Genomic DNA, 72,089 nt, shown 5'->3' on the forward strand with positions numbered 1-72,089 from the left:
CGAAGAGATTCAGCGAGCACAGAGTGCTCACACCCCAGATTAACACACTGATGTCAGCCATGCCTTGTGCTGTAGACATGATCTCAGCTTCAAATCACTATCCCAGTACATTGATTTCTGCTACTGGAGCCATGTTTAATTGAGACCCAGAGGGGACTGTTTTCTAATCACTCGATGATGTAGCCCCAATCCTGAAAACACCTCCATACATGCCTAATTTTAAGAAGACGAGCAGCATGACTCAAATGCTAAAACTTAAGCTTGTCTGTATCTGTAAATTTCATGTACCCACACTGAGAGGAACATGGATTTTTGATTTAAACAGTGAGGCCTGAATTCCAACTCTTGATTTTAGTTATAGTTTAGGAATAAATACTTAGTGCAGACACAAACTTCCAGCTTTTCTCCTCATTGTCACCAGTCTCCCTTGGATGAACAAGTTCTCCAACTGTATTCATTGGAAACTAATGAGACAGATGGACATTCACTGTTAGGGCTAACGAATAAATGTTACCTTTGTATACTTGTAGCTACAATGGTCTCTCTCCATAGGGCCGTATCTTTAGGAGTAAGGTAAAGCATGGGAAGTGAATGTCTCTGACTCTATTTCAATGAATATCACTAAAAGGAATAGGTTTATTTTCACAGATGAAATCCCTTTGCTGTGTGAATAGCCAGCTGTGAGCCTGCCAGAGGTAACACTCTCACTCCCCCACCATCGGGACTGGGGACGAGAATCAGAAGGGAAAATGCTAGGAAATTAATGAGCTGAGATGAAGACAGCTTAATAGGGAAAGCAAAAGCTACACACGCAAGCAAAGCAAAACAAGGAGTTAATTCACTGCTTCCCATGGGCAGGCAGGTGTTCAGCCATCTCCAGGAGAGCAGGGCCCCATCACATGTAATGGTGACTAAAGAAGGCAAAGGCCATCACTCCAAATGTCCCCCTCTTCTTCCTTCTTCCCCCCACCTTAGGTACCTTTACACATGGTTTGGAATAACCCTTTGCTTGATTGTGGTCAATTGTCCTGGCTGTGTCTCCTCCCAACCTCCCATGTACCCCCAACTTCCTTGCCAGTGTGGTAGTACGAAAATCAGAAAAGGCCCTGGCTCTGTTAAGTCCTGCTCAGCCATAACAACATCTCTGTATTATCAACCCTATGTTCAACACAAATCCAACCCACAGCCCAATACCAGCCACTGTGAAAAAAATGAACTCTATCCCAGCCAACACCAGCATATCTAGAGATAAGAAGTTCGCTATTATTTACACAATTGTTTATAACGTGTAGTTCTGATATAATGTTGACTTCACCAGATAGCTTGTGCTGGGTGATTCTGTACATTAGCTTTTCATACAATAGGACACCTGTGTTTTGAAATTCTTACAGTGTGCAGACACCAGCATCATCACAACACAGCCTACAGCCCTTGTACCAGGGTGAGACTCTGTGTGAGTTTCTAACAGTAGTTGAGGCAAGAAGAGAACAGTACATTTCTCTGCCATCCATAGCAACCATTCCATTTCCCCCTTCCACAACACATTACTGCTAGCTGTCATCTGTATTTGTAATGTCCTTTTGCATATAAAATTCAATGGCAGCAGTTTCTTGCCAGATCATACTGTTTGTGTTTATATAGATGATTTTACAGCAGTCCAGGTCATAGGTTTATGCTCCCAATCAACTAAATCCTTTTGGAGTAAGGCTTTGAAGCCATCACACAGGCCTGCACAGTAAGCCACAGTCACAGTCAGGGACTGCCTGTCTTCCATCTAGTGCTCCATCTTTTAACACAGGGGAGCTAGGCTTAAATAGTGAAAGTATCCATACAGTCGGCATTAATTATCTAAACCACTTTGTGAGTTTGGACTGAGTCAATACTAAGTCAAAAGTCTCTATATCTTTTTACTAAATCAATCTTTTTCCTTTACGCTGCTTCAGGAATTAGGACACCAGCAGCCAGCAGAATAGAGAAGAAACCAGTGGAGTACATTCCTATTATTCTCTAGAGTTTAGGTGTCTGGGCCTCAGGGAATACTCTTGCTGAAATAATAATTAACAATTTAGCTGTGAAAAAATATGTACTTGACCAAGACACACAAAAGAAATTTTCACAGGAGCAATCGTGTAAAAGGAGCCATGTATCCTTCCCTGCAAGGCATTATAGCCCAGCGCAATACACGAGAATATCTTCAGGAGAAGATTGGCATACGTACTTCTGCTGTATAAACTGTCTCATCCTGCTGCTTTGTGTTGGTCTATTGCATGCAAACATGCAGCCCACGTGGTTTTCTGCCCTTTCAAAATATTTCTGAAGATAGCTGGTCTGAAATGCCATCTCTGGCATCTGTGTCAGAAACATTCAGGCGTGAGAAATCCACCAAAACTTTCATTAGAGACCTACGTTCCTTTTTGGAACTGATGTTAAATCTGTGAAAGAGCATATTTCTGAATGACTCAGATAGTTTTGATTGTATTATTGTACTTGAAATAGACAAAGACACTAGAAAATGCTATATAAAATATTCTGCCCCATCTAGAGAGTAAGCTCAATATAGTTTTTGGTTGGTCTTTTCATTTCTGTGTCTTAAATTGTTTTTATTTTAATTGCTTCATTCTCAAGTTAACACCAGGCTTATTATTAAGTTAATGGTTTGTGCAATAAATCTTCTTTCCAGAGGACAAAAGTAAGAAATTCTTTTGGATAGGAATGAATGAACAGTCTCAAGAAATTTTGGTTGGGTTTTTCTTTTATTTGCTTCTGAGACAAACCACTTGTGATTCACTGCCCCGGATATCAGTCCTTCCTAACACATTTGCAGTTGTTCATTTGTGCAAGAAGACCTTGATCAGGCAAAACTCCCACTGGTTTCAATGAAAAAGCTTCTACAAAAGCATATAGAAATGCGAATTTAATTGTCTCCAGGTATTACATCATATGCAGATTCCTACCCTGATGGTTTTAGGATTTTTATTATTAGAAATGGAGTGAGAGATACATTTAGAAGCTGCTCCAACCTAGAATTTTCATACGTTGTGTATTAGAAGATTCCGTGTTGTTCATGATGCCCTAATTACTTTTAAAAGTAATTAATGAACTGTTATATTGCCAGTATAAGGTTATGAAACAGCAGCTTTTTGCCACTGTGCAATTTTCAGTGGTGTTTCCATGCTTTCCTAGATGAGAAAACATGAGTGAAGGCGAGTACGAAAATTTGTTTCTGTTCCTCTGAAAAACAGGCTGCAGTGATGGATTTATTCTACCATTTAAGTAGGGTTTGAGTATTTTCCATGCATGGCTGGAATCTAGCAAAGGAAGAGGGCTTGTATTTTAATGTGTGTCTGGCCCATTTGAGAGACGACATGTGAAGATCTCTGTCTCTCTGTGCAGGAGGACGAGAACAGGCATGCTGGAAGCTTACGCAGGAAAACAATATCAAGGATTTTGGTGTAAAGTTGCAAAGCGATAGGCTTAATGGGTGCAGGTACTGACAGGAACGCAGGGACCGGCACTGAAAAAGAACATGAGTACTCCCTCTGTAATGACTGGAATAGGGTACACCTCCAGGGGACATCTGTTTCAGATGTTTGTCTCTAAAAGGTGTTTTCATTCAACAGGCAAGAGCACCTCAGAGGCTTGTTTATTTCTGAAAATCATTTTCAACTGAAAAGGTCAGTTTCCCAAAACACAGTAAAATCTACTTAAATTACCGAAAAATGAGTTCCTTTTGTGAAATATTAAATAATGACCTGAAGTTAGATAATGAACCAATTGATCCAGCTCAACTGAGCAAAAAACTTCTGCAATAGAGCCACAAGAAAAAATAAAATATTTCCTCTTTATAAGTGTATTTCAGGAATCATATCTGACCATGAGTGTATCAACAGTTTATCTTTAATTCCAGTGACAATGCTAAGAAGCAATTTAAAAACATCTTTCAGGAAAAGAAGTAAACTCTATAGACAGGGCATGAAGGCTCCTTACCTTGGAGGCTGTCTGCTGGATAGGTGGTGCTTGTCCTTCCTAAACGTTGCTTATCTACAAATCCTATGGTCATATTTCCTCTAGTGCTGCAAGCCCTGCCATTGATTATCCTTGGATGTAGGCAGCATAAGTGGCTTTTTTCAGCAGGTTATAGCACATTATGCAAATTTAGCATATAACTTTTGAAAGAAAAATATTGTTATATAGAAAAATTTCTATTAAAGGTATTCAGAACCCTATATTATATTTGTATCAGGAAAGCATTTTTGTCACAATTTTGAAAAAAGGAAAAATATTTTCTTTGTCTCTTCAGCTTCTAAAACCTTCCAGTCACAATTTCTTTGGAGTACCTGGTATGTTTCCAATGTGTCTTTCTCAATGGATGCAGTTTGAGCTAAGGCTGCTGGAAGTGTACTCAGATCAGTTTTAGGTTTGGTGATAAATCCTCTACACCAAGCATTGTTAACCCAGGTATGGCAGCTTGGGACTCAGCAGTTCATCTAAACTGCTCTCTTTGGCTTAGATGTCACAAGTCAGGCACTTAACACCGAAGAATTTAGCCAAAAATACTATTGCAACATGCTGTAAAAACTGTTATGAAAAGTAATAATATAATTTATTTCACAGGAGGATTTAAAAAAAAAAAAAGTAAAATAGGGTATTAGGTAAATCATTTAACCCTGACTGCTGTTTTCAAGACAAACGTGCAAATCCGTAGGAGCTGAGAATTTAGTTCATGTCTCTTAATGCATTTTTATCAAATTTACAATGAAGGAAAACGATCTGCTGGAGAGCTGGAGAAAAGACACAAGGAAAAGGTTAATTTTCATGTTATACCCATCTTTAAGAGACAATCATTAACAGAAAAACTGCTCTAGGAGAGCATCTCAAGTACTTCGCTGGCATCGTACCCTGTCTCTGATAGGTGGGCACTAGCACATGTTTAGGGAAGAGTGCAAAAGCAAGGCAAATATCAGATAGGGTTTTTTACTCCCAGCATCAGGTATTCAGCAATTCAAAGATTTTGAGAGCTGGCTGAAAGCTTGTTTGGACCATGATATTTAATAAACCCCACTACGGACAGAAGGATGTTCTGCTCACTTAATCTTCTTCAACCTTTTACTGCAGACTCTCCAAGCACCTAACTGACAAAAATTTAAACCATTACAGAAAGAGTAGGAATACATAAGGGAGGAGAGTGTTGGAAATGGAAAAATGGTAAATCCAGTCACAGGATATTTTCCCAGCAGCTAATGAAAACAAGGAGAGAAAGAGATTTGGGGCTGGATGAAGAATGGGCTGACTGTGATTGTGCAGACAAAGAACTTGACTCCATATCTGGGGGTGTTCTCCTTGCCTATGCTTAGGAGTACTTGGGGCTTGTAGAATATAAAAAAACTAGTTCTGTATCTGCAACACTGAGATACCTGCTTACAGGGGATCAAGCTGACTGTTTCATTCACTGTTGTAGTAAAGCACAGGAAAATCCTTACATGGAAGTCCTCTACAAGAGGGCACAGCAGCCAAGGCGATGCTTCATGTGGACCCAATCTGCAAGTCAAAAGTAACCTGTGAGGTTTACTATACTTTAGGCTTTGTGAGTAGCTAGTGAGCTGTAGGGAAAGGAAGGGAAAAGAAAAAGAGGTTTGAGAAACAGCTGGACTGAGGAGATAAAGATACAGAATAGAGTGATTTTTCTGACTTGGCCATAAGATCCACGGTTTTGCCTAATCTCTCTTTTTAAATATTCCTACCTTTTTCCTTCCCAAAATTTGCAGTCAGATGGCAGATTTTTCATTATTTGCAGTCAGATAGCACTTCTATCTTTAAGTAAAAGTCATTTACTTACAAGTACAATCTTTTTATGTATATTTAACTTTGCTTTATGATTGTTTCTTTCAGCACGGTCTCATATTTACACAGTGAGAAAGAATTGTTTCATGTTTATTTTCTCCATGATGTAGATTATCATAGGGCTGTTATAAATTAATCAGATATTCACCTTTCTTCAGAGCCAAGGGTCTTATCTCTCTGCTTAATTTTTCCTCACACATGAAACTATTCTGTATGTTAAAACTCTCTTGCTGCCATGTACTCCATACCCTCCTTCAGATGGGCCGCCTGGGTCATTCAAAATGTAGACTCAGAATGAAAGTTTACAGTGGCATAACAACCTTTTCCAATTCATTCTGCATTCCTTTCTCATTAATTGTTAACTCTCTCTTTTTGTTTGTTTTGGTTTAGTTCTGGTTTTAACAGTATGGAACATTAACCTAAGGTCTTTCGTGAACTGTTCCAAATAAATTACATTTCCAAGATGTGACAGTTAATTTAAAGGTTTGTTTAGATTTTCTTCTGAGTATATTACTCCACACTCATCAAAATGACCCTCACCTGCCATTTTATTATCAGCCACTAGTGCTCTTGAGTTCCTTACACAAATCTTCTCAAGTTGAGAAGACAAATCCATAACCTCTCTGAATATTGATCACCAACTTTTCAGCCTTTCAGTGGGTTATAATCCCAATGTTGACCTTTCCCTCTTACACTACTGGACCATGTGGTCTAGTGTCTTTCGTTCATATATTTGGCTGACTCAAGCAGACATAATATTGATGAGGTTTAAAATGAGGAAGCCAAGGTACCAAAACCAGCCTATGCACAGAGCAAGGAATGGGCAATTTTCCTTTTCCTAAAATACCTTTTGCTGTCTCCATTGTGCTGCTCACTGCTGCAGCCAGAATGAAGTTGCACAATACGGCTGAGCCAATCCAGCCGCTCAGGGATGCTCAGACAAGACATCTTCCTCCCACATCTCTCTTCCCACATTCTTGGCCTTATCGTCCTGTTTCTCTCCTCACATACCAGGTCTGCCAAAAGCCTGATACCTCAATAAGCCAATTTAACTACCTAGCCCACAAAAACCTGTTATTTTGGTCTCCTGTGTCAAGTCGGTTTTCCATCCATTTAAAAAGCTGAATGGTGTGAGCACAAAGCCTGTTAGAAAACTAGATTTGGCACAAGAAAAGGGTCAGATGTCTGTGGCTGGCGGAAGTAGTAAGACCTCCCCACTTTTAAGAACAGCAAGCCATTAGATGAGATGAAGTCCTTTCTTGTAAACCCACTCTTAGAATACGTTAAGATGCCAAGCTACCCTACCACTCAGCCAAAGGAGGTCTTGCTCCCTCCCCCTATTTCCAAGTTCTCCTTTGTTTCCCCTCTTTTTTCTCTTAGTATTTCTACCTTGCATCAGCTCTGGAAATCACACTCTGACTGAACTTTTCTGATCCCGAGGTAAGCCGACTCATCTCAGCAATCAGCCAAAATAGAATAAACAAACTTTTTTGCTGGGTTAGAATTTGAATAGATTACATCATCTTACAAGGAGATCAGATGAGATCCTGGAGGCTGTTTAAGATAAGCACTGGAGCTGAGTGGTGGGTAAGAGAGGTGAGAAAGGGCAGGAGGGAGCACTAGCACACCCATTCCTTATTGCATTTAAGAAGTTAATTTGAAACTACACCCATAGACTGAAATGATTAAAGCTGGATTCTAAACCTGAGTTAAAGGTGGAGTTTAAAGCATTTCTATGCTGCAGTATTTTTGCAGACAGTAATAGAACACTCAGAATGAGCTGCTTTGGAAGATGACAGGTGATACTCTAGTGCTTACAATTCCCTTCTCCTTTAAATATAAGAGTGAATTGTTGACGTCTTTCTGAAGAACTCAAGATCCATACATATGGTTTTTTGGTTTTTTTTTTTTCAAAAAATGAGTCCTGCAAAACAGACTGCCTGCAATTCATTCATTACTTCTCCTAGAGGGAACATAATGTGACAGAGAACAATTAGGTGAGCTTGTGGGTGAAAAATGTGATGTTACCAGCTAGTCACCTTTTCGGTTTTTGCATGCAGAAAGTATGATTAGAAGGTTATCATACTCAAAACTTGAGTGGTTGTTGCTTTTTATGTCCACGTGGCATGCTGGGAAGTGCCAGGGCCTTGATCTGGAATGTTAGTACAATATTCCTGGAAGATCAGAGCTGCAGTTTAAAGAAAACTAAAGACATGTACATACAGATACAGATAATTTGAGGCACTTTGGAAGTTTAAGGACAAGCTAACTGAACTGTTGTGTCAACACTGCCTACAAAATTAACCTGTCTCTCTGCAAAGTTTTGCCATTTCTATTCCATTCAGAGACTAGCTTATACGCTGGGGAAAGGAAATTCAAGTCCCTTCTTTTACTAAGAGCAATATCCATGTATTTTTATGTGGTTTTGTATGTTTTTCTATGAACTAAGTAAGTCTTTTTTCCCCCTATGCTACTTTTCTTTGGGTTCTACAGATTAATTGAATATTGGAGGAAACTGCATCTATTCACTCCTTTATGGTATACCAAATATCCTTTGCTCTTGATTTTAGGAAAGAGCTACATTCCTCATTCTTAAGATCCTCTTCTTCATTATTCTGTAAGACTTTACCATACACTCATGTACTCTCTTCCTGGTTTTGGCTAGCCTAATTATGAAAGTGCATAGACTCTCTTTTCCTTCGGTTGAGGGGAAAATGTCTGCTTATTACACTGGAGTCTTTTCTACAACCCTTTGCATAGCTACATGAATGTAACAAATACTTTGATTCACTTGTGTAGAGGGACCCACATTACATATATTTGATTGAACTTTATTTTGCATTTGCTAGAGGAAGAGGAACAATTTCCATGGTATTTTAATTTTTGAATAAATTAAAATTGTGAGATGACTATTCAGAAGTAATAAAAACAGGTACAAATATCTCTGAGTTCCCATTTATTTTCATAATTAAAATTGAATAATATTTTGTAGATAAAGCTATTTCATTTTAGCTTGCCAATATAAATAGTTATTTGAATATTAATTATTCTCTTGGAAGTTCTACACTGATTTGATTTTTATGCCAAACATGCCTTGAACACCTCTTAGGGACCAAAAAATTTTCCCAGTCATTTAGATATAAGAAAATCCCCTCTTTGTGCCATATATAGTCTGATTCAAAGCAAAAGGAAAGACTCCTAAGGACTTAATGTGCGCTTATGTTCATAATACCGAAATCAGACTATTTCAAACCTACCCTGGCAGCAGGATAAGAAATCTGAAAGTTGTTTCATTTCAGCTTCCCTATTTTTTGTGTTATTTGAATGAATACACAAACAAGGCTTTCAAGAGGCTCCGGTCCCTCTCTTTGTAGTTACAGTTCAGAGAATTCAGAGGCGTGGGACTGAACTGAAAATATGTGGGGTATTCCTAGAGCTGCCAGTAATAGGTAAACCATGGAATGAGCCTTTGGGGTTTTTTTCTTCAGGAAAATTAAATTCTTGAACAAGGGAGGAAAGGGGAAATTTAGAAAAAGCATTTTTTTCAGATAAGCCCTTACTCTGGTAGGCTCCTATTTAATCATCATCCCTGGTTGATAAAACAATTCCCTATTGTGCTGCACCTTTGGGCAGCCACATAAAGAATCTGCCCTGTGAGGGGAAAAAAAAAAAAAAAAAAAGAATTATTTACATCTAATATGTAAATATGTACCTGTTAAATTACTGCAAAATGTAAAGGGCTGGGGTGTGCTAGGGCTGTGCATGGGACTTCCTACCTGCCCTGGGACCTTCACCTGCTGGTATCAGCCTTTTGGACGCAATGGGTTCTCTTTCGCTTCTGCTCTAAACAGGAGGGAAAAAAAAAAGTTTTTTTTCTTCTGAAGCTTTACTCCAAATCTCTTATTCCCAGGGGGTTCCAGTGAACAGGAACCATGGTGTGTGTTCACTTCCCTTCTGGCAAAGCCAGATTAAAATAACAAAAAAGGTCCTGGAACAGCATAGTATGACTCCAGTCTTTCGTGTTGCGCATTTTGGAAGGTGCATTTAGTCTGTGAAGGCTTTCATGCAAATAGCTCGTTTACTCAAAAATCCAGGGAGAGCAGAGGGGCCACAGCGGTCTTTTTCCTTCATCTTCCTCGTTCAACACCTTGTAAAGAAGTACCGAGGCACTGAAAAGGCAGATTATTATGCATTTAAAACTGGTGTGGCAACTGTAGCTTGCTCCTCATTAACGCGTGTGTTTAAGCTGAGCGACTTGACCTGAAGTGGCTGGAGTCTCCCGGGGAAAGTTTTCAGTGCTTGTGTGTGTGTGTGTGTCTTTACAGAGTTCCGCACAGGAGCAAAACCCCCTCTTTCCCATTTGCTGCCTGATGCCCTGAGGGTGACAAGGCTGAAAGTTTAGCAAGTTCTGTGCATAACTTCACATCACAGGAGCAAGTGCGTATTCCACCCCCCCATCCCCCCTTTCTTTTTCCTGCTTCTAAACACCTCCTTCAAGTTCGCAGTTGGGCAGGACTCCAAAGGTGCAGCAGCAGCAACAAGCTGGAGTTCAAAGTTAGCAGTAAATTGCACAACTTCCAGCTCATCGCTACGCTCAGTGACTATTAACAAGCTGGAAGGCGCTCAGGCAAAAAAATAGGGGAGAAGGGAACACCCTCGAATTGTTTGGGGATTGCTGATGTTATGCCGCTGGGATCATGGCTCCTTTTGGAAGGAATTTATTAAAAACCCGGCATAAAAACAGGTAAAGTGCGTGGGTATGTGGAGGAAAAGGCAGGGCGATATGGGATGCATTCTTTTTCATACTTTTTGTTTGGTTCTGGGGGCAGGATGGTTTATCCGGACCGTGCCGTTCCCGGCAGCTGCTCTCCGGGGCTCACCTGCGAGCGGGAGCCCGGCCGGGGGAACGGAGGGGAGCGGGCCGGTGTGTGCCGAGGGAAGGAGCTTTTCCCCTGCCCCCTTCCCCGGACCTGTCGTGCCCCTCTTCGCTCTGGCTTTTTTGACTCCTGGGCAATATTTTCCGTGAGCGGGAGGTAGCTCTTCCGGACTTCGAACCTTCCCCGGCTGAACCGAGGCGAGCAGTGGCGGTGCCCCGCGCTGGGAAGGTGAGGCTGGCCGGGGCCGGGAGAACCGGCTGCAGCCCCGACGTGCGCGTCCCGTCGGCGGCCGGGCAACCCGGAGCCCTTCCCCCGCCCCGGGACAAAACTGCCCGAGTTTCTCGTGGGAAGGCCGGGCTCCGGGCCCCTCGCCGCCCGCCTTAGCCTCGTTGCTCTGGGAGGTTGAGCGGCAGCCTGCAACCCCTTCGGAGCAAACCCGTCCCTTATCTTGTCCGCTGGCTGCCAGCCTGGGAGGTAGGAGAGCATCGAGCTCTCAGCGTGGGGAAGAGGGGATGCTTCTTTTGTTTAGCCTTTAGTTCGGGATGGACTTGTACTAGATATACTTTTTTTTTTCTTTTTTCTTTTTTTTTTTTTTTTTTGCTTAGAAAATGCTTCAGAGGGACAGCTGTGGTCCCTGGGTTGACTACCACGAAATTTCTTTATGGGCACTTTGCACCTTATGCAGTACATGCTTCCACATGCCCCACACACGGGCTGCAAAAAGGAGAAAAAGGGTTATGTGATCATGCTAGGTGCTAGGGTGGCTCTAGATTTTTTAAGAGTAAATTTGCTTGGACCCTATGGAATGTACAGCGGCTGAGCCCATCCAGGTAAAGCTGAACAGAAACAGATGACGGAAATTTTGCCTCAGTGAGAAACTCTAAAATCCCTTGTAATCTCATCCCTATTTCACCTAGTGCTCTTCACTGAAATTTAGTTTGTATTTAAAAGAATACAAATGATGGTCTTTCCCATGGGGAATATATTTGAACTCTAAATAGTCTTGTAAATACGTCCCATTTCTTTTCCATGTTTGGGTTTTGGTTTTCACATTTGATATACTGAAAATTATGTGGGGGGGTTGGTCTTTGTCGGGATTTTGTAAAAATATTAAGTTAGCATATTATATGGAATATCAGTTAGAAAGATTATAACATTGTAAGTCAATGTTTAAAAATCAGATACTATTTTAGAATTATTAATGTTGCAGGTTACTGATTAAACAGTGTATTTTGCTAATGTGTCTGAAAACAGTAAAACTTTGATATAATTTTCATGTGGCCATTTTATGCTTAGAAGATCTAGAAAGGTAGATATGAACTTTTATACAAAATTGCTTTTTACATAGAGCTGTAAATTTATTACTCTTAAAGTAGTAGTTTTGTTCCTGCCATCACTTACCTGAATAAGGATTAAATCACAAAGCACAATTCCACTGTGTTCAACGGTGGAACTGTTTCTCTTTTGGGTATTTACAATATCTCACACTAATTGCGTCAATCTCACTATGTTTGCTGATGTGACATTTTATTCCTCAGGAAAAGAAAGTCATAATCCAAAGCTTTAAATAGGCAATAAAAATTAAAATACCAAAGGAACCATTACTGTGAACATCTAGGACTTTCTTTTCATTTTATCCTCCCATCCCCAAAAATAAATGAATGCCTCTAATGGAAGAGAGTTTTTGTGGCAATAAGAAGGGGCTGTGTGACCACAGAAATGTAGGGGGAGGGGGTCAAGAACAAAGAAAACTACATAGTTCTTAAGATGTGTTATAATCTACTCAGATATTTAAATTTCTGCATACTTAATGTTAGCTTTGATACTGAATTTTGAGAATTAAACTTGCTTATGCAGTTAGTTAAATGGTTTTGCAGTATGATTGAAGAGCTACATAATAATCCTTTCTCATTTTAATTGTATCTTGGTGAACTCATTGGAAACCTTAAGAAGTGAACTTAAAATCCTTCACTGTGTTTAGGCTGGTAGTTGGAAAGTCAGAACTTGAGGCTCACTGCCTTGTCTAACTATGTGTAAAGAAGGACACAAAAGGGCTATACACAAATGTATATCTTTAACCTGCTGCTGCTATTTTTAAATAGGCCTAATGGTCATTCACCTTTCTGGGAAACTCAGCTTTTTTGTTTTTTCTCTGGAAGTTTTTAACGACCATTTGCTATATGCAAATAAAACTCCTGAAAGGTTTAAGATAAGAAAATGAGGAATAAAATCTATGTTTACATGAGGACATAAAGCTAAGTTGAGGCAACAAAGGTAGATGGAAGAAGAGCCAGAAGGAAAATGAAGGCGTTACAGTCATTTGCTCAGATAACAAGATGACACCACTGTAATTAGTGCTTGTCTTGCAGCATCGCCCAGAGGTTCCAGATCAGGGCCCTGTTTAATAGTAGGCTCTTCACATCCAGATTGTAAATTGTCAGTCTCTACCCCTTAGACCTCAGAGTTTAAACAAAGAGGTTACTCTGAGTCTGCGTCTCGGCAAGAGGCAAGGGATGTTGTCCATTATGGCACGAGTTTTTAGAGAAAGAAACTGAGGTTGAACCTCAGGAAGACAAAACCTTTGCTGAGCTACTGTTAGTATTTGAATGATTTTCAGTCAGTATTACTCTCTTGGGCTGCTGAAATGTCACTCATACAGAGACAGCACAAGGCCTATGTAGCCAGTAGATCACTGTAAACCCTGGTTTGATTTCAGGGGAGTGGCCTCTAGGATTGTGAGTCCAACATATGTTTCTTGGCAAGAAAGACAATAGTGATATTTTGATATCTTTTTCAAGAACTGTAAGTAGTTTTTACACTATTTTTTGTCCTTCTATGACAACCAGAAGTAATCACAGTCCCCAGAATGTGTATGTGCTTGTCAGTGTGTCCCCAGGAGAACAATACTTCCAAGAGGCCCCACCCACTTACAAACCCAAATGTGCGCAACAGGGACAGGCTGTACCCTCTATGGCAACAAAGGAAAATGGAAAGTTTCCTGCAGGAGTAAGGCTCTGCAACATGAATAAACTCAAGAGGATTTATTTTTATGCAAATCTCTTAAAGATGCTTACTTTGAGAGTGAGAGGAATGCTCAGCTCACATCACACCTCAGAAGTGTAGTGAGGGCAGAAAATGCTTAGCTGAAGGTGGAGGAAGAAAAAAGGCACTGAATTCTTTGCACATAAGGTTAGTACTGATCTAACACATTGCTCTGCCCAGAGACAAAACAGCTCTCTATCCAGATATGAGAAATACAGAACATACACACTTGCAATGTTTAGGTACCAGGGTTTCACATTGTATTCGATTTCCTGGCTGCCAAGCAGAACAGGAATTTATGCTGCATTGATTTTTGGTAAGATTAAAACTTCTCTGCTCTTGGGTGCTAGATTTGATCACTTTTAAAAATGGGCCTTTAGGTTTATTTAAATTCTTCAAGGATATCTGGATCTATGTCACAGTGAGAAAACTGATCGTGTTGCTGTTTCTTTCATTGAGACCCCTTCCTTGGGTTTTGCACATAAGCCTTAGCCAAACTTGTTGAAGCTCTACTGTTTCATTCCTGTTGTAGCTGGGAAACTGAAAGGAACAGGGTACAGATAATCCATCTTGATGCTGTAGGTCTGTCCTGTTGTGCACCGAGAAAAACACCTTGAGAAATATATTTTGCCGGTGTACATCATGATGGCCCTATGTTTACTACAAATGTTTGTACACTCTGTTTGCATGCAACAATTCTGAACCCAGAGTAATGTTTCATGATTAAACAGGTTTGTTACAAATCTATTAATGTTTAAATGTGTTTGCTGGTTTTGCTTTTCCTTCCTGTATTTTTTCCACCTTTTACTGCTTACTGTTTTCCACTGTTTTCCATTTTTTCCTCACTGCCAAAGGACTTAGCGTAGTGTTTCTCTGTAGGAGGCAAGGACTCACTTTGCCTACTTTTTAATTCTGCCTTTCTTTATTTAATCACCTCATCTCTGGTTCAGATGTAGAAAGAAAGACCATATATCTCCATTCAGTGTTCCTGATACAGAGGGAATTCTTCCTGTCCTGACAGAGGCCCCTCCCCAGTGAGACACACACTCAATTATTCTCTCAGTTTTTGTATTACAGTGCAGGGTAGTGAATTAGATTAGAGACTTCATCTATCTGATACTGACCTAGCATTTCCATGATCCCTCCCTTTTTCCCTCCCTCCAGTAGTTTCTCATTGCATATAGTTAACACAGTGATTTGTGTATTACTCTGAACATCTCTTCTGCTCTTCCTACGGTTGAGTGCACTGCTGTACATTTTAAACCTTGATTAAGCAAAACTGAAAATGCTCAGCATTGAGGTTTGGACTGGTAAAGATTTTGGAGATCAGCTGCTTGTCTGAATGAACTGTGTATGACCCACACTGTAAGTCTCATGGGACCGTGTGAGATGTCTAATACTTCTCTTGGATGAGCACACCCGGATAAAAGTCTGTATGAAGCTATAAAGGTGCTTTTTGATACAAGACTACGAGGTATTTGGTATGTATGTTGAAGGGGATAGATAAAAGTTTTAGAATCAGTGGTGCTACCTGTGTTAAATTTTAGATTGAAAAGATGGTGCTTGTTTGGTAGAATGCATTCTTTTTATATTTTTTTTTTTTACTTTTCCCTGAGTGTGAGATGTATTAGTGAACTATCATAGAAGTTGTTCCTTTTTGAGCCAGACTTCATACATTATAATTTATTTTCTGGTCTGGCTTTGGAAGATTTGTCTCGGGTCAAAATGGTTGCATACATTTTCTAATAGTCTTTGTACATATTTGTTCACTTTCAGGAAGAGCTTTTGTCTAGCAAAACGCTAACCTTATTTCTAAAGAGTTAATTATCTACTATTCTGGGAGGGCAGGCAGCAATTTCATTCTGAAGGAGTAAATAAAATGAGTAATAGAAGTGTAATACTACACCATCTAAGAGCATGACAGGTTATGTTGAAGCTAATTTGAAATACTAGTATAGTGCAGAGTCAGGCTGAGAGATACCTTTCAGACAAAACCCCCATTTTTTTAGTAAAGCTTAATAAGAGGAGAAATCTTGCTGGCCAGTGGTCATTTCGTATTTTACTGTTGAAAAACTAGTATTATGCATGAAGAAAGACTCTGACACATTGCTAAATGTGTAATTAATTCAGTAGACATAAGTAAGTTTTCAATGATGGGGACTTTTAAAAATTCTATTAACTTTAATAAAAGTCAGCGATAATAACAGAGTAGTACCTCTTGATTTACCTATGCTCAGAAAAAAGTCTTCTGTTTGCTTTACATGATTAATAATAACAATTTAAAACTCTGGTCTGAAACATTATTATTTGAAAACACTAACATCATATATGCTGTACAAGCCTTAATTAGTTCGTCCAGCTTCTATATTTAGTATGTTGATAAATACTTGTTAATAGTGACAGAAAGGATGATGCAATATAAAAATTCTAAGACCACACTTTAAGTGAAGCCTAGAACTGAGTGTTGGACATGCTGGTACCCAGTCATGTGCATAGGTAACTGGGCTATTATTGTCACTTCTATTGTTTCTCTAATGTATTTTGATACTCTGAAGATGATGACTTTCTGTCTTTTTCTGTATAGTGTTTCCATGCTAGCAATTCCTTGGGTATCACACAAAACAGATAAGAGACAAAGAGTTTCAAGAAGCTTTGTCCAAAAGAATACTTTTTCGAGCACACTTCTGGAACTTGACTCAAATAGGCTCCAGGATTAACCACATTGCCTTTTCCTGGTTTGAGCTAGCCAGAAGTACACTTAGAGTGCAGGTGTTGCAATAGTGATAATGATACTGACTTGTTTGTGACCTCAAAAAACTGATAAGCTTACTTAGTTTTCCTTAGCCATAATTTGGGTGTTAATATTTACATGCCTCAGGAAAATAAGTAGGACATGACTAGACAGTGTAAAATGTGTAGAAGTACAGAGTGTGAAAGTAAGTTAGTGGGAGAGGTATGAATTAAATCTGTGAGTTATTTTTTTCTAGTTCTTGTACAGTCCATTAGACCTAGCTGCCATGCAGGGAAGTGAGAATACACTATGGATTGTTTAGGTTTGATTTTATGTGATTTTCTGCGGAATTTTTCAATGGTCTAAAATTTTCCATAATGTTAAAAATGTCTTGTGAGGAGGGTTTTTAATGTCTCAGAAAGAGAAATAAATAAAGAAATGCCATGTGCATCTTAATATATTTTGAGGTGGTTTTGTGAAGTGAACAAAAGAAAAGAAAATTACCTGTAGAAACTACAAAAAAGAAAGGAAGGTTCTTGATGGTAATGATAATAAAGTTGCCATGTAATTATATTTTTAATGCTATGAAACCCAAATCCTGATGCCATGTGGAAGTGAGGAAAAGACACCAAACTTGAAAGAAAAAATTCCAGTGCATGTTTGTCACATCTCTCATGCACTTTCTTTATACCCTTTATTTAAAGATGTATTTCTCTTTCACCTACTTTCTTGTTTCATTCTCACTCCTGTCTACCTGAGTACATTTTTGCCTCTGTCGGTTTGAACCATTTAAATTGTAGTTTAGATGGTTCATAGATATGCTTTTTTGAGTGTTAGCACTGGAAGAAGCCAGGCTACCAACTTATTTCTTATGTTGTAATCTTGGAGGTGGTGTAAGCCTTTGATTTTCTAGGTTGTGGTTGGTTTTTTATGATTTTTTTCCACATTAATTAGTAAGTTGAAGAATAATCATATGAAGAAAATATATTTATAGAGAGGGTGTTTCCTGTGAATATAATACATAATTTGTTTATATTGAGGGTCAAAATCATTAATCTGATTAAGTTGCTTTCTTTACTCTTCACCCCTATTTGTTCTCTTCCATTGATTTAACTAGTTCTGAGTTACAAATTTCCCATCATAATGGTAAATATAATCACCTCTATTGAAAAGCAGATTTTATTTTTTTCCTCCTTTTCATAACAGAAAAATACCAAAGCTTAAAATAAACATTTGAAAGCATAATATTCTCATGTTCAAGGACTGAATCAGGTTTACGAACATTTAATAATCTATTAGACCTTCGTTTTGGTCAGGTATAAATATATTTACCTTACTTCAGCTTGTAAGGGTGTATGACCTCACTGGGATAATGCAGTTAAGTGAAGACTACTAATTTTTGAGAGAGTCTGCCCTTGGGTCTTGAACATGCAATTTGCTTTGAGTTAATAGATTCCATCATCCGTATAGAACATCTTACTTTGCTTTCCCCAACCTCCTTCAATTCAAAGGATTTATTGCTACAGAAAGCACTTTTAAGCTACAATGTTTTTCAGAGCAACAGTTAGGACACTGTTTTGACAACCTAAAATATACCTCGTTTGGCACAGGGAAGGTATCACATTTTGCTCACTGATCAAAGAGTGGTTTAGTGATATTTTAAAATGTGGGATCTTGTGCTGATGTTCAGCTGCTGATGTTTTGTTTGGCTTCATAATTGGTAAACTGATGTTCTGACCTGCTGTTTTGTTTGGACATTAGCTGTTGACAGACTTCCTCTGTACCGGTTGCTAAGGCACTGTGTATACTTTTTAAACTTGATTATTGCCTGTATCTCTCAGGACCACTTTGTTGTTGATATCCTGTTTTACTGAAAAGCTCTGCAAAAATTCAGTTTTCTAACAACAGTTTGGGGTTCGTATTGACTTTACTGCACTTTCCCAGACTCCTGGTATTTTAAGGATTAGGTAGATAACTAATAATGTTTGTTTATCCATGAAAGTCACTGCAAGTTTCAGACAAAGATCTAAGTTATCTTTGGAACTGCAGTTGTGGATGGTCACAGTACTTTTGCTGACACTCACATCGCTCCTGAGAATCAAGTGCACAGTAAAACACAAATGTCAAACTTCAACTTACTCTACTTGAGCCACTGAAAATTTAGGTATCTAGTCATCAAGGTACTCTTTGTAGTTAATGGATACATCTAAACACTTCTGGAGGGCAATTCATTCAGTCTTAGACAGGCTGTCAGTATGGGATTAGTCACCCTTTTGGAGGTGCCTATTTTATGCCACTGATTACAGAGGAAGGTCAGAAAATTATCTTTGACTGCACATCTACATTTTTAAATAGCTTAAGGTAGATGATATGAGCTCCGCCCAATCACTTTTCATGGAGCATGCTCAGATTTGTAGAGCAGGTTATTAACCATCTTCTGCACCACTCATTTTAGAAATTAGAAAGGGAAACATGAACGGAGAGGTGAATTACAGGTAGATAATGTATGATTAAGGGAGAATCTTCCTAATAGCATGGATGTTTTCCCTGACCCTGCCACAAAATTCCTGCCTGATTTAGGGCAAGTCATATAAACCACAGTTTACAGAAATGGTTACTCACTGTGTGTTCGTCATTTGCTAATTCAGAGTCCTGTAAACTCTTTTATATAAGGGCTGAGCAAAGGAAGTTTACAGATGTCTTGCTTTGCACATATCTGTGGATATCAATTCAGTTAGACAGAGTGGGAATTTAAATGAGTGGATCTCTTTGGCTTCAAACTTTTGAGCTTTTGTTTGTAAAAGGGAGTTCTTTCACTACAAAAGTATGTGGAGATAAATTCAGTAATGTCAGCCTGAAAAGCAGTTGAATATCTGATGGTAAAGGGCATATATCAAAAGTTTAAATTTTGAAGTGTCCTCTAAAAGGGTTGTACCATACCTAGGAGAAAAGATACAAATAAAAATGCACACATATTGAACAAACAAAAGTAATAAGGGCTGGTTTTATGAAGGATACTTTGATGCTAAATGTAATTGTAGTAACCTAAGACAATGCTTAAGAACTTCTGGTGTTTCAATTCTGACTAGTAGCATTCCCCAGCCACCTGTACTCCTATCGTGTCTTACACTGGTCCTGAACACTGTGCAGTTTGTGCCTCCCTCATTGTGCATTTTCCAGGAAAGTCTTGTGAGGTTGTTCTAAACTGAAATTCCTTCAGTATTTAATGTTGAAGCTGCACCATTTTGTGCTGGCTTAAATTACAGTAAGGCAGACAAGAACAAGGATTAGTCTTGAAAGCTTCAGTGAGAGAAGGGAATCAGGGTTTTGATTGCTGTTCTAATTATTATTGGTTTTTTTTAAATGCAGTGAATATTTGAACATGATCTAACAGCATCTAAGTCCTGCCCTTTTGTTCATGTTTGTAACTGCTTTAGGTCAGTTCCTGCTGAACTTGCTGGTGTCAGCAAACCCCATTGTTAGGAGTTGAATCTTCTGTAGTACTTTCTGTGGAAGTTGAGATGTCCAAGTGAGTATTATGAATTTCAGCAGCAAGGAAGATACTTAAAAGTTATAAAATTCAATGTCTTCAATGCCTCAGTACCTTCCGTGTCTCTTACAAAACTGATTATATTTATTTAAGGGAAGCAGGTGATCAGTGTAGCAGAGAATGAATCTTGCTGTGCATACACTGAATCAAATTAATTTTTGTTGAACTAAGTAGCATGGAAAACTTCAACAACAATGTCAGAAATTTTTCAGTACTTGGCTGCATCTTAAACATATTCCTTTGTGCTAAAGCACTTGTGCCTGGTAGGCATATATTCAGTATAAAAATGCATACATGACAGCTTGTGCTGTATGTGATCATGGAATGCATATGTATAGCTCATAAGATATACTGTCACATATGTACAATAAAATACATTACAACCCCAAAATCTTTGTATATATAAACAATACATGCAAAAGTAGCCACTTCTGTAGATTGCATATTTATGCATCTACGTACTACAAACCTGAGTACACACCAGACTTTTCTAGAAGTCAGAAGTGACAAACAGAATGTGCACATGTCATGGAAGAAAGCTAAATATGTGTATTTCTTCCAACATGACAGAATTGTTCACATGGCAGAGGGAAGCATGCCTTCACCCAGCTGTCACTGTGGTAACCACTCAGCTTATGAAGTACCTTGTTAGAAGGCCCTTTTATCCTCCCGGAGCTATGAAGCCATCTGACTTGCTCATATGTTGAAAGGATCCCCACCTGCAAAGACATTTGGATATGTGAAATAAACACAGGATTAATTTGAATGTTGACTCAGTCTGACTTTCTGTGAGCTAATGACAACAAGTAGTTCGCAGTGTCTTTCTGGTGTCACAGCCTCCTTGGGATAATCACTATCCTGCCATAGATGTGTCTCACAAAACTAGAACCATTATTTTTTGGGCCTGCCTTGGTCTTTGGTCACAGTCACGTAGCCGTGCTTAGCTTCAGCTCTGCCCACTGCAGATTTTGGCCTATACCTGCTCTCCCTGCTCCTCACCAATCTTTTGCCAGGAGTTACCACCTTTTCAGCTGCATTAAATTTTTGAATGGTTTCCTGCTAAACTTCCTAAATCACTTTTAGATGGCTATCTTAGATGGTTTAACAAGGCTTTTATCTTTATGGCTTAATTCAGCATAAGTCATTGGAGGTCAGAGAAGAAGCTCAGCTCTAGTGGGAGGGTTCTGATGGACAACTGACATGGTTATGAGCCTCTTCAGATGGACCCAGCTGGAAACACATTATCTGAACTCATTATGTCTGTCATAGAACAGGTTTTGAGCTTAAGTCACAGTCATTCAAATATTTTAGGATTCACATGGCTTTTTACCTGAATCACATGGAATGTCTCTCCTCTGCAGTCAGCTTCCTTCATCTTCTTACTGCTAAAAATTTGAGGGGGGCGGGGGGCAGGGGCTACTGGACACCATTCTCTGTATCTCTCTCTTGTCTACACCTTTCTTCTTTGCGTTAATCTCATTAATTTCCCATTACTCTTGGTAATCTTTATGATCAAGCATTAAACTTGCTTCCAGACAGCAATTCATCCCTTTTTGCCTTTCCTATCTGTATTGCTCAGCTGGCTAGAGATAGTTTTGCAATCTCCTATGCCCTCTTTAGCATATCCATTGCTTGGGAAGAGCACAGTTGGTGAGGTTAATAATTTATTTCATTTGTTCAGTAGCTTCTTCAGAGAAGATGTGGTTATATTTCAGAGACCCTATCAGCCTGTGGCTGACTAACTACATATTGAAGCATTCATTGATAGGCAATTTTAGAAAATTACTTGAAAGCAGAAGCTGCACAAATCTCTCAGACTGACAGTGGACACTAAAATGCTTCAGGTTTCTTTTAAAAAAAAATTATGTCCACTCTTCTCGTTAGCATAATTATGTATCTAGTACTCAATTTAGCTCTTTAGACTGAACATTTATATAAGAGTCCACTTCATTATCTTGTCCTTTCTTCCTTTCAGCTCTTCAGATACTGTAAGTAATGGAACACATTTGTCACTGAATTGTCTTCCAGAAAGTTTGAGGGAGAAATTTAAAAGAAAAAAAAAAAGAAAACAATTGATTGTAAATGGCATCTTGATAGAACATCCTTTGAGGTGATATTTTTCAAAATGATTTAATGAAAGAAAATGAAATGGGAAAGATCATACAATATAGTTTCAAGGTGGGGTGGTTCACTCTGTGAAAGTTATTGCAATACATGCAGAAGAATATTAAAGCCCATCCTGTCTTTCTTATTCCTGGAAAACTGTAGAGAGATACTCAGACTAGATTTTATGATATACAAAAAAGCTGTGCTGACAAATCATTAGATTTAAAAAAGTTAGGAAAGGGTGATGATTGGTGAGGTTGTAGAACAGCTCTAAAGACTTTCTCTTGCACAAAGGGCAGTCCTAAACCCGCTTTCCAGGTTTCTGGACGTTCTCTACCATTGCGTTTGCATAGCTACTATTCTCGCCTGTCACCATAGAACACAAATGAATATTCTTCTTATTTTGTTTTCTGAGCCTGAGTTCAGCCTTAGGATTGGCAAAATGAAACCCGGTCCATCTGGACTTTCCATCATTAGGAATGAGAAGAGCACTTGTCTCACATGGTGCCGCCAGGAGCAGAGAAGAAGTGCAAAACATGCACAGCATTAAAGGGTTTGTAAGAAGGTAACCATCCAAGCCTCCTTCAGATCAGGGAGTATTGGAAAAATAGCATGAAGTCTTATTACTTCCTTGTCTGTATCTCATTCCATTATTTAACTTTCCGTATTATCATCTGTCTACATACAGTGAGCTTTGTTCATGTTTTGGCAGCTCAGACCCAACCTCAGAATGCTTTGTGTTTGTTTCTTCACTGGGCAAAATGTCAACAAAGGCAGGGGAGGGAAGCAGTGTACTTCTGCCTTTCAACAAAAGCTGAACTGAATTTCATGGAACCACAAAAAAAAAAGAAAAAACCCAAACCAAAACAAGCAAAATAACCCCTCGTACTCTCAATGCTTGGAATTCCCCTCACTTCTTTGATCTCAAAAGCTCATAAACAATTAGGGTGCTTCTAAAAGGCAGTTATGAGAATTCTAGTGGGAGAAGTTAGATAACACAAATTTCTGTTAACTGTAACAGCAACTCTGTAGTTTAGGAGCCTGTGTTCCAAAAGAGTTACAAATTATTCTGCTTCCTATATACTACTGACAGTGATGGAGTTTTAGACACATTCTCTACATTATTAATAGGATCTCCATAAAGCTTGTATAGTGTAACCAGTGCTTAAATATGCATAGGAAGTTAAATTAGATGTGGGAGCAATATAAAAAATTGTATTTTTGCAATATAGCAAAATTCTTGTGGTAGATGAACGGTACCAGTGGCATTTTCATTTGTTCACTAGTGAGAACTACCTGCTGCTCAAAATCAAGACATTATTGATATTCCTAAACTTCTCATGTTGCTTTTTAACACCGAGGAATTTGAAAATGCCCATCTTCCCATCCCCCCCGTCATGATCTAAAGAATTACTATCACTGAATATGTCAGTGTTTGTTTTGGCTCTGGAGCTTTTCCTGGATCTTCCATTCCCATATAACAGCTGCTTCCTCAGTAGCAGTTGCAATATACACATCAAAGCATGTTTTGCCAGTAAAGTAAATTGTTGATATTAATGTTACTCATCTTGGAAAATATTTCGTGGACAGCTAGTTCTCCTCTTCTTTTCTCAAACCTCCACGTCCACTGTGTCAGGCTACTTCAAATGCAGTCCTGGTAGGATAAATGTGTTACCTGTCATGCCATTTTGTGTGCACACCATGCTTGCTGGAATTCCAAACATTTTTTTGACTAATATCCACTTACCAACCTTACAACTTTGACTATACAATGGAGAAATGATGATTAGTCTGACAGGAAGGTAGATTAAAAGCAGATGTAATTTATAGAGAATGTGTACCCTTAGGGGCAGAGGAAAATTTCAGAGGTAAGACAGGAGGAAAGGGCAGGGGCAAATGCAGTCTCCACTGCAGCCTTTGCACTTGCCTGCAGGTTAAGTGATTGGAAGTGTAAACATGGTATAGGGCAGAGCTAATAAGTGGAGGACCTAGTAAACTTTTGGTCAGCTTCACTGAAAATCTGCACTCGGACCTGGCAAATGAGGTTTCGCAAAAAAATTGGCCACTGTAGCGATGACACAGTGTCCTGTCATTATTACTTAGAGCAGAAAAGGAGCGTTCAGGTTAACCCATCATAACTATCACTCTTTTCTGGTGACCCAGGTGTATAATTCCTCTTGCAGTATCTCTTCTGTCTTTCTGTTAGTGCAATATCCTGAGTTAGTGCAATTTCTTGGCTTGTTTTCTATGTAGTACAAAGTCTGCTGTCTATCCACTTAAGAGATGAGAGAATTATTACTCTCAACCCCTGTTGGTCCTTCTTGTTGGCTGCTTTAGTTTCCTTTTTTATCTATTTTAAGTACTGCCAGGGCTTTTTTCCTTCTTTTATTTTTCTTGACAATTGGTCCCTGTTCAGACACCTGTTTCCAAGAAGTACAGTTATTAGAATGAAGCACATTATTTCCTGTGGGATTTTTACCAAAGTCTGACATTTCAAGTCAGAAGCAATCTGGTGTGAATGAGTTATTTGCAATAAAATAATTACCACAATTATTTTCTTCAAACTGTCATACTTTTCATGTTTTTATTCTGTTAAAAAAAATACTATCCCATTGCAATTCAATGTTATTTCACTGAAATTTGTCATAGTGCACCAATATGGTAAAAAGTGTTTAGGTGAACAGAAATTTCAACCATAGATCATTGCTGAATTATAGTTTATGCAATTTTGTACAGTAGCTACAGTGGTGGCATTTCTCTTCAGAAGAGATGAAGGAACTACTTACAGTTTTAAGTACATAAATTTTAATTCATATATAACATAATTTGCAACAGCTGTTGCTAATTAAAATGCTTCATAGAGCCTTCCTGACAGTATGGGTATCTTGTTGAATTAAAAATTTATGCCTTTAAAAAAGAACAGAAAAATGAACATAAATTTATACCCGGAAAAAATGTGTTATAACTAGCTAGTTATAAAAATAAACTTTCTTTAAATTGTTTTCTTTTTTCAAATATCTGAAATACTTCAGTTAGAGCATCCAAACTACTGTGTATATATGTATGTTTGAAAAATATCACATGGCTCATAAGATGCCTAATTTTATTTTATTTTTAGTAAATGCCTATGTACATTTCTGTAAAAGAGGAAGTTTTATGATAGAGCAACATTAAATGGATGCAGAAACAGATGGTAGAGAGAAATTTATTTCTCTCTATAATAATAATTATTTTCTTTTCAGAAGTTCTGTGGTGTTCTTTCCAAGTCTTCCTGCAGTATTGGGACTACACTGATTATCTGTATCAAAAGGTTTTATTCTTACAGTTAAAGTACTAGTTCTACCTTGTCATGATACTTTTCAGGTGGCCATTTCTCTGACTTTCATGTGATGCAGAAGGGAAGAAGAACCAAGTTTCTGACATGTCATGTGTGGAATTTCTGTGTCCTATATGACATGGACATTAACATGTTATTAACATGGATACTAATGTGTCCATTAATATTGGCTTTAGGTACTCATGAAGGGGAATGGGAATGCAGTTAGTTAATAGGCTCACTTGAATCCCTAAGGCTTTGGAGTAATTCCAGCTTCATTGGGTAGTGAGAGAGTAGCTGCTTCCTCACTGCTGCCCGTAGGAAACTCAGAAGTGTGAAATCTAGTTAGTCAGGAGGCATACCAAGTATAAGATGTGGCTTTTTTTGCTTTTCAAATAACTTTACAGAAGGGGACAGAAAGTTGAGAGAAAGGGTGATTTAAATGTGGATAGTCTGAATAAACTTAATATGAACTTTCAATATGAGCCATTTATTCCTGGAAGGTTGAAATACTTCTGACCCTAGCTTTCATATGGACTGTGTATTCTCTATACTTTTAATGTTTAAACTCACTTTCAAAAATCTTTTTGGATCAAGTGAAGTTAGAGTTTCTTCCATGCAAGAGCTGCAATACACGGCACCAATAGCTTTACTTTTTTGCAAATTTCACAGATAAAAATCACACAAAGCCAAAGTAGGTTTTGATCTTTTCTTTCATAATGATCATCTATTGTCTCATACATGCATACACACACAGACACACACACACGTGTATATGGTAACATTCTGAGATTTTGAAAAAGAAACAATAAAAGCAATACAATAAAAGCAATAATACAATAAAAACAATAAATCAATGTTATCTAAATTGTATGTGATGATGTACGTATTTTCTATGCTTTGACTTCATATTAGGTTGTTGACTTCATATTAGGTCAGACATCTGGTAGAAACAGCATTCCCACAGCCTTTCCATAAATCATTGGACATTAGGAAAAGGTTCTTCACTGAAGGTGGGGTTGGGTATGAGAACAGTCTCTCCAGAGAGGTGGACCATAGCACAAATACATACTTCCCAAAAGGCCCAGCAGCATGCTCAAGGACCAGTCCCTTGAAAACATTAGATTATTAAATGTTTAGTGTCTCTTGCTCTCCCAGGATTATATATGCCATTGTGTCACCACATTTTCAAAGGAGAGCAAGCGTCTCAGCCACTGAGCAGGCCTGGCTGGGAGATTGCTCCTCACTGTGCAATGTGGCAGGTGAGAGACGTGGCACAGAACCTCTTACTGAGGAGCTGGGAGAGTACAGCTTAAGAAAGAACAAGGGGACTGCTGAGCAACACGGGGAGCACAGCCCTGCCTGGGTCTGCCTGAAAGTTTTATGTTTCTTAGTGCACTCTAGGAAAGCACTGAGATGGCAGACCCTGAATCTCTAGGCAAGGACTTCACTGCAAGGATGCAGTAGACAGCAGCAGGATCATCTTTTAAAGCCTTTTTGGCTTCTCCATTGAAGAAAGTGAATTGTTCTGGGTGGTATCTTGACATAATGTAGGGGTTTGCTTAGAAGTTTAGAAGCACTTTGATCTTACTTTGGGGAGGTCAGGAAAGCAACATACCTACATACCTACATACTCTTGTCAGCTGAGGACCCCATCACAGCACTCTGTCAATCATAAAACACAATTATCATCTGATTTGTTGCAGATTAGACTGTATGTGCTATTGAGAGGGCTTAGGCTGTCATAGAATAAAACATGATTTTCCCAATAAATTGGTGAAAAAATGACTAAGGTATTTTACACAAATGGCTTTCCAGCATGAACTCTTTGATGGAAAATTTATTTAGACCTGTAATTCATTTTCAAGGAAAAAGGTTAATGTATTGCTTGGTGTGAGATCTATTTTCACCAACTGATATTAATTCCATATAAATTATTTCAATAACTGAAAGGAGGCAACTAGTAAAATTTTTGGTCATAAATATAATCTCAGGTTTGAGTCCCTTTCCTAAGTATTTTTTTAGTTAATCAGTTCAATTTTTCTTTGCAGAGGGTATGTCAAGAAATAAGGTAATATTGAAAAATGAGTTAATTTTTTTGGGGGGGAAGAGGGGAAGTCTAGAAAGAATTTGTTGCAGTGAAGGGAGACAAGATTTTTATGCTTTTTTTTCAACAAAGGCAAAATACTTTTAGTGTCCATTATATTTCAGAAACACTGCATTAAGTTGTTAACAATATCATATGGAAGTGATCTAGTCCCAACAAATGTTTGCAGAAATTAGTAAAGAAAAAGAAACATTTGTACACATGAAGGTGAAATTCTAAAAAGTAGGGGGATCCCTTTATTTAGTTGGCATGATTGGTTGTAAAACTATATATTGCATATTTAGGGAGATTGTTTTAGGAAGGCAAAGAATTATGTGTTTGATACGTATATTTTTGGGCCAAACATACCTTAAAGTCAGTGAATATCAAATGTGACCCTTCCAGTATATAAGCGATCTCATATTTTGATTTTGTGTGACATAAGACAAACATGTTTTTGTTTTGTCTATATGTTGCTGGAATGTATTACCTTCCCCTAGGCCTGAAGAATAAATAAACTAATTGTATATCTGACATACAGTAATCAGTTTGTGCTGACATAATTAAGACTGTGTGAGGTCTAGAGCATGATTAGGATGGGGTTTTGGGTCACCTTGAAGAGAAGCAGGCAGCAGAAGGCATGAAAATAGCAATCAAACCAAGCAAACAAAAAGATTGGAAATGTGCTTTTGAACATTACTAAATGGTCAGATTTTAAATTCCCATCTGTTCCTCAGTAATCAGTGGCTTTGTAAAAAAGGAAAAGATAGACTTGCATGTAGTTGTTATCATCAAGACTTTATAATCTTAGATGTATAAGTAGAACATTTCAGTGATCAATTCAAAGAAACTGAATTCAAGCGAGAACTGAAAGCTTCAGAGCCTGCTTACAGCAGCAATGCATTTAAAAAAAAAAAATATAAGTTGCTTAGCTAGTTTTGAAGAAATTTTTACTGTGGTCTTGAAGAAAGCCAAACATTTAAACTGGGAAAACACTTTGGCTGTTATACTCCTATTAACTGCTAGGTTATTAGAAATGCCAGTTCTTTTGTGTCCTTTACAAAACTGCAGGACATGAAAGTCAAGGAACCTGTAAATATGAGAAGGTTGCCTCTCTGTTAAAATGACTGTTTAAAAGCAGATCTTGTTCCTGAAGATTATAAATTTTAGTATTGCATCTCAGGAAAAAAAAAAAAAATCCTGTTAATCACCAATATTCATTCAAAACCTCTTCCTTATTATTGTAATGAATTAATGGATTTTCTTGTAAATTATCGGCTAAATTGAATAGTCAAGGTCTAAACTAAGCTGTGAAGTTATGATGTGTAGATACCACATTTAGTTGTCTTTGCTAAATCAACTGCTGCTGTAACCATTCTTGTTACATTTCTGTCAGATAAACCAGAATCTGATTGGATTAATGTCATCTGAATCAATCTGATTGGATTAATCTCACCTGAATTTACCTACCTGAAAATGAACTATTTGATTGAAGGTGGCCATATAGGTCTCTTGTAGTTAATGAAAGAGAGAAATAGCTTCATCTGATGGTTATTCCCAATGATCAAAGATGGGTTAGGCAGTGGGGATTTCTTCTTGGAGGTCTCCTCTCTTCTCTTGACAAAGAGGAACTTAGATGGTGAATTTACACTGAAATCATAACTTTCATATAAATTCCACTTCATATATGTAGAATAGAATCTTCACTTTCTATGAGGAAAACACAGTTTAACAAAAGACACTAACATTTCCTAGTACTGGCATCTTGGTGCATCCTGAAAGTAAGTTTTAATAATTGTTAATCTGTGACTGGCACAATCATGTTTCATTTTTGTTTGGAACTACCTGAATTAACTATGATGAAAGAATTATGCAATAAATTTTACTTAAAAGGTCCATGGTAAGGTGCCAGTTTACAATTTTTTAGTGGAGGATAATAAGGAACCATTTTTCCTATTTTAGAAGATATTGGAATTCCATGGAAATGTAAGATTATAAATGTCTTGCTAATTTCTTTTTGGTTAGAAATAAAGATCAAAAATTAAGTGAAGTGACTGAATAAAAATTAAGATAATATATGTTGGGACAAACACATAGAAAAATTAAGGAAAGAATTTGTACTTTAGCATTCTGTTTTGATCCAAGAATTACAGACATGTTCAGAATTTCTTTTGATTTCTTCTCTCCTTTTCTTTAAAATGTGACAATATAATTAAAAGATGTAGGTTACATACATTAGATACATATGTATGTGTAAGTACATATTTTTATGTACAAGCTACTTGAGTTCTTTGGGTACCTGCATGTGCATACATTATGCAATTCTGCAGTGTTACTACTAGTTATATGCTATAGACAAAGTAAAAAACCATCCTTCCCTAAAAAAGCTTAATGTAAAGTCTGGGCAGACAGGTGCATCATAACTGAAAAAGTCACAGGGGGTAATAAACAGCTAAAAAAGGGTTGGAAAAGTAATTCAAAGACGTTATTTTTACACCCATATTGTTTTCAGGGATCCTGTAGAGGTTGCTTTACAATTATACGGTGTGTTTCCATCAGAAGTTTGCTTAACTCCTGCTGAACTCTGTAGGAATTCTTTATAAAAGTATAGTAAAAGTGTTTATCAGTACAATAATGATGGGATGTCTATGGGTCTGCAGATTTATCTGCAGATTTACTAATAACACAGAGAGAAACTGACTTCATAAGAAAACTTTAAAGGAGCCAGGAGGAGAAGAGACAGCTTCTGCTTAATCCACATAATTGGTTACATACTGAAAATATCAACTACGTGAAAGTATGCCAATCAACCAAAAACAAGAATTAAAAAAAAAAAAAAAAAAAAAAATGGAGAAGTTTTGATTTGAAAACAAATTGCATAAGACACTCAGAAGAATGCTAGAAGAGACGGCTTTCATTTCCTGAAATGTATTTCTTGATTGCAAAAGAAACCAGGAAAGATATAGCCTGAATTTACTGCCTCAGAGTTCCCAGTATGGTATTTCGTATGCTTTTATGCCTTTGTTTTTCTTTATTGTCATTACTTTTATAAATCTAAATTCAATGACTGGTAATGCACTTATATTTGTAAATCAGTTATTTATGTATCAGTAGTGAAAATGGTTTGAGACACTGTATTTTTGATAATTCATTTTTCCTTATTTTTATAAATAATAAATAATGTAGCTCAGTAGTTCATTTGTTGCTTTTTTTCTTTTCATATCTGTAGTGTAAAGCAAATACTGAGTTATTTTAGTCACAGTGGACTTATATTGCAACTGGCTATTTACCTGAATTTCACTTAACTGGCAATCTGTCTACAAAAAAAAAATCATAACATCCTGTATACCATAAATCTCAAAGGACTTACAGATACCGATTTTTTAGCATGTGATGTACTTCACAGTAATGCCATTTAATCTCATATGATCCTTATTCCTTCCCCCCTGGTTAAACTTGAATATTACTCTTTCTTTGTGCCGCTTTGCCATTTTCTGTGTCTGTAATATATGCTTTCTTATTTTGAGAAGTAGTCTATGAAAACATTATTAATCTTTCAAGCACCAGTTTCAAAAAATAATTACTGTAAAATGCTGGTCTGTGACGAGGAGCTACTGGAGAAGGAAAATGATGTTATTACTCAGAGTCATCTACCAAAACACACATTTTACAGAGAATGTTCCAAGACCTGAAGCAATGTAGTTGGACAGAGCTCTCCTGTGAGAGACTAGTAATAAACTTACACTTGTCAGTTTTATTAGTATTCATTTGCAGTTTCCTCTCTTTTAAGGATTTTTGCCTCCTGGTCAGAGTGGCACCTAGAGCTGAGTCAATCATAGTTCAATTTATTGGATTGCAGTGTGTCTGTCATGTTGTGTAATAACTAAGAAAAAAGAACAAGTTGGATTGCTTTACTAATCGTAGGGTATAACCATAATTAAGCCAAATAAAACTCCATTCCTAGTACAACTCAGAAGTCTAGAAAAGTTCTATGAATATGTAGTCCTAGATAGAAACAAATGCTGTATTGAGTCCTTTGAACATTACCTGAGTAGTTATTTTCCTTTTCAAGCTTTTGAAGCTGCTCCATCAGACTAGGTTAAACCTCATTCATTCAAATTAACTGCGAGGGATACCAGAAAATCCAAAGAAAGGCATTTTTCCTCAGGGAATTTACTGTTTTATCATTTTATGCAAGAGGTCAAATCATCACGTCTGGGCAAGAAGCAAATTATTCATGCGGAGTCTTGAGAACACAAATATCCAGGCAACTCTGCCAACATAGGCCCACAGCAGTCCAGGACCAGATGGGGGCAAAATGAAGAATTAGTTGTAAAATGAACTTCTACCTTTGGTCAACTGAATTGTTGTCTGGGCACTACTGATTGTACTGATTAGACAGTTACAGGAGCCGTAGTGGGATCTCAGACACCTGGAGTTAGGTATCTCAGTGTATAAGGAAGTACCAGGTTAACAGCACATTCACTGTAATTCATAAACAAACAAGTAAATAAACAAGGTAAATAAAATAACTTTTTTGCTTTTCTTGCATTTCTGTATCATTTCAAATGTGATAAAATACAGACCCATGTATGTATTCTCTTGCAGCTGGTATTCTCTCACAACTCACTGGAATTCAGACTATTTGGTGCTTCAGGAAGAGCAACAAATTTATTGATACTTACTAGTGAAAAAAAAAAAATTGGAACACAAATGTTTTTATGCTTGTGTGGGTGCAGGTGTGGCAGAAGAGCTGTAGATTTATCCTATTGTCAGATTCATCTTTCCTCAGTCCATCTGTGTTCAGTGCACTCTTCCATTCAGAAGCCATTTCTAAGAGCTTAGAAATGTTTGTGCAGTCTCTGTAATGAGAACAAATATGAAGATCTGAAAGCCATGTTATCCTAGGACAGTCTGAGAGTGTAAGGCAGATTGCCAAACTTTATCACTGATTGTTAATACACACTTACTATGTGTACAAAACCAATATTTGATAAAAGACATTTTGTGTGAGATTCTCATTCAGCTGGACTAGTAATAATATTAAAGCACTAGCCAATTAAAGCTGTTACTTAATCCAAAGACATTTCTTCATGCAATTTAAGCAAGCCTATTGTCTTGTACAATGATACAGGAGTTTTTCAATGTGTTAGTCATATCAGAATTATAGTAATTATTCATACTGTCTCTGCCATTGATATGTAATTTATGCATGGTCTCTTGTTTTCCAGATCTCCCAGCAAGGACATGGCTTCAAATGAAAGAGAGATTGTGGTTTGGGTTTGCCAGGAGGAGAAGATTGTATGTGGCCTGACAAAGCGCACAACTTGCTCAGAAGTGATTCAAGCACTGCTTGAGGAACATCAGACAACATTTGGAGAGAAAAAGGTCCTTTTTGGAAAACCTAGTGATTACTGCATTGTAGAAAAATGGAGAGGCTCGGAGCGAGTACTGCCTCCCTTGACAAAGATTCTGAGACTTTGGAAGGCATGGGGGGAAGAGCAGTCTAATTTGCATTTTGTGTTGGTAAAGTCAGATGCTTTCCTCTCATTTCCATTGTGGAAGACAGCTGAAGCCAAGGTAGTACAAAATGTAGAAAAGCAGTGGGACCTCAGTCCAGCAAACTACATGAAGATGTTGCCAATAGACAAGCAAAAGAAAATTGTGAGGAAGACTTTCCGGAAACTGGCCAAGCTTAAGCAGGACAGCGTTCAGCAAGAGAGAGATAATATGGAGACACTGATTCATCTGATCATTTCTCAAGATCATACCATTCATCAACAGGTCCTTAGAATGAAAGAACTAGATATGGAAATTGAAAAATGTGAAGCAAAATTCCATCTAGATCGTGTGGCAAATGATGGAGAAAATTATGTGCAGGACTCCTATTTAATGATCAATACAAGTGAGGCTGAGCAGCAAGGGAGTAGGCCATCTGATCAAAAAGAGATGCATGACTATTTGAGCAAAAGTGAGGGCATTTTACAGGTTGAAGAGAGACTGAAACATCACAGACAATTAATAGAGAACCTGTGTGCTGAAATTGAAAGAGAGGTACACGGTTTATGCACAGAAAAAAACGGAGAGGATTTTCACACAGAAGGAGCAGCTAATGCTGAACTGGAAACCTCAGATTTGGAAAGTGTAAAACATGAGCTGGAAAAAAGTATGAAAGATGGTCTGAGAATCAACTCATACCTGAGCTGCATCCAGAAAGAACTTACGTACAGGGACTCACTGCTTCAAAAGAAGGAAAAAGAATATGAACTTCTTACAGAAGAATTTAATTCACTTCATGTTAAAGACAACATTGAAACTAGGCTTCAGTCAAATGAAGAGCCATCCAAGGGCAGTGGCATCTCCAGTAACAGCATTGCTGTTCCTGACTTTGTTCATAGGGTGACTAATCTGGACATAAATGATACAGACTCTGACACTGGAATCAGCTCTACACACAGTCAGGACTCTGAAATAACTGCAGGGGACATGGTACTGTTGTCAACATAGTTGAAAACAGTTATGCATTTTTGAAAATTTTGCTTTGGAGGATATTTATAAGAGTTAGTAAACCTGTTGTCTTGAAAGTTAGCTCTTCAAGATATTAAAGCTGTGGCACTGCTTTAGCAAAGTAAACAGTGTCTATTTATGTCCTGAATAGTATACTTGTGCTAGAATGCATTGGTTAACTGGTAATAGGTGCAAAGTTTTTGACTTTGCTAGGTCAAGACAGATAGTTTAGACTTTGTAATATTGTTACTCTGTGAAACAGGAGCATTCTGATTGGCTTGGACCAAAATTTTGGAGATTTCATGTCCTTTCATCTTTGGATCCACTCCTGCTTCTCTTAATGTTTTAGGAACATGAAAGAGACTAGGGAAAACTAGACCAGGAGCTTGATCTTCTGCTCTGTTACATTAGCTTTATGCAGATGGAGTTTCCTTGCTATGAAGCTGCTGTAAAGGAATATATAACTGAGCATTTAATCTGTTAAAAAATAGTTTTCATGATAATGTAGAACAAAAGAAATATAATTACATTTATGCTGGTTTTTTTAAATCTAGTTTATATATAATATCAGGATGATATTTTTAAAAACTCCCAAGTCTCATTTTAAAAATTACCTTACACACATGGGTTTTTAATTTTAATTCTCTTTCAGCAGCTTTTATCTGCTTTTAAGATCCTTAAACTCCCTACTTATCTGCTGTTACCCTGTAGTTGCCCCAGTGATGTTTAAGTCCACGTAGTTCCTGCCAGCAGGCATGTCAGAACTGCTTACGTCCTGCTTGTGCGAGACACTCAAATCCCAGGCTCACACCTAGCCCTAGAGGCATTTTCAGCAAGACTTTCTCCTGCCTATCTCACTGGTTGGATCCAGTGTCTTAAGCCTCCTCAAAACATGACTACCAAAAAAAGTGTAACAGAAGCAACAGGCAGGAACCAGACATTTTAGTCTCTGACTAGACACTGTTTCACAATAGCTAGCTAGCAACTATTTTCACGTAGCAAGTAGGTTTTCAAATCCCATCTCATACTGTTTTGGAGCAGGAACCCATAAATCCTACTTCCTCAGTGAGGACTTTGGGATAAAGATAAAACTGGTCCACTTTATATAGCTAATAAAGTATTGGGCTCCAGGTAAAATAAAAAAATTAAAAAAAAAAAAAAAAAAAAGAAATGCAAAACAAAAGAATTTTACAACTATGTGGTTAAGTCAATTTTTTTCATTTAGGATGTAGTAGTTTATCTCAAACCCTTCTCCAGCACATTGCTGTAAATCCAAAGCAAAGCTGTAGAATTGAATTGTCTCCTCATTTACCAAACAAGATTTCTAACTCTGTGCTAGAGGCTCTGCTAATAGAGAACACATGCATAATTTTTGGGGTGCCATGTTTATATTTTATAGATCAATCTGTTTAATACCTCTGATTAAAGGAATTGAATTGAGAAATAATTACAATATTTCTGAAAAAAGTTCAACCATGCAAAATTCAAAGAAATCCTGGAATTAACAGCCTACAAAGTAAGCAAATTGACAGTACCTAGAAGGTATAAATGTAAAATTCTTTCAGATACATGGTTTTATTTTTCTATCATTTACTTCTCCTAAATGTCTTGTGTTTTCTAAAATGGCCAAAGTGCTAAGACTAGTGATTAGCACATATTTAATGCAGAAAAACAAAAAATGAAAAGAAAAGAAAACAAAGCCTTTTCTAAAAGGAAAATTTTTGTGGTTTGTTTGTTGTGGGTTTTTTTTCCTAATCCTGGATATTATAAATAGTTTCTGTTTCAGCAAAGTGTGCTAGTTGCCTTAATATATTTTGTGTTGTATTTTTTCATACAGTGTTATTTGAATGCTTCAATAATAATGTGTAATATTTAGACTCATCAGCTCCTGATGGAAACACATGTATGAAATATCTTATCTTTGTAATAATTTATTAACGCAGCTCTGCATCTTTTGACCTCTGTGGTATCACTCTGACAAGTAGTTAAGCCCAGAGCTCTGAATGCTGAGAGTAGACTAATGTATTCTATGAGTTCTTATGAGTTTAGTTACCAATAGTTACAATTTGTATTGAGTCCTTTTTTTTATATATAAATACATAGAGGATAGAGAATTGAAACAATAATATACACAGCTGTGCAGGCTAGTACAAGACGCGTAGGGGGAAAAGTTAATTTCCACTCATACTCTACCAGATTTATTTTGCTCATAGGAACTTGTGCCGGTTCTCTCAACTGATCTTTATCCACACTAGGTGGTTGATTGTACCTCCCCTGCAACTTGTAGGTCTTAATAGTATTACTGTTTTAAGAAGAAAGTAGGAAAAATAGGTTGAGAGAGAATATTTCTTAAAAAATAAAACAATATTAAAAATCCAGTGTTTTGGAGCATTTATTTGAAGTTTGTACTTTGATATCTCAGATAAACTTATTTCTTTCAGAATTTAGAATGTACAAGATGATTAAAGACTGTGCACTCTTTGCTACTTATCTGCCTCTACACTTTCCACGTACTTGTTAGACCTGGTTTTAGCATGCTAAAAATATTCTTTATGAACCTTTATGGTCCTTACTTCCTCCTTTGTCTTGGCTATCTATATTTTATTTTAGTTTCAAATCCCCATAAGGAAATACACAATAAAAAACTTTGGATAGCTTCCTGTCATTCCATTAAGCCAGTTGACGTATCATCTTGAAATTTGGTTTTATTTTATAAAATTTTACATGGACTATGTTATACTTGCTGACAAAAAGGAAGATCAAGTAAGTCCTGCATAAGAGGAGAGACAAATTCTACCCAGGGGGTGGAAATGTGAAATTTCAAAGTAAAAGGAAAGGAAAATTGGAAGGGCAGTTATTTCATTGAAACATAAAATTATTTGGGTTGCAAGGGACCTTAAAGATCATCTTGTTCAATCCCCTGCCATAGGTAGGACACCTTTCATTACACCAGGTTGCATAAAAGTTGCATCCAACTTGGCCTTGAACGCTTCAAGGAGTGGGATATCCACAGATTCTCTGGGCAACCTATTCCAGAGTCTCACCATGATCACAGTAAAGAACTTCTTCCTAATATCTAATCAAAACCTACCTTACAGTTTGAATGTCCTTATTCTGTCACTGCCCTTGTAAAAAGTCCCTCTCCAGTTCTCTTGTAGGTTTGCATTAGGCACTGGAAGGTGCTGTAAGGTCTCCCCAGAGCCTTCTCTTCCTCAGTTTGAACAACTCTCAGCCTGTCTTCAGCAGAGAGGTGCTCCAGCCCAAAGCATGCACACCAGGTGAGGTCTCACAAGAGCAGAGGAGAAAAATCCCCTCCCTCGACCTGCTGGTCACATCTTTTTTGAAGCAGCCCAGGTTGTGGTTGGCTTTCTGGGCTATGATTGCACATTGCCAAGTCGAGCTTCTCATCCACCATCTCCCCCAAGTCCTTTCCTCAGCTAGTCTTGATCCATTCTCTGCCCAGCCTGTATTTGTGTTTTGGATTGACCCGGCTTGGATGCAGGACCTTGGCCTTGTTCAACTTGATGAGATTCACATGGGCCCACCTCTCCTGTCTGTCAAGGCCCCTCTGGATGGCATCCCTTCCCTCCAGCATGTGCACTGCATCACACAGCTTGGTGTCTCTTGGTCAACTTCTCATCTGTCCCCAGGCATTCAGAGCTCCATGCACTCCAGCTGGTCACTGGCACAGAGCATGGCATCCCCTCCTTGTCTCCCTTGCCAGACCCTCCTAAAGAGCCTGTATCATTCCATTTTTATAGTCCAGTCATAGCAGCCATCCCACCACATCTTTGTGATGCCAATAAGATCATAGCACACCTCTCTAACTCCTCTTGTTTATTTCCTATGCTACATGCACTTGCATACAGGCATTTAAGTTGAGATCTAGATGAAGATTATTTGTTGACTGAAGAGGCAGGAATTCCTTTGTGCTGCTCTTCAAGTACTCGAATGCTCATCTTTCAAAGAAAGGTCCTTCCACACACACCACTATGCTACCAGCTGTTTGTTTGGTCACAGTGTTACTACTTTTCTTCAGCACTGGGGGAATATTGTGGTGAAAGGTGCCAGACTGAGCCTGTACTATGACTGTTTTGGGGTGGGATAGGCTAGTCCCTCATATGAACCCAGGCAGAGACCTTCAATGACTGTCACCTGGGCTAACATTGCTGAAATTAGTGGCCTTGCCTAATATAAAGCTCTTTGGATACTACATATGCAAATAGTCTCACATATATATTTATAAACAATGTAATTTCAGCAATTTCCAGGGAAGAGTGTATACCCCAAATTCATGTTTCTGACTGACTTTATTATGTAGTTTTACAAATTTAATGAAAGTAGATGAGTCAATTTAATTACCTGCTTCAATTTCTTGATGACTATTTCAAATATAAAACATAATTATCATTTGGTCATATAGAAATTTGCAGGTTTTTACCATCCATTTATGTTCATAAAAATTACCATATAGTTAGAAAATTATTGGCTTTTTTCCTGCAAAAGTGAGCACTCCCTTAGAGCTTTTATCTCTTCAAACATAGAGACTATATATTTGTCTTCAGATTGTGCATTCAGCAGTTGTTCTACTGGTTGACTTCTGTTCTATACATACTTACATATGTATGTATTACTAACAGGGGTTCAATTGTACTATACTGACATTGAAATTCACAGTTTAGGGCTTCAGCTCGCAACTTCAGACTGCTTTACATCTCTCCATGTGCTCAGAATCATTATTTTCTGCGTATTTCCAACAGTGTAAGAATATTAATAAATTAATTTAACAAATCAGTATTTCAAAACCATGTAATTGCTATTTCTGATTGGCTAATCTTTACTTTGGAGAAAGATTCATATCCATGCACCTAATCCAGCAAAATACTGCTATATCTAAAGTTAAGCAAACAATAATTTGAATGATTTTGTGTGATTGCATTAAGTTTGCATGGAAAACTTTGGCAATGGCAGGACTACAAGGGTGGTTTCCGTGACAAACTTCCCCCCTGTTCAACAAAGCCTATTCCAGCTGTTTCCAAGACTGCTACAAGGCCGTGTCTGGCCAAGGCCTCTGGGATAACATTTAAGAAAGGGTTAAAAACTGCTAGGCAGCAGTGGCTGGAGAGAGGAATGAGAATATATGAGAGAAACAGCCCTGCAGACACCAAGGTCAGGGAAGAAGGAGAGGGAGGAGGTGCTCCAGGTGCTGGAGCAGAGATTCCCCTGCAGCCCATGGTGCAGACCATGGTGAGGCAGCTGTGCCCCAGCAGCCCATGGAGGGTCCATGGTGGAGTAGATACTCCCCTGCAACCCATTGAGGACCCTGCTAGAGAGTATGTGGATACATCCAAAGATGGAAGTGTCTCCTTGGGGTATCTGGATCGGGTATCTGGCAGGATGTGGCCCAGTGAAGAGAGGAGCCTGTGCTGGAGCAGGTTGGCTGGAAGGACTTGGGACCCCATGGTGGACCTGTGCTGGAGCAGGCTGTTTCTGAATGACCACAACCTATGGAAAGTTGCAATCAAACTGGAGAAGTTTGTGGAGGAGTCTCCCATGGGAGAGACCCCATGCTGAAGCAGGAGAAGAATGAGAGAAGGAAGGAAAAGCAGAAACAACGTGTGATAAACCGCCTGCAACCCCCATTCCTTAACCCCTTGCACTGCTGGGAGAGGAAGTAAAGCCAAATCAGGAGTGATATTGGGCCTGGGAAGAAGGGAGCGATGGGAAGAATCTTTTAAGGTTTAGGTTTTACTTCACATTACCCTACTAGGATTTGATTAATACATTAACATTTTGCTTAATAAACTAAATTATATTCCATGAGTTGAGTCTGTTTTCTCTGGGATGGAAAGTCCTTCTTGTCCTTCTCCCAACCCAAGAGCCTTTGGTTGTATTTTCTCTCCCCAGCTCAGCTGAGGAGAGGAGAGCTAGAGTAATTCTGGGCAACTAGTGTCCAGCCAAAATCAACAGAACACAGTGTGGCATATATTTCCTTTAATCTTATCTGAGCATCCCTTGTTAAATTTTTAGTATTCTTGTGACTGTTCATTTTGTTAAAAAAAAAAAAAAAGAGAAACAAAACAAAAAAAACCCTAAAAACCTATTAATTCCATTTTAATCCCATGAAACTCTGGTTTTGTAATAAAAGATCTTTTGTAATGATAAGCATATCCATTTACAGTACAAGTGAAACCTGCATTTTAGAATAGAAATCTCCAATCCAAAGGACTTTTTCTCTAAACTTACCTTGGACCATCTCTTCCTGTCTCACCAGTGTAATTACCTTGAACATAAATTACTGTATTTTTCCAAGAGTGGCATGTTCAAAATTGTTACACACAGAGAGTCTTCTTTTTTCCTAGAGCTGTGGTGTGTGTTCTTCTGGGTATTTTACTGTGGCCTTTAAAAGATATCTACACTATTTTGTCTTTTATAACTTCCAAAAATAAATTGCTACTTGCTCTCTTTCTTAGGGCTCTAGATGACAACATAAACACAGTTCAAAACAAATATGACTAAATTTTCAGTGTCTATGATAGAATGATTTTTCCATATATTAAACCCATTAATTTTTCCTGAAAGGCTATGAAATTAGTATGGGGGGTGTTAATATTATACTGCCTTTGTGATATAGTATTTTGTAAAATGTAATAATCTCACTCTGAAGTTCACTGTTGTTGTTTGCTTTTTTATTTTTAATTTAATAAGCAACTCAGAATATATTATACTATGTTAAAATCTCAAATAAAACTACCCATGACTGAAATTTTTATCTTCCAAAGAGAGGACTGACAGTGTATAAAGTACAAACATCAAGATTTTCTTCCTAATACTTAACAGATTCTAATATTTAGTTAATATGCCTTACATCAAATATAGTGTTTCAGACAGATGATTGCAGACTGATTTTCTGAATTAGATTTGTAGCTGCCTTGCATTGCTGGCAGATCAAGTCCAACTGGAATCCAGTCACTAATTTCAATGGGAGCTGTGCATATGTTTTATAAACCTCCAGGTTTAGTTCAAGAAACCTTCACAAGAACCTATAGCTACTTATGTCCTGGTGGTGTATTGGTTTTTTTCAATTATGAATTAAATGCTTACATGTATTTTTCAGGTTAAGAAAATCTGACTAGTATTCTAGTCAGTTTTCTATTATTCATCTGGAATTTAAGGGGATTCGCACCCATTATTTGTTAAAAAAGCATATGATCATTACATTTTCAAAAATATTTACAGCAAGAATTTTGAATTTGCTGTTCTTGTCAGCTGAATCTCGCATAAGGGTGGGAAAATGTAATCTTGGTGCATGCAAATGCAGGTTTTTGCTTATGCAATGACTATATGCAAATTTTGCTTAACTAGTTTGTTGGTTGAAATTTTAAAGTATCTGAAAACTTCTGGTGTTCACTCCATTCCCTGACATCCACTTTTCAGGAGATAATAATTCTGGGTAGAGGGGGCTTAGTTTGTTAAGAACAATATATTGATTGTCTTGCTAGGATGCAGTTAAAATAAAACAAAAAGCTTAGCTGGTACGAAAAGTTCAGTTTAATCTATGAATTCAGTGTAATCCTAAGAAGTATTGAGGAGGGATAAATCATGTAATATTAACTGTGGAGAAAGTCATGCAGTCACCTGCTATGATAAAAAAAAATTGTGTTGTTCCACAATGCAAAAAAGTAGAGTATATGAGATCCAAAAGTATCTGAGCCCTTTACCAGTGCATTCCTGAGAGTAATACCTGACAGCAACTCTGTTACAGGTTATAGAGGGAGAGAGTTATTTAGGAATTTGTTTGCTATGAGGAAGTAGTTGTTAATAGCTTTCTATCTGTATTCACAAGTTTTTCTGGGCACAGAGAGGGACCTTCTGATTTAGAGAGCTTTTGTCATTCATGACCTAGAAGCAGTGTGGACTCCCTTTGTATGAGACTGTAGTGACAGAAAAATACACATATTATTTTAATTCTTTTAAAAATTGCCACTGACTGCGTGAATGTAAACCTTATTTGCCCATTTTTTCCCATTCTGATTTGACTTTTCTCCATAATTTAAATAATTACCTATCCTATGTATTATCAGCTCCACACAACATTTCATTGTGTTCATGTCTGCAATTTTTTGGGTAGTTAGATCAGATTTTATTAATAATGTCTTCCAATATCAAGTATCATGCTCTTTTTTGTTGTGTCCATTCTTATTTTGCTTCAGAACATCTGTATTTCAAGTTCTTGTTTCTGAGTCCATGCATTTGTTTTAAACTGTAGATTAAGTAGCTTCATATTTTATTTTGCTTAAATATTCACAAAATACATATACATACTTTCTTGGAGAAGGAAATTACTACTTAAATCTCAGTTCACTAAAGTGATTAGCCTTTTAATCGTTTGTATGTAGTAAATTGCCCTAATAATTTGCTCTTCTTTATGTATGAAAAAAATAATGTGGATCAGAAGATGATTTTATGTAACATAGGAATGTCTTCATTAAAATATTTCCTACATTATCTATATTTATGTAATAATGAATTCTGAAAGCAGAGGAGTTCTATGAAAAAAAAAAAACCAACAAGTTAACTGCTATTTCTTTTCTGGTATTTTCATGTCAAACAGGGCCAGGTCAATCATAAACCCAGGACTGTATTTCAGTCACACATTTCTAGAATAATAGATTAGCAATACACAGTTTGGCTAAAGTTCACTAAACTGTTCTGGTATCCTTACGGCTGAAAGTTTTAAGAGTTGTTATGAAACTGTTACTGATGATGACCTCAAGAAACAGAGTCTTCATCTTAACATTTACTATTTTCAGGGTGGGTTGTTTTTGCCATCTGGATGATTATTTTACTATGCAAAAAATTTGATTCCCCCTTTCTTTGGGAAGGACTTAATATTAACAAGCAGATCTTGAGTTGTTTTTCATTTTTTTTTTTGAAAAAGCAAAATTATATAAAGGAATTTTAGCTCAAGTATTCTTGAAAAATAGTATTATTCCTTTCTGTACAGAATAGTCACTTATGTACTACTGCTGCTTTCAGTGTTCTTTTCCAAGACATATTTCATATATTTGTTCTTGATGTCTAAAATTACAGGCTGAGGGTGTTTGTAGTTAAGTCAATATTTGAGCTGTGCAACATAGGCATTTAGAGAAAGGCCAAGTCCTGTGCTTGTGTAACTGTTTCATCACTGTAAATTCCCCAGTAAGCATTGCACTCCTTCATATTTTGAAAGAGTAATACAATAGTTCACATATGTGCTGTAAGCAAATTCAGTGGACTAAAAGAAGGAAATAATATTTTCATCTGTTTTGTAAGAGTAGATTAATATTCCAGTATTTTTGCATAAAAGGACAACAGTTAGTTGTGATTCCCTGTTAATTTTCCAGAATTTTATAGCATTAGCTACCTTACTTCCATTTCCTTTTTTTAAACATTAAAAAAAAGGGGGTTTTATACACTATATATTAACTAATATTTATGTTGCTAATTAATAATCTTACTGTTTGTTTCAATATGTACTTTGTTAATTAACATTTGGTTTTTCTTCTGTTTAGACTCTGACTCTCCCAAAATAGCATTTTGACCCTCATCAGTGCACACAGATTTAGACCCCTTGGTTTGTTAATGCAGCTACTGCACTATTGAGATAGACTTTGTAGCAATACTTTAAAACATCTATTTCTAAGGCAAAAACATGATTTTGCTGATCACAGATAGATTAACAATGAGAATGGAAAATCAACAACTCATAAAGAGAATAAAGAAACTCCATCTGTGGGATTTCATTGTGGGAGAGGTTAGGGGATTTGTTCCTTTCTTTTTTAAAAGTCAAAAGAGTATGGAAATACATTGGGAATGGACTTATTATGACTGTTGCATTTGTATGTATCTTTCTTCAATTTGAAGTTTCCCTGTAACAACACTAATATTTCTGGAATCCACTGTGTTGACGCAGTGCTGCTCCATGATCCTCTGTGTCTGATGCAGTCAGGCAGGCTTAGAGACCAGTGGTGTCTGGTAGTTGAAGTCCAAGTGTGATTTATGCAGAAGCCAGTAAGTTTATGTTTGGCAGATGCTTGGCTCACAATGCAGATAGCTCTGAGTTTCACAACTGAATTGTGCTACCTACCATAGTTCTTCTCCTAACACATAATCTTACATGAGTAAAAAGCACGATCATCACACAGTGCACTGTCTGTTACAGCCCATGACATGCCAGATAATTCCTGCCTTCTCTTTTCTGTGGTCTGGGTCTGCTTTTGTGAGGCCTGAGAAAGGAGTGAATTTAAATGTGGTTTAGCATTAAACAGGATGAAAGTAAAGTAAGGGTTGAACTGGAGCCAACCATAGCATAAAACCCTTAAAACATAGTTATAAAAGGCCAGCAAAGGACATACTCAAAGATAGAAAGCAGAATATTTTGTTCCTTGTGGGTGTGACAAACTCCCAGGCCATACTCACCAGTATCACATGGTAGCCCAGTATTTGGTTTTGGTTCAGAGCAGTAATTAGAAACAAGTGGTTTGCCGTGACAGTAACCATCCATTGCCAAGGAAGAAGGAAATTCATCATCCCCAGGATTCCTTAAATTGAGACAGGATGTTTTTATGCTCTAGTAAACCACAAGTTACTGGGCTTGACAGTATTCACTTACAATTTAAGGGAAGATGATATGTTCCACTACAGGAATTATTGGTGAAATTTTGTGGCCTGTGTTAGGCAAAGATCAAACTAAATGATCCTTATGTCTTAAAATCTGTCCTTAAAATTTACAGCTGCTCAAAAAAGCCCTTGTAAGCAAAATAATGAAAGGAAAGAGGAGGACTGAAACATCAATCTGAAATGTTTTCCTTATTGTTTCCAAGCACCATTGTTTCCAAGAACATAGGGAATTTCTGTCTGTTTGGTACTATTACATCCCCAGACTTGTTCATAGTCAGGTCTTAACCAAAAATTTCATAAACACAAAAAAAGCAATCTGTGAGTTCTCTACTACTTTTTCTTCTGGCAGTTGAAAGAAATATTGCCTACACCTCCACAGTGTGCATCACTCATGTCAAGCCATGTAGAGATTTACCTGCCTGTGCAATGACTGTCTATGCAGACAAAGAAATAGTGTCTTCTTACATGTGAGAAACTAAGTTCAGGATGACTGAGTCACTCAAAGTTGTGAAGTTTCTGTCAGAGCCAGGGAATAAATAGAACTAGGCATGAATCTATCATGCTACTAGTGTTAAGGCATTCCCTCCTATCTAGTTTTTGCCATTCTGTCTCATCATGGAGCACTCTAAGAGAGAAAAAGAAAAAAGGTCCTAGGGAACTAGACTGAGAAAGTCCTGGCACACATTAAATCGTTACTGATTCCTCTTGCTGAAACTGTGATACTACACAGGGCTCAGAGACTGGGAGTACTCTGTGTGCAACACTTTAAAACAGACGAAAAGAAGATGGGGAGAATGGATGAATGCAAAAAAGAAAATAATTCACCATATAAAATAAGAGAAGGGAAGAAATTTCTGCCTCTTTTCTTCACTCGTGCAAAAGATGGAAAAGGCAAATACCAAAACCAAAAGCTATTAATTCTATCTTCTGCTTTAGCTTTTAGCTGCATGCCTTATCCATTTTAGAACGAGTTGTAAATTTTCAAACTAATGTAATTTTAATCCTTAATTCTCCATTCACTGTTTCTGTTTAGGTTTGGGACAGTTCTGCTGCATGAGAGTGTAGTACATAAAATTCTAAAAGTAAATCTTGGCCTTATTTTATTACGGTTAAAATCTGACCTGATTTAGTCTATTTAAATTTTCTTTCATGTAATCACAGTCAAGTTTCTTTAACTTATAAAGCTAGCTGCAAAGATGACTTTGCATTTTTTCCTTTATACATTCATTTTAAATCATGAAGCACACAAACGGAAATGCTGCAATTATGTTTGACTTGCACTTCCAGTTACATAGCTTACTGAATTCTCAGAAGTTGTTTGTAAGATTATGGAATAAGAAGTACATTACATGTACTTGGTGCAAATGTCAAAAACATGAGAACAGTCTGTCATAGTATTGACATACACCCTTTTATATTACGAAGTATTGATCTGCTCTCTCAAGCTTGCACAGAAAAAAAGAAACCTTGTGTCAGCAAGGGAAAATGAGCTTTTCATCTTTTTCGGAATGTTTCCAGAAGTTTATACACAATGGCTCCTTCAGATGACCCCACCCCAGAAAACTGCTGGAAAAACTTCTTTCTGTCCCTTCTTGCTTTCAGCTCTCTCTACGTCACACATCGGTCATGGCTGGAAAAGGATCTAAAGATATTTCTCAGAAGAGTAGCATCTGAAAACTTATCCCTCAATAAGAAAAGTGGCAGATCAGAGCACTTAAAATATTATTTATGAAAATTATTTCACCAGCAGTTACTTAACTGAAACTCATTTAGCATCAATACCTGATCTCACTTTCTTTGTCTTGTCTACTGATACTTCTAATATCTGTATTGGAAGCAAAGAGCATTTGGTTAAAAGAGTCAAAGTGAAGCAAAAGAAAGCAAAAGCTTTTCCATAAAAGTATCACTTTTTTGAGCTCAAAAACCAGGTGTTACCAGAACCTATCCATCTTTAAATTACCTACAGAACATCATTGGGACTGCAGGTTCAGGTGCACTGAACTGCAATTCATCATGCATCGTTCAGGCTTAAACACATGAAAGACTCAGTACAATGACAGTTGAGTCTCAGAAAATTCAGTATAATTACATTTACTCTGATTGAAAAAAGTAAGATGAAGGATCTCATTTAAAGTGTGAGATCACAGTAAGTAGGAATGCTCCTGTGAATTTTTCAGCTTTAGTTTCAGCAAAGACCTCAGCTAATAAAATTCATATCGTCTCATATGAAATCCTCTAATTGCTGCACTCCATCAGTTGTAATGGAAATTGGATAATTTACTACACAAAAAAATTGATAGATATTGGTGCTAATGTGCTTTTTTGATAGTACCCTCTGGTAAGTAATTTTTCAAATAGCCTTTTATTAAGTAAACTTATTTGAAAACAGTCTGCTCTTTTCTGCAGAACTGTGGATCTCTGGATGCACACACCCATGCTGAGAAGCAAATTACATGTGAAAGCACAAGAACATCTGCAATTTAAGCTCAATTTATTACTAACAGAACAGCTATTTCATTCAGAGTTGCATGACTTTTCTCACTATTTAAGTACACCTTTCCTTACCTAACTTGGCAAATGATACAATATTCTTGGGAAAAGAGAAGTAAAGACCAAAAGAAGAGCTGGGATTGCTGCTTTGATAGTCTCTCAAAGCCTAGATGCAGTACTCTGAAACTGTACTATGAAGCCTGCAAAAGTCATGAGACACTGGAAAAAAGAAAGGTTTGCTCAAGGGTTGCCTGTGTGGAAACAGTGATCTAACTTTGTGTAACTGGCAAGGAACTTGGTACACTTAATTCTCAAATAGGCAGGACTAAAATGTCGGTAAGGATTATGTTGAATTTTTAAGCAATGTCAAGGCTGATACAGCAAATATAGTAATGATTAAATGCTATATAATGCTACAAGCACCAAGAAGCAATTTCTCTTCTATTCTGTGTGAAAGTATCATGTGTTCACACAGGATGCAGCATAATGCTCTCCCAGTTTAGGATGCAAGTAGTCCAGAGCAAGTAATTTATGAAATGGTATAATTTGCAGGTCTATGCTATGGACCTTTTGCAAAAAATGCAAAAATTCTTCTAGCTTCCCCCTCTGCCCCCCCCTTTTTTTTTTTTTTTAATAATGAGCTCCTTCTCTTTGCATAGACTGTTGGGGTTTTTTTAATAAATCACAGAAAATTTGCATGTGACTTAGAAGTGTAAAATTTTGCAGGAACATTGACAGTGAAGTAATTTGTAGCAAACTATTTCTGTCAGGGAAAGAATTAAGGAGCATAAGGTATTTTATAAATACATCAAAGGAAGAAAGTGCTAGAGAGAAAAGTGATCTGGGAATAACTATTCAAAACTAGTTATGGCAATGCAGATTTCTAAGAAAAAAACATTTCACAAGGGCGAGAAGTAAAAATGGTAAGATACTGAAAAATACTCAGTCTTAAAGTCTACCTAACCTCCACAGTTGCTACTCACTTTAGACATACTGATCTCAACCCTCAGAAGGAGATTTTTTAATAAGAAGGTACTGTGCAAAGCTTTACATTTCAAAATCTGGGTCAGTTGCAATCCAGACATCCAACAGAACAGGCCTCCTTCGGACCTTTTGAGAATGGATTTTGTAGCACAAAGAAATGAGTAGAGGTAAAGGAAGATAAGTACTGAAATTCTCTCCATGCTTTCTTGCTAGCACTAGGGTGTGGGAGAGGAAGGGAGAAAAGGGCTCTCTCATCTCTCAAGAGGGTGAAAAACTGTGTAGTGTGGCTGGCAGTGCCAATGCCCAGGAAGAGGAATCTCTCTTGGTCTGGTTTCCTTCTAGAGCTCAAGCTGGCACTTCTCCATGTGTGGTGTCTTGTACCTGCTCCATGGCCGATCACGGACCCCAGGTAAGCTGAGCCTTGAGTATTGATTTCATACAGAATAAAATAACCCTCAGATTTACAGCCAATTGTTGCTTGCTCATGCGGAAATCTCTATTGCACAAAAATTCTCAGTGTTTACCCACGGTCATTTTCAAAAAACAATAGCAGAGGTTTTGCCAAGAGCACAGGGGTTATGCAACAGCCTCTCTACTGCAGTTGTAGTACTGTTTAGTTTTGTACTGCCAAGGAGCTGTGGGTATGAGGTAGGAAGACCATGTAGGATTTGCTTTAAATTTTCTGCTTTGTGATGCATCATCTGGGGCATGGTTAGGAGTTTCCTGCTGTGGAAAAACATCACAGAGAATCTGCTATTTCTTCCAAATATAATAGGTTCTCCTGGCATTTCTTATCAACATAGAATCACGTCTTGAAACATTTTCAAATCAAAAGCAAGAGGGAAAGGTACTAATGTCAGAGTCATTGACACTTGTGACCGTGACTTGGGTCTATTAAGCAGTGACTAGGGATATGTTCTGAAAGCTTCCCTTCTGATATACTAGCTGAACAGAAAATCCGTTTTCAAGGGTCTGCTGAGAGAGCTGAGATCTTTTGCAGGTACATACTGGGGAGACCATTGGACCCACAGGACCAATTGGACCCATTGGACACAGGAGTGTGGGATAAATTCATAAGCGTGGTTTTAGACACACAGAAATTATGTGTAGGTGTGTATTGGGGAGGATGAACAAGGAAAGAAAAGAAGGTAAAAACGAGCATGCTTAAATTTCATAACACGTAGAAGCATTTTAATTACATCTGACCATTTCAGTGACAGCTTTTAGGGAAGCATAGCTCTTCTAATGCTTTTCATCTTGAGACCCTACAACACTGTATGGAACATGTTAGTTTTACTATATCCTAGGTAAATCTAGGCCAAAGAAGAAAATGGAGCTGGCCGTGATCACTCAGCCATTCAGTCAGTAGTAGAATTGGATTTTTAATGAGAACATTTAGTTCTAGAAGAGTCTTCTACTCATTATTTTCTACCCATTCCCACTTAAGTGAATGAAAAGATCCTCAGGAATAATTATTGCTGATACCAGAGGTTTTTAACCCTGCCTTCTTTCTGGAAGATTTTCTTCCTTCCAATCCAGAGAACACTGTAAAAGGCAAATAGAACAACAGCTTTTTTGGAGATTTCTGGGATTGTACAAAACAGTAAACAGGTACTTGTAAAGAAACACAGCATTTCAAAGATAAAACTTCCTTTCTTTTAAATAGTAAAATTATTTTGTGCATTTTTAGCAACAGACTTATGTTAAATGATAATTTTTAACATTTATATGGAAAGAAATACAGTCCTGTCTTTTCTCTTTGTCAATGTGCACGTACTGTGTATGAAAGAAGATTTGTAAATTTTCAAGTAAGATAATGAAAATAGTTCTTCAATGATTAATATTTGGTTGATTTAAATAGTTTGCTCTTTTTTTTTTATATTTGTGTTATATCTGCATGGAGATTATGGAGGCATAATTCTTATTCTAAAATATATTATTCAAGAAAAGCACTCCAAACCATGTAATTTTACTGAAATATTAAGCGTGCCAGGGCTAGTTTCAGAAAATGAATTCACTTCCTTTGACTTCATTCTTTATAATATACAGGCACCAATCACATTAACATACTATTTTTCAGCAGGACCTTCCTTTATGCAGTGCAGGTAAAGCCCTTATCACATAATGTACCACTGTTTCAGGTATTGTTCTCTACTCTTCCCTGTGTAGCCTCCTGCTCTATGCGTTGCACACTGTGCAGGCAATTACAAAACTTATTCATTCCCTTTCCTTTAATTCTGGGAAGCATCCATGAAATCAAAGACACATAAGACTCACAAAAACTTACAAATATCTTCTTAAAAATCGCTCTTGAAAGAAGGGAAGCTGAAGCAGATGGAGCTTAAGGTCAAACATTTCCATTAATATGGCATGTAAAACAAGAGTTCAGCACTTGGCTCATAGCAGTAACTTACAGCCTTCAGTGATACAAGGTAGAAGTTCAAAATCCTGACCTCCAATTTACATTACACTTTACATTTACATTACACTTTACATTTACATTACATTACACTAATTTACATTTCATTGAATCTCAGACATTAGATTGTCAGGTAGAAAAAGTTGTCCAGCTGGAGGGAGGGAAAAGCAATTCAGCTTCAGCACTGCAACCACATGTGGTGCACAGCACGGGGACAGCGTAGGATGTTACTCTTTGTCGGAAAGCGAGAAGACGTATCAAGCTTCCTCCTCTGGAATCTCTGTCTGTTTAGGAGCCAAGGAATGCAAGATCACTAATTTCCCTTGAAACATCTATTTCATCATCACGTCAGAATCCCAGATTTGCTTATCTTTCAGCCAACTGCTCAGATCCTTTGCTTATGGTGAGCAACCTAACGTTTTTAAAGTAAAAAATAAAAAATTCTAACCAAACCAAAGCAACCCTATCAAATCTCTAGTTATTTTTGGATTAGCTATTACAATGCAGTTAAGAGAATTAGAATAAGAATAGCAAGGAAAAAAGTCACACTTGCTTGTTCACTGTGTCCCTAAAGACAGGTCCTGGCTGTCTGCCAGTCAATCATGCAGTAAGTGACACAGTCCCTGCTGGTCCATGGGTATTTTGTCCTTCCCTTGTCCTAGTGACATCCATTCTCTGATCTTTAATAGTGGTTTGATTTGTGCTCCCATCTCCTTGTTGTTGTTCCTCTTTCTTACTCTGTTTTTCTCTGCAGTCTCCCTCACCCTCTATGATATGGAAGAAGGCATGCAAGTTAGAAGCAAATAAATAATACATGCTTTTCTTCAAAGTCAGGTCAGAACTTCTAGGAATAATTTGGGCGACTATCTAAAATTTCAGTTCTCTATTCTTTTCCTGAGTTGTCCTGCTTGGTTTGCAAAAAGTCTCTTGCATTTTTTTTTTATTGTTGGTCTCATTAATATATGATTCCTATTCCTCAGCAGAAAAAGTTTAGGTGGCAGCAGGAATCACATGGTCAAAAGGGCACAGTTTTCCAGATCTGCCCCTAAATCTCAAATTTCACAGGTGAAATAATGTTCTTTTCACTAAGGAAGTCAGGAGGGTGGTAAATTTTTTTTTGAAGAAGAAATTGGGGTAAATGAAGTTCTGTGATGTGGTTTCCTGTTGACACATGTATGAGTCACTCAAATTGAAATATTGATATCCTCTATTTATACCAATGGAATAAAAACAGGTTTTAAGCTTATCAAAGCTAATGAAATCTCTGCATGAGCAAGTCATAGAAGAGAATGAGAAATTTTGCTAGTGGCTTTTATGGTCATTTGCTCACAAGAGGAATGAACAATGAGTTTGTGGAGCTCAGGGCTCCAGCTCTCTGGAGCTCCAAGCTCCAGAGAAGATGGTGCTCTAAAAGCACAGGCTGTTCCAGTGTTATAGTCCATCCTCATGTTCCAGCTTCTCTAAGCTAATGCTTCTTTCCCAGTTCTGCATCTTTCCTACTCATGGTTTCTTGTACCAGTCATATTGTCCTATCCATAACATTTTCTCTGCAGCTCCTCAGTCTTGTCCTTTTTTAAGGACATACACTTCTTGATCCTCTCAGCTTTTCCTTGTAGTCCAAGACTGCTTTGGCCACTGCCAGTCTGAGTTTTCTCTTCAAGACATTCCCAGTTCCACTCACATTCCCCGGTTTACCTGTCTCAGTCTTCTTGCCAAGTCAGTCCTCGCTCTTGAAAAGAGCTAAATAGTTTTGTTTGGAATTTTCCAGAAGAATTCAGCCTGAGGCATCTATGAAGCATGTGGAATTTCAGCCTAAATGGTTAAAGTCTGGCAAAGTTTTATGCAACATGAAAGAAGGTTTTTAATAATAAGCAGCACTACTAGCCAAATCTGTATAAATCCTAATCTGGTTCCCTTTGAAGTCAATGGTAAAAACCCCAGTGGGACCATTAATTTTAAATCTTTAATACAGTAATCAAGTAAGCACATGCTTAAGGAGCTTTTGTGGATTGGACAGCAATTAAAAATGTGAATGTACCTCTAGTTACTATGAACATGAATATATTATTTGAATTTACTACTTTCACTTCCGTTTTATGAATGTATCCAATGAAATCTGCAAACCTTCTCCTTGAAATTACTCATTGAACAATGTGGTCATAAGGGCTGGACTTCCAAGCTCATGGAAAAGGAAGAAAATTGATAAACTGATGTTTCTGCATCCTTTCTGTAAATGTTCCACTACAGCTCTTTGTTGTGGCTGCTTTGGGTAGCAGTACTTCAGTTTGTAAGCATTTTGAGCATGTGTTCAAAGTAGCATGGGAGAGAGGAACATGATCTTTTCCTTTGTTTTTGTTTATTATTCCAAAGAACATGAAGGACTCTTTCATGTTTTCCTATGGAGTGCAATGCTTTTGAAATTCTTATGCAGGGCATGTTACAGTCTAGTAGCCTTTGGCAATATGGCCAGGATACAAGACCTCACAGAAAAAAACAAATGTGAAGAAAATAATTGATGAGGCTGGGGGGAAAAAAAAGACATTGGCAATATGTGAAAAAACTGTGACACCCAGACTTTTTCAGTGTTCAAAACAATGAAGGTAGAGCTCTGTGGGTCTCATGTATTATGAAGATGCAGTCTCCTTTTGACGATAAATCCCTCAAACCCTACAATCACCTGTATACATCATATTTCCCAAACTAAATCAGAGGCCATGGATAATAACAGTCAAAATTTCCCCCTTTTTAATACCGTTATGAGATGTCTAGCTGTGCTGTCTCTGGAGTTTGGCTATATTACCTAGAAAATCATCCTAAGCCACATCACTTCAGGCTGTTTTGGAACTTCCCAATCAAAAAAAAAAAAAAAAAAAAATACCAACAACAAACAGCAAACAAACAAAAAACACCATCTTAATTTTGATTCTATCACATTTACCTCAGATATAATTTTTTTATTTATGTAAGTTAACATGTCATAATTGAGGTAATCATGAGAAATATATTATGTGAGCATGGAAACAGTGTAAGTAGTATCTAAACTCTTTCCTTATTTTTCCCGGTAGGAAATTCAGTTTCTCTGATGGCCTTTGGGAATAATGAACTGCCTTTATTCTTTCTTCTAAATTCCATAGTGATTCTCCTAAGTAGTATAATTTGTAAGTAATTTTCTTTGCTATTCAGTGCTGACCTCTTCCAGGTAGATCTTGAAGGTTGAATGACTTGTTTGTGATGTGACTTTCTCACTGGAAAACATATTAGAAAGATTAATCTTATTCATGTTGGTGTAATTAAAATCATAACTAGGTCCAAAGCCTTTGCTGCTTGTTGAGTGTCTCAGTTTCTCATTAATCAGAACACAATCCTCTCCAGAGCTCTCAATAAAATATTGGTTCATTCTTTCCTGCCAAAAGAAATTGTTTCCAGGTTAAGTTGACCTACATATAATAGACAAATTGTTAATTAATTTTCTCATTCAGGTTTCTCAAATACCAGGGTACAAATTGAATTACTACCTACCTTCTCTAAACTGACTAGCTGATTTCTGACATTTACACATATTTTTTTAATATATGTAAATTTCCTTCTTGCTTTTTTAAAAGACTATTTTCTCTGTTCTGTTTTGAGGGGATTTTTTTGTTATTGCCAGTACTTTCATATTCCCACAAACAATTGCTCTCTTGTTCTGTAATAGGTTTCAAATTATTTTCCTAGCCATGTAGTAGCTCCCCTCATAGGGATCTGGTCCAAAGTTACACAATGTATAAGGCTGTTATTTTATTCTTTGGGAAGGCCCTATTGGAATTCAAGTGTTCACTTTCAGCATTTTTCCCAACAGTGTTTAGACAGCAGTAGATTTTCAGGAAGATTTTCAGTCTTCATTTGCTTCTGTGGTAGAATTAAATGAAATACTTAAAAAAAAACCCCATACCAAAACACTAGAACGGTTCCAGTTCATTTCTTTGCTCCCTCCTCTCTCCAACCATTTTTTTTTTGCCCTGAAGCTTTTTCCCAGGCATCATGATCTTCTCATATTGCTGTGATTCTTGCATGTGTCTTACCCTGAATAGGAAGAGGCCTGCCTTCCTTCTGCTTTTATATTGCAGGGATAACGCTGCCTTCTGATTAAGTGATTCATCATGGAAACAGACAGCATATGGGGGAAAATATAAATGCTTCTTACACCTTTTAAGGAAAGTTTGTCCAAGTAACAGATAATGACAATCCATTAATTCTCATGGCAATTTTAATCTTTAATCATATCATATTATACAATATTATACAATAACGCAATAAGGAAACATCATTAAAATGTAGTAACACAAATGCAGGCAAACATATAGAAATTTATTTCATATGCTAGTGTCCCATTATTTTGCAGGACATTTATTGCAGTGCCATTAGGCACCGAATACATGCTCTGTAATAGATGTGGTGGCACCGTCCCTTGGCCTGCTATACATACACATTATTATAGAACAGTTCTAGCATCTAATGAAGCCAAACAGGGTTCTTAAATTCACTTCTCCACAAGCAAAAGAAGACCCAACATGGCGCATATAGATGGGTTAAAGACTGCATTTAATATTAGAATTTTAGAAAGGTAGAAACTAATGTAAATCCTTTAGTAAATTACTCTATTAAAAATATTTATTGCTTGCAAGGACAGGAAACTTGATCTCACAGTAGTACACAATTGAGATTTTTAAGAAAGTAAGGGAAAAAAACAAACTTCAAGTCTTTAAAGCCCACATCCTGAAAGACATTTAGAGAGTTAAACTGATGGAAGCTGGGCCCTGAAATAGTTAGTTTAGGCTAACCAGTAGGTGCTTACATACCCAGCTGCCCCCAGTTCAATACATGTACAAGTACCTCTAAGAAGCGAGGACTATGTTTGTAATACACATGTCCTATATTTCCAAACAGTTTTCTAATTGGCAGCAGATACATGCAGACTTGTCAGACAGGCAGAACTAGGAAACACAGGCTGAGAGAGAGCATGTACTTTGGAAGCTCCCAGTTTTAGCAGCATAACACTGGTGTATGCAAAGACGAATGCTGAAAACATCAAAGTGATTTTCATTCAGGTGAAATCAGAATTTTTCTTTTTCTCTCAATGGGAAGCTGAAATACATTCAGATTTTAATATGTGTTTGGGCATGTTCCCTATCAGAGGTATTTTCCGGTGAAGAAAAAGAAAACATCCCAGGAAAAACAAAGAAGGAAAGAAATAAAAAAATAACCCCACACTGTTTCTATTAGTTATCTGAGCTTTAAAAATACTTTTTCACTTTAAATTTGTAAATTAGGAAGACACTTTAATGATATAATGAAAATTTACTATATAGGGAGGATGCAAAATTGGGTCTGGACCTTGTTTAATCTTGGTTATCTCTCAAGAATAAAAAGGAATACAGACTGAAAAATAAATATATAACTAACCTAGAAACATTGTATGAGTTGAAAATGTACCAAGGGCAGAAAAGCAAGGCAAGAAAAATAGAAGAAAGTTTAAAATTCTTCAGTGAGAAAAGCTGATGAGTTTGTATGTGTATTCTGTCCTCAGAGACTGAACCTTTTTCTATATGTAGAGCCCCTGTACTTCTGTCTATTGCAGCCTTTATTCAGCTCATTTACCTAGCAAGGCTGAGGTTTTTTTTTTTTTTTTCAATGTTCTATAAGGCAGTCATTGGAATTTCAGATAAAAAAAAATATATATGCTTCTGAGCCTTTTGTTAAATTAAAAGAAGATGTTGGCAATAATGCTCTCTTAGTTTGAATGAAGTTATTTATTGTATGCCCAGATACATAGCATATCACCAGTCCTTGGTGTTATATTCTGTTGTTATATTGCATTGTCTGAAGTTGAAACAGCTGAAAGAGAGAGAAATATATTAAATGAAAGTGTCATGAATGTGAATATATTAACAGAAAAGAGAAAACTGAAAAAAAAGTAGAAAGAGCTGAAGTAGCAAGAAATTTATATAAAGAGAAAAATGGGCTACTGAATAAAAACAATTTTAGCAAGTTATTTAAAACAGGAATTGGCATTATGCATTTAAATGGTTCAATAACTATTTCAATTATTGGTCAAATGAATCCATAGTCTAACAGTTATTTTTCTTCATATATACTGAAAATCACCCTTCCAGTTCATTGTTTAACAGTAAGGTTAAAGTGATGTTAAACATCATCCTAACTTTACAGTTTGATATGAATAATTCTCCTGTTTGTATGCAATATTTCTTATATATGAAAGTAGGAGTTTTGTAGTTTCCTAAAGTATGCAGTCTCAACTTAAAAACAGTGTCCTGTGATTCTATTTTTCTTGAGTTATCATTATCACAAATATAAGTTCTGATTGCAATAACTAAAATAAAAAGAAAAAATCCTGTGTTTTCAGCTGTGTTACAGCTGAAGTATTCCTGGAAAATCAGTAGATTAAATTCAGACCACTCTGTCAGTGTTTTGCCCTTCCTGTGACATTCATGTATAAAAGAGTGAGAAGCAGCACAAGCAGTTTCCTAATACAAGATGCCTATAGTCTGTACAAATATGGAGAAAAACAGTCAATACTTCCTCTTCTAAAAAGTTAGTGTAAATATATATACAATCCATTACATAATACATAGTATGCATTCTATATATTAAATCTATACATTTCTTAATATATAAATACATTATGGTTTTTATTAGTATTATTACTACTGATGAGGAGCCTGTATATGCGGCCTTTTCCAAGGCACAAAGCAGACCCTTTGGTGCTCTCTGGCTTTCCCGTGTGAGCTGTGAGTTAATGGGCTCAGCAAAGCCAAATGGAGCTGGGGAGCTGCAGCACCCTGAGTGAGCTGGGAGCTCTCCAGCTTTTGCAAACTGTTCTCCTTGAAGATTAATATTTTCAGGAGCCCTTGAGGAAATCTGCCAAAAATGATTGTCATTAAAACTCTGTCCAACCTTAGTAACTCTCTGGAATATTTTGATCAGATCTCAATTCAGATATCAGGGAAAGTAGCTTCCTTTGATTAACAATGGTTGGACTTAACATAATATGCAGCAGGAAACTCCATCCTTTATTTCAATGCAAAAGTAAACAGAGCAGCAGTTGCTGTTATCAGCAGCTAATGGGGCTAACTTTTCAACAGTCTTTTAATTCAAAATTTTCCAAACAAATCTTCAGTCAAGCAGTAATAATAAGGAAAATTGTACTGTGAGAAAAAGTTTAATGTCACCAATAAGAAAACCAATACGATTAGTGATTTCTGCTCTGCTTTACGATTATTTCCACCCCTACTAACATGGAGGATTAGAAGTCATACTCTGTGGACTAGCTTGTGTTCATTGATTTCGTTTTGAGAAGTATGTATGTTTTAGGATATTTTCTGATTGCAAATTCTGACTGCTCTAAACAGCCTGATTCTTGGGTAAGGTTCTCCAAATCATGGGGCTCTAACTGCAATGTATTTGCATCTCACCAATAAGTTTTATTGTCCTTACAAGTTCTTTTTCAAGTTTCAATGCAAAAATTTTCTTCTCTTAGTTCTACACTTTTAGTAACTGTTCTCTCAAGAGATATTTTATTAATAATGAGCTCTATCAAAAATATCTCCAAGTCAAATAACCAGATTAAAGGATGAGAATACTTCGTGAGTTTGTTACGTTTTACTATTGCAAAGTCCATTTAGTTTTAGGTCTAACATGCAGTATTTATTCTTAATAATGAAGCACTTCTGAATTCCCCACCAGTGGGAAATGGTACTGATGAGCTGAAAACACAGTCAGAGATGAAAACCAGTAGGAACTGAATGCTAAAGCTAGTTGAAATGGAATACTAGTTAAAATGTGTTAGGGAGAAGTGGTTTAGAGTGACTGAACAAGAAAATGCATACATAATGCTGTGAAATAACTCTCAGGTGAAGAGCAATTGGCAGTGTAAATTACCATTTTCTACACTTAGTAAGCAAAATGTACAAGTTTTGTTCTGCAATCTTTTGATTACCAAAACAACAAAGAGAGGAAAAAGAAGTACCATGGCTTTCCACCTCTAAATTCAAAATTTAATATAGGCTCGATGTAGATGGAAATATTCAAATCACAGAGCACTGGAGAACAACCACATGAAAAATGCCTACCATTAGAAAAAGGTTTCAGTTTGGGTTCCAACTGCAAACTGTTTTCATGGAAAAATGTCCACATGCATTTGAAGAAGCAGCCATGTGGCAACTTCAAATCCTTTGTAGGTCCTACTAATTATTTTAAAGGGACAGGCCTTGCTAATTCCCTAACAGAAACACAGAAAAGCTACCTTACTGTCTAAGAATAGAGGAATTCTTCAGTTAGTTCTGAGGAGAATAGGATTAATGAGACATTATGAGATTAATGGTCCATGGACAGATGCTAATTTCTTGCTGCCAGAAGCTAAACTGGCTTCAGCTGTAGCTTTCCTTCACTGGGTAATCCTGGCCCAAAGCCCAGCAAGCAGCCAGAGACCAGCTCCACCAGCCTCTCATGCCAACAAGAGCCTTCAGATCAAATCCTCTCTGCTATGGCCCAGGGGTGTGCTAGAGAAAGCTAGGAGTTGTTAATATTTTACAGCTTGGCCTTAGTGAGCTCTGGAAGGTAAATGGATTATGGACAGTCAGTCAGTTTGACTTTGGACCTGACAGTGAAGACACAGTGACTTCATCCTACTCCCAGTCACTCCTGAATAGTTTTCATGTGTCCTTACTCACAGTTCAGGTGCAGGAATGAAATATCACAAGAGCCCCGAGGCTCTCCTATGAAACTTTTCCAGGAGAGAATTTTCTCTGGTATCTCAGAATTTGTTCCTGTCACAGGAGAGACTGATTTAGGATTTAAATGAAGCCTGCAAGATGTCAGCAGTGGCTTTGCTCTTTGGCTTCTCTGTTCAAGAAAAAATCCACAAGCTATACAAAGTCTGGCACAATGCTGAAAATTTTCTGCCTGTTGTTCCTTTCTATTTCATTTTCATTTTCTAAAAATAGCCTAATACAGAAAAAAAACCACAGAAATAATATTTTAAAATGTCACTTACAATTGTGTGTTAAAAAGAATACAGTAGCTGTTACATCACAAATTAGCAATGATTGCTCTTTTTACAATGGATTCTGAACAAAATTATTCTTAATATTCTACATTTTCACATTTTTTCTCCATTTATCATAATTCAGATATAGCAGACATTATTTTTTCAAGGCATAATATTCCAAATTACCTAAAATTAATGACTACTTTTATTCTAGTAAATCTGCCGGGTTTATGGTTCAGGTGCATTTCGTGACCCTACCTGTCTAGTCCTCTTTGGATGATGAGTTGCTCACCTGTCAGTTTTCCTGAAGACAGGACATGCTCAACCTGCTATTATACAGCATTAATGATCTGTCTGTCTGTTCCAGGCAGAATGTAGAGAAATGCTGCTTTTTGTCTGAGGTGGCAATCTACCTTCTGTGTGACAGCAAAATAGTAATGGAAGAACAGGAAAAAAAAAAAACCCAACCCTCTTGGAAGCCCATGGGGATTTACTAGGAGGATGCAGGTTTGTTTTTTTTTTTTTTAATTACCTATTTTATTGGATCTCCCAGGAGTTGTAACACTATTCATCTTTGAGGCTAATGATGTTCCCTTGTGAATCATGCTGTTTAATCTATGTGGGGCATATCTTGATTAGCATATGTTTCTTCTAAAAATACATTTTGAAACCCCTGGAACTTGCCATTTGTTTGAAAGTCATACTAGACTTTCAACCTTGCATCACTGATAATAGGACAAAAACTTTACTTTTAATCCTTATGGAAGGACGTCTGGCTTTGTCTGCAATTCCTCTCCCCAGTGGAAGCTTAGCCCATTAATTCCCTTCAGAACACAGTAAAAACAACAAGCTTGCTAAATGTGAAAGTGAAATAGAAAACTCTGAGCTAACCTTTAATATAGTCTAATTTGGGAACTCCCAGGGAGCTGAAATTTTAACCAGAATTCTCAGTTTAATTTTTTTGTTTTATTTTTATTCTATTCAAGTCTCTTTCTTGGAGTGTCTGTGGTCCTGGCTTTAAGGACACAGGGGTTACAATGTCAGCCCTGAGCCTAAAAAGAGCATAATGAGGGAACACTGCCAGAATTTGTTCTTACAGATTTACTGTGTGTCTTGTCTATACCCCATCCCTGTTTGAACACCAGACTCAAATGGACAGCTAGGCATGTGTTGTGCCTAAGACACACTCTCACTTTAGGATTTCAGAGTATAAAGAACAGACCTGAACTGTGAACTCCATCCCTAATTGTCATGAAATCTGTAGAGTCAGTGAAAGTGTGGCTACCTGCACTTCTCCCCAGAAAGATCTTCAGCACGATTTCCACTTGTCCAGAACAACCATGTTCTGATCAATGGTCACCCCTGGCAGAGGGGCCATTCCCAGGAAAGCACAGAGTGGTTACTTAGAGGTGGCTCAGTGGAGGCAGCTCCCAGGGTTGCTGCCAGAGAAGTGTATGTCACAACTGAACACGTTGTACCTCCCTTTAGAAACCTGACCTGCCCTTGTTCATCAGCCAAGTGACTGTGAGGCAAGAATGTAAACACAGAAGACATTGCCTCTTGACATGACTCATCTTCCTTTTGTCCTAATCTAAACAGCTTTTCACCCTACCTGATGCATCTTTTTCATGCCCTGAAAAATGAAAAATTTTCTTGTCTTACACTCCATGTAGATTAGCACTTCGGGAACTGACTTGACTAAAATGATACTGAAACAATATCTAACAATATTCATAGATGGTTTTGTTGCAATTGTGTTTTTGAACAGATTTTTTTTTAATATATATATATAAAAATAAAATATGTTGTGAAACATACTTCTCTTTGACCAGTATGTACTAGCAAATTTGAATTTAAAATGATACGCAGGAGAGTATTATGCAAGATAATTGATATATTAAACCATGGCCTTGGTCTTGTAGCAAAAGAAGAGATGAGTCTTTTTTTTCCTTAATAAGATATAAAGCATATGATGTAGTTTCATCATCTCTGTCTTTCAAGGAGGTGAACTGTAATGGAAGATGAAAGTCTAGCTTGCTAATACTGTTTCTAAGCATTATATAATGATCAGCCTTCAGTGATTTGGTTAATGTATGATACTTCTCATACTTTCTATTGTTTCTTTTAATTAAAAAATTCTCCCATTTTCTAAATTAAATCACCTTCTAAGGTAATCATAGACACAGAAAATCAGTCTCCACTCCCCGGTGTCTGATTTTATTCCAGCATTTTCTGATAATATGGACTAGGGTTCCAGTCAGCAGTTTCTTGACACCAGTCATTGTGAAATGGCCATATTTAGCTGTCTAGGGCATGTTAAGTAATGTTTATACACCTCGCTTTGCTTCAAAGTATTTAGATTTCCTTCACATGTGTAGAGCACATCAGCACTGTCTTATGACTGTTAATGCAACTGGAGCCTGCCAGATGCTTAAAGATCATGGTTTCATTTCCTTGCTGAGGCATGAGGGAGATTGGTTATGTCTCAAAACTGCATTTAAAATGATGTTACAGCATTTTCTTGCTTAACGGTTACAAAAAGATTCTTTTTGTCAGACTGCTGTTATGCAATCCTCTGTAGCAAATTTTGAAAATTTTCAAAATAGGTCTTTCATGTGAAACTTTTGCAAAAATTAAAAACTGAAAATTAACATAGAATTATGTGGGCAAACAGAGGATTACTGGTAGTTGTTGTGCTGCTGGTGACCCTCCTTCAGATCAGAAAACCTCTTCTCCATGAGCTGACTTCTGTTTCAAAGGTAGTTACTCCTAACTTCTGCTGGTAAATTCCATTTGCCATTGCCGCATAAATCTCCAGTTCAAAGTGACATTTCTGTGTTTTCTGCCTGTCGGTGTTGCTCTAGCTCTTAGTTTTCATGGAGATTAACCTTTAATCAATTAACACACTAATTCCATATACAAATCAGACTCAAAGAGCTATTTCCCAGAGGATGCAACTTTTAATCTACATATTCAGAGCTGAGAGTGCCTGAGATATAAGCAGCAATGATCCAAATCCATTTATTAGTCTGCGAAGAACAGACCTGCTACCACTCAATGTCTTTGTGCACCAGCTCATGAATGCTTTGTTTAGTGAGGCATTAAAATTTTTGAGATATTCTCTCCAAAGACTAAGTGTCAAATCCAGGAAGCCTTGCACACCACAGTGGACTTGTATGTCTGTGCAAAGGGACTAATACAATGCTATAATGTTGCAAATGGAAGCGACTAGATAACCTAAGATTCCTATATCCTGCACAAGATAAATGCAGTAGTAAATGTACACCCTGAAAACCACTATGGTTTCCTTCTTCAAGGAAGAGAAGAGAATGGAACCTTTCAGCTGGCTGACATAATTTTTTACCATCACACAAAGAAAATCAGAAAGCGTCACGTGACAAAAGAGTTGGTCGTGTTTCTAAGTAACCATCATTCTAACTTTCATTATGAATCCTTTCTTCTTCCATGTCATAAGACATAAGTGTAAATACATGTGTTTCAAAAAATGCTTTCAGAAATGAAAAGTAACTTGATACAAAGAATGTTAACTGATGTCAGTATGCCACATAAAAAGTCACAAAAATAATGGTGGCTTCATTGCATGTTTACAGTTTTTGCTCGAACTTTGTTTATTTCTAGCATATGGACATAGTAGATATAGATTTTACTGTTTGTGGAAAACTTTAACTAGAAAAAATGCTGTGTTCAAGGTAGTGGAAGTTCCACGGGCTGAGCTTGTGCTCTCTTACTGAGCCTTATGTCTTCTGGATGACTGAACTAGACTGGATGAAGTTAAAAGCAATCTGATCTAAAGTTTTATTGATCTCTGTATGTGATAATAATAAAAGTGATTGTTTTAAAAAGCAGTCTTCTGACCATTTTCTGGTTAAGGTTACAGTTTCCTCTGAGAAACATTACATTCTACACTTGCAATTAAAATTGTACAAGCAAACAGGCATTAGCAAAAAAATCTAGCAGAAAGCAATATATCCTTAAAAATTTTTGAAACCTTTTATGTTCCTTGAATAATTAATTTCCATTTTCTTTTGTAATTGAACGGAACACTTTTCATTATCAGTACATTATTCCTAAAACAAAGAAGATATAATAAAGAATTATTAAATATTTTTGCTAGTTTCAGTGACAATAAAAGTCACTTTTATCTAAAAGCCTGATTTTCAGGCTTAGTCAATTAGCTAAATCGGAGTTAAATTGTGATACTGGGGAGAGATAAAAATAATTTCAAATTTGAATTTAATTGACAAAAAGTAGAAGATCATTGAAGCATTTCAGATAGTAAACTTTTCTTAGAATATAGGACAGAGCGTCCTGGTAATGCATGATGAATTATAAGTAACGAATATTAAAAAAGGACTTTAACTAAGTACCAATTATTAGAAGAAATTAATGTATCTGAAATTAATATCCAAAATACTGAAAAATGTGATGATATCTACTTTTGCATCATATTCCTCTTCTAAAACTCTCAAGAGGCCCCATTTTCAAACTGCAATTATGCAAATGCAACCATTTATCTAGGCAAGAGAGCATTCCTGTGGCATTATATACAAGAGGAAAAATAATGGATTATTATATTGCAGTTGATGAAGTGAAACACATAATCTGAAAAATGTTTTTCAAAATTAATTGCTTAATTTTATCCAGTGCTATGTAGCTCATTGAGATAGATAAATAAAGGAACACAGACTAGGCCCACGAAGGTGTGGAAATGACCAGTGTCTGGAATCTTGTCAGGAGTAATAGTCAATCTTCTGGAGTATGAAAATGAGTTTTATTCCCCATATTGCAACAATTAAAAAATTTTAATCTGTGCAGTGGTCCTGAGGTGATGTAGATGAATACTACGATAGGTGGTTCTCCTCCTACCTTGCTCAAGGAAGTCATCCTAACCTCTCCCACCCAACCAAGCCCCAGAATAACCTCACCCTTCACTGGAACTGCTATACAGTCCCCAGTCTCACATTTTCTGAAGTGCCTCTTTCATAATTCCTCTGAGTTTTACCATTCCTATCTATCATGAAGAGAAAGAAGTTGTAAATACAGATGGATTACCTTGGAAGCAGAAGATCCCATATTTCCAAACAGGATACACTAGGAGAGAAAACAGTGTTTTGCTGCTTGGAGGATTTCACACCACTGGGTCAGGACTTTGGTGAGCAGAATGCCACTACCAGGTAAAATGGGACCTGAGGAAATCTGAGTTTGAAATAAAGGCTGTCTGTACAAACCAGTCAGTTTACCCAGTGTGTTGTCACAACATTTAGATGAATTAGTGTTTCTGACAGAATACCATGGTCTAGATATTCTGTTAATATTAAGTATGTATCTGTTAATATCATGTAAATATGAGCTTGTATTCTAACATGGGAATCCTGGCAGGAAAAGAGGAAAGTTATGACTCTTGTTCCAGCATAGTTTTTTGAAGCTGAGATTGATAAAATATTTGACAGATCATTCTTCCATACTTCTTCCTGGCCACAGCTTCCAGTGTCTGTCACCCAATGGGAGTTCTGGTGAGGGTCTTGCTGTGATGACTCCTTCACACCAAAGGACAGATTTTCAGGATGGGACAAGGATAAGAATAAGGCTGTGTGAGTCAGCACCCTTTGGCATCCCCTGCTCTGGCAGATGTCCTACCCTGCTTCTCCCTGCCAGTGTTATCTGCAGTCAGCATGAAGAAAAGGCTCTTTAATTGGCAGGTCTCCAAGCTTTATTCCCTGAAAGCTCAGCTCCAGCCAGGCAACACTCCCACACAGCAACAACTATATCACTTCTTGACTTCCTTCCAGCCAAGGCCAGTAGTCACAGTCATGGCGCACTCTTGCTGCAGCCATCACTGCCAAGGAAAACTGGGCCTAGCAAACCCCTGCCATTATTCCTGCAGGAAACAGACTACATGTAAAAGCAAGGCTGTAAATGCTCAACCCAAAATGTCTTTCTATTGTCCAGAACAGCTGTAATTTGCTATTTGTCTGGCACTATATTGGTTAAAAACAAATAAATCCCCCAACTCCCCTTCTGTGTGTCTCACACATCGAAGCATTTATATTTACATGCTAGATCAAGTCAATTCTCCTCACCAAGTCAAGAGGAACAGTAGAATAAAGTACAGCAGCTCTCACACATCTCATTTACAAAAGCACTATAAGCACAGTAACACCCTTAATTACCTCTTCGAGGTGGTTACAAAGGCAGAGAAAAGATGACCTTGTCTGTCTTTTACCTCTTTATCTGTACTTGTCAAACAGCTTCTGCTGAATCTCAAGTGCTGATTGTTGTAAAGCTGCAGGTAAGATCCCATCTTTTCTTGAAGGTTTAGATAGACTTCCAGGTTACAGATGGGACAATTTCCCCAAAGTAGTTTTACTAGAAATCCTACTTTGACATCATCTACAAAGGAGTTTTTCTAGCCTAGGGATGCTGTAGGTCCACATCATCTAAGATGTGCAGGCAGGAGGAGTAAGGAGGAAAGAGGGAAAGATGACACTCACAGGTTTCTCTCCATTAGATGTTTTTGGTCCAAACCTGTCAATCCAAGCCAGGTAGAACAATTTCAAGGGGTGGGATATGAGAAAGATGACAGTTACATACTGAAGTTTTACTGATATATATTTATACTGATAGTTATACTGAAACTTTTACTTCATATACTACATTTTTTTATTACATATCTTTTATATCTTTGTTACAGTAGTATGTAATGTAGTCTTTTTACTATCTTGTTGAGGTTGTACTGCAAAATTAATTGTTCCTCTATTCGTCTTCTATCACACTCATTTTCAGATACTCTTTCACCACAGCCCCTATGCAGAGCACAGTCTATTTCCTCCCCAAACTTCATCTTCCTTCAGCCTTTCTCTAGGCAACTGTTCTGAAGATTTTCCTATCTTCTTTTCCTTCCAATAATTACAATATACCCTATATCTGCATTAAAACTGTTAAATGGGGGGTGTGATTGGGTGTGTGTGATGAAGGTATTTTCTAATACATCTCCCTTAGTCTATAAAAATGTCAAGGAAGCTACTCTATTCCTCTGATTTTCAAAATGATTTGGCCATTTTCTGAGCTAAGTCAGTAATTTGTGATAATGCACTGACAAGGAGATCCACGACTCATTTTCCATTTGTCTACCTGTCAGTATTACATGTTTTATCTAGCTGGTAAGTTTGCCGCTGACTCACTAATGTATGCAGCTCATATCATGTTAAACTAGATCCCTGCCAAGCTTTTCCCACCCTGATGCTATCTTCGTGGTCTTTTAGATTAACTGGAATTTTGGATTAAGTGAAAGCCTGAGGCATTTGACTAAGAAAATGAGATTAACATAGATTAAGTATGTTACTGAGGACTGCTAAACTAAAACCTCAGGTATGTAGATTACTCATTATTTTTTTAGCATATATATGTGCTGACTATTTAAAAATAATTAACTTTACCTGCTACCATATCTGGCAGAACTTCATCACTCCCTGATCCCTTTTGCTGCTGGATATCTCATTTGTACATGCCATTTCCTCATAAGTTCTCTCTGTCTTCCATAAATTATGTGTTTGTTCCACTAATTATGTGTTCTCTTTTCCATCTCATCCAATCACAAAGCTGTTTCGAAGCATTCCTGTTGGACTAAACCTTGCATTCAAAGCAGACACAGACTAAACATCTTTTTTGATTCTTTTCCAAATACTTACAATACTCAGTCTAGGAGTGAAACCCCCATCCAGAAGTCCATACTGCTTAATTTATGCAATCTCTTCAGCAATCTGTAGTGGGCATAACTCCATCTCTCACCTTTAGTTATAATTTTGTTACAAATATTTAATTATTTGGTGTTCCAGAAAAAAAAAAGAAAAAAATTTGTTGCACAATGATCATAGATGTTGCGCAATGATTATAACTTGCTCTCTGATTGGGGAAAGAAAAAGGAGAACAACTATTTAACAAAGATTGCTGTCAGATGCAAATACATTTTCAGTCTTCACATAGATTTTTCAGGTTTAAGTTAGTAAATATAATGACTGCTGTAGAATTTTGAGAAAGAAGTCGCAATTCTGTTCCAGCTGTCATACATTTCTTCCCTTTAAACCAGAGAAACCAGTAAAAAAAAGATTTGTTTTTTTTTTTTGTTTTTGTTTTGGAAGGAGGGAGGCTTGTTTATATGTCTATTTGCTACACTGAAGACAAGAAGGTGTCCGATGTGCTGGCAAATTATAGTGGTAGACAATATAGTAGACAGAAATATAGTAGACGAGAAAGTTTAATGCAAAGAAAGATTGATATAAAATCAGTGTCTTGAGGCAAATAAAGTAGAATATACTGCTTGCTATCAAAATCTTATTTCACCCTGAAGTTGCAGTTGACATTCACCCTAAATTATCTCATTGCAGGCAGAATGAGTTTGGGATTCATTCGTTTACACCCTGTATTAGAGAATTAGAGAAGTATATTGGCTAGGTATCTGATTACTTCAAATGTGGATTTTAGACCTAACAAAAGGCAAGATTCAATATTTAGATTACCAGATTACATTATTGAATTATGGTGAATATCCATATTAAGAGTATTGACACCAATATGTTTTATGTATTATTTTCCCATCAAAATATAATACCAGAATAGTTGTATTTTGTTGGGTTTTGGTTATTTGGGTTTTTTTCTCAAAAAATTGCTAACTGCTAGGAAATGCATTGCAGATAAAATGAGAGGAAGGCACGAGCTGTTATTGTTGAAGAGTGCAGCACTTCCTCAGGTGCCTTATCCAAAGCCTTTCATATTCATATTACCTATATAAACACCTAACTCCAACTGTTTGCAGAGCCGTGGTATTTAGGAGTGCAAACTCCAGAAAGGGCTTTGTCATCTTCAAAGGCCCTATGTTATTCTTTTGGCACTGTAACAACCTTAAAGCCCCAGGTTCTTACTTTAACAATCCTATTATGTCAGCATGCTTTCCCTGTGCATACCTCACAGTCTGGGTATTTATTATCTCAATCCCTTATATGTCTGTCAAACTATTAGATGCTGTGGCACCTGTTACCATAGTGTCCACACACCAATGGGCATAAACATAGGCCTTTATCTGGACCTATATGTATTACTGAAAAGAAAAGCAATGTAAAATCATACTTGAAAATAATACTCTTAATATTTGTGTTGTTCCTCAGCCTCGCCAAAATGTAGTGTGATAGAAGTCTGAATTCCAGAATCCTATAAACAACGTCCCAAGGCAAATCATATAGAAGAGTATAATTTTTCTTTCATCATTTTCATTTGCAAGTATATTTTGCTTTGTGGCTGTTGATGATACGTATCAATGCTCTACAAAAATATTTTTTGCGGGCATGTCATATTTCTGTGGAAATTAAAAAGACGAAGACTAGGGCAAGCACCATATAAAAAGCCCAGGCCCTGCTTAAGATGTCTTGTAAGCACATACTTAATTTTCAGATCTGCCTGTGTTGAAATGTGTTTGAAGCTGTTTTTCTTTGAGTTAAACCATGTCATCATCTCCAGACTAAAACTTTCTCATCAATGTCTAGGACATGCATCTTTAACTAGCTACAGTAGTAAGATAGTGCTATAGTAATGTAGTGACTACACATAGTCCTTCACCTTAGGCATACTTGTACTACTGACAGCTAAAATAATTTTAACCAAACTTTGCAAAGTTTGTAGAATTTTATTAAAACACCTTTTGTACGTTTTTGGCTTCTCATTAAAAAGAAAAAAAAATTTGCAAAGGAAAATACAGTGAAGCAAGAATTATTAGTTTCCGCCTTTTTTTCCAGGGAAAAACTATTTTTTTCAGCCTTATCCTAGTATAAATTTAAATTTGTAAATTCTTACTGAAGCATCACAAATCCAAAAGCTGTCTTTTCTGCCCTAGCTGTAGTAATAATTAAAAGAAGCTTAATTCAGAGTTACCCCCAGTAACATTTTGATTGCTTTTAGTAAAACTAAAATCATGCACTTGTATTCATAAGAAGCTGTAAGAAATCCACTTTTGCCTATAGATTTTAGCCTTAACACTCATGACTAGATATTGGCATATGAGTTTTAGTTAAGCCTGAAAGTTTAATTTATATAGAAGTGTTTATACTAGTCCTTTTCTTAAGCAATTTTCTATTCAAAATATTAAACACAAATAAAAACACAAATTTCAGAATAGGAACAACAATTGATGACATAAACAATCAATTCTGCAGAATCACACCTTAAGTTTTTGAACAGTATTTATAAAAACTATTTGAGAAATATTTTCTTAAAATTTAATTAATAAATTGAATTACAATTAATTACCAAATGACTAAATGAGAGAAGATAGTTATAATAACTATGATTCATAATAAATTATTGGCCTTTTTTGGTCAATACTCATATTCTTATTTCTTGGAACAAAACCAAATCTGAAAATTCTATAAATGTATTTAAAAGGAGGTTGGAGGAAGGCAAAAGAAGAAGCAGGAATTTTCAGAATGCTATGAAGGAAAGTATTTCTCAACCTGTCCAAGGTTGCTGGACAATTTAAAATAGCTCATAAGCCCAAACTGAGGTCAGGTTTAGACTTTGGGTTGTGGTAAATAATGCAGAAGGGCACTGCACTGTGTCCTCTGTCACTTTTCAGATGTTTAAAGTATCCTCAGAGAACACATTTTGTGACATTATAAATTTTCAGCCAAGTCTACATGTTCATATGCTGACACAAATTCAATAGCCCATGCTCGAGCTTCAAAAAAATCCAAGCCCCTTTTGTCTCAGAACCTCTTATTTACAGACTGTTTTATAGAGTTGGTTATTAGAAATGGGTAATTCTATAGAATGAGAAGCAGAGGTGAGTATTAGCATTTCTGTATTCTCACTAAGATCCTAATTTTCAAACTTGGGCCACAATCCCAGTCTAATTTCTTTAGTTTTTTTCTTCATGTATTTTGTTTAATATCTCCACCCTTGCCCTCATCAGAGACAAGAGATCTTAATCTCAGGATGTATCAAGACCACAATTTTTAAAAAATTTGTTTCTTTTATTTTGAAGCCTTCTCACTATCCATTTGAATCTTTTATTTCTATTAAGAATCTCTTCTCCATTTTCTCAACATGCATTTCTATGATTATGTGTATTTGTGGGTGGTGTTTACATGTCCTTTAAATGTGGCTAAATTGAGTAGCTGTGGCACTGCAATCCCGTGGATAAAAGACTGAGCCTGTGATGTTTCTGCAGCTGGGTACATGTTTCTAATGCTGCTATTCCCTGTTTTAAAGAAGACAGCATATTCTTGCAAGTAGCTTGAATTCCTGAAGATGTTGGAATATACACTAATTATTCTTAGATTGTAGCTGAAGGTCTTGTTAGATGGATTTCTGGCATTCGGTTCTTGGTATGGTTTCTTCTGTACAGAAAATCAGTCAAAACTGTTCAGATGTGTCTCTGCCTCACAAATGAAAGCAAAAGGTTTGGCCTTGCCTTGGAGAGTTCCGTGCAGGGCTGTTCTCAGCTGTGTTCATTACAATGTCACCATGCCTCGGTGGAGCTATGGTTACATTTGCACTTCAGAGAGGAGGCATACTGAGGAGACAGTGCAAGGTCACACTCTCAGAACACAGCACTGCAGCTGCCCCTTGGTGCAGAGATTTAGACCTGACAAGGAATGGTAGTCCAGTGCTGGTTTAAGAATACATATATACTGAAATGCAGAGTAGCATGTTTTCACCAGAAACCTAGTTTAAGGGACATGAAAGCATTTATTTAGCACAAGAGATAAAATATCATTTGATCTATGCCATCAAACATAGGTACTGTGGAAATATTTATTGAAGATATACGAGCTAGGGATATTTTAGCATGAAAAACATTGTGTGGGGGGGAAAGACTTATTGTGGCCATCCTATAAATAACCATGTCTAAAGATTCTTGAATTGTATTTTGAAAATTCTGTATATTATGGGTGTGCATATAGGAGTCAGAACAATTATTCCTCAATGCCCTTCCAGTTTCATTGTGAATTCTCTGATGCTCCTTTGATTTTGTTTGATTTACTCCTATTCAAATTCCTATTTGCATCCCAGGACTATCCTTTCAATTAATTTAAATTCTTTTGGGTTTTATAGCTTAACTCCCTTCTTACTCAAATTTAAATGTATTTCTTTAACTGTTACCTTACATTAAAATGAAATATGTAACTTCTGTTTCTGACTATGCAGCAATCTTTTTAGAACATCAAACCTTTCTAGGCATTAAAACGATATATGAGCTTAAAACATAGAATCATAGACTTGTGAAGCTTGAAAAAGGCCTCTAAGATCACTGAGGTGTCCAATCATTACCCGGCACCACCATGTTCACTGCTAAACTATTTTCCTAAGTGCCACATCCACTTGCCTTTCGAACACTTACTGGGATAACGATTCCACTACTTC

The 72,089-nt window shown here is 37.1% G+C and overlaps 1 protein-coding gene across 2 annotated transcripts; it reads left to right on the forward strand.

Annotated features, from left to right (window-relative positions):
- The first annotated feature begins 10,235 nt into the window (after positions 1 to 10,235).
- RASSF9 (Ras association domain family member 9) lies at positions 10,236 to 36,328 on the forward strand. Of its 2 annotated transcripts, none has more exons than XM_082279973.1 (2): positions 10,236 to 10,278; positions 32,781 to 36,328. In XM_082279973.1, exon 2 carries the CDS (start codon positions 32,797 to 32,799, stop codon positions 34,054 to 34,056), a length of 1,260 nt encoding a protein of 419 aa, XP_082136099.1. In that variant the 5' UTR covers positions 10,236 to 10,278; positions 32,781 to 32,796; the 3' UTR covers positions 34,057 to 36,328. The 2 variants fall into 2 exon arrangements, with proteins under 2 accessions (XP_082136099.1, XP_082136098.1); XM_082279972.1 differs by lacking the exon at positions 10,236 to 10,278 and adding an exon at positions 10,445 to 10,585.
- Positions 36,329 to 72,089: the final 35,761 nt, after the last annotated feature.

This window comes from Coloeus monedula (assembly GCF_965178545.1).
Source record: "Coloeus monedula genome assembly, chromosome: 4".
NCBI classification, from domain to species: Eukaryota; Metazoa; Chordata; class Aves; order Passeriformes; family Corvidae; genus Coloeus; species Coloeus monedula.

Excerpts from the sequence above, each read along its gene's own strand:
- RASSF9 (XM_082279972.1), top strand. The coding sequence starts at position 10,539 with ATGGCTCCTTTTGGAAGGAATTTATTAAAAACCCGGCATAAAAACAG. Across the intron at positions 10,586-32,780 it reads AAAACCCGGCATAAAAACAG|ATCTCCCAGCAAGGACATGG; the intron begins GTAAAGTGCGTG and ends CTTGTTTTCCAG.